This window comes from Rhipicephalus sanguineus, chromosome 6 (assembly GCF_013339695.2).
Source record: "Rhipicephalus sanguineus isolate Rsan-2018 chromosome 6, BIME_Rsan_1.4, whole genome shotgun sequence".
In the NCBI taxonomy this organism is placed as follows: Eukaryota; Metazoa; Arthropoda; class Arachnida; order Ixodida; family Ixodidae; genus Rhipicephalus; species Rhipicephalus sanguineus.
The window spans coordinates 91029447-91101535 of record NC_051181.1 but is presented as its reverse complement, the minus strand read 5'-3'; the positions used below and the strand labels follow the sequence as shown (position 1 = coordinate 91101535).

The 72089-nt window shown below is 45.3% G+C and overlaps 1 non-coding gene across 1 annotated transcript; it reads right to left on the bottom strand.

The window, feature by feature from the left end:
* Positions 1–42321: 42321 nt before the first annotated feature.
* On the bottom strand, positions 42322–42394 carry Trnas-gcu (transfer RNA serine (anticodon GCU)). Its single transcript has one exon. It is a non-coding gene; the product is annotated as a tRNA-Ser (tRNA).
* Between the last annotated feature and the right edge of the window lie 29695 nt (positions 42395–72089).

The following is a 72089-nucleotide window of genomic DNA, read 5'->3' as shown; positions in this document are numbered from 1 at the left end:
CTTTGCTCTGTGCTTCTTTTTTGTTTTCTTCAGAAGGCACACACACTTCAGAAACACTTCATTTCAGATTCATCGTGTCAACCTCAATGAGCGCGCTAGTCACGGTGCTTAGAATCCATCCAATTACTAGGCGATACAGAAAAATGCACTATAACTGTCCTCATTCCTCAAATGTACGTCGCCAAGCGCGATCCCTTTACATGCAATCAATCCCACAATGAAGATGAAGACGAAGGGAACGCCCGCCGGCCCAGTTCTTGTGTTGCACGGGCTCGACGCAGTGGCCACGCCAGCGGCGGAAGGAAAAGTTGAAATAGCACCGCTGTAAAAACGAAGAGCATTGTCTTTTAATGGAGCCAGAGATTTAACATAGCAAGTTTCAGGAAATTTGGTTAATATAGCCAAAATACGAACAGAACGCATTGAAACCCGTGATGAAACATCGCAGCTTTCGGCGGGAAATTTAAAAGCGAGACTTGTGACATTGATTATCTGATCTATCATGAACTTATGGTGGTGATATTGATATACACTAGAGTTATCAGCGCGCAGTGTATCAGTTCAAAACCAATTTATTGTTTCGCTTCAGTGTTGCTTAAGCAACCATATGTTAGCTTGTGGAGTGTGCAGTGCGACATAAGCAGAGGCCTGGCGGAAAACCTAAGCAGGGGAGTACGCGCCACTGCGCATTCGCATTGATCGCAAGCATGTGTATGCCTCACTACCCACAGTGAAAACGATTCGGGCAAATAATGCAGGTGTCGCTAAAATATAAAATGTAAATCAGTATACTCCACATGAGTGATTGTACATTGAATTTACGTCAAGCCGATATTATAGTTTCCTGTGGTGTCGAAACATGACGCCCATTACATAACTGCTATTGATTTATTTTGTTTATTTTGTACATTACCGAGTGGATGAGCATTATTACACCAAAATGGTAAACAACTTGATGCAGCAGTCGAAGAAAACTTGAACAATTGATATATACACTTGTGTTATTAAAAGAAGACTTCGTTATCATGTTTAGTGTCATATATTATTGTGGCAGTTTTGCTCTCTTCTATGTGCCATCGATCCTGCTTAACTTTTTTTTTCCTTGTTGACACGTTCCGCTGTAAACTATTCTGATCGCCTCTTTTTTCGATGCTCTTTTCTCTTCTGACATGATGCTGTTCATGCTTTAGCATGTACACCGAGGTCGGCATACATACCGAATGTATTTGAAAAAAATAAAGAACTTGAAATATGTAACAAGCCATAAGTGTAAAAATAGTGACAATAATTGTAACACTAGAAGTACATGATCAAGAAGTAAGCACATCAAACAGATTGGAAAAGAAATGAGGTGCATGTTTTCAGAATGCTGTTCGCTTCTGTAGACATTGAGTTGAGACACTTCCAATGCTGGCTGTTGAGTGGAACAAGGCGGCGATGTAAACAAACCATTCCTCTCAATACCGCTATTCCTCTCATGCACTTGGTTTTTTAGAACATGTTCTTGTTTTAACTCAGCGAAAGCTGCCTGTACTCCAAAATATGTCCTTGAATGTCTTGCTTGGATGTTGATCGGACTGAAAATCTGTAAACATGCAGGCATCGCAAAAGCGATACTGTGATCATTCCACCGACGAGCACCAACACAGACGATACGGGATGAGAAACCGCCAGCCCCCACGAAGCTCGTTTTTCCATGAACGTGAATGTCAGTGTAATGTACATCAAAGAGAAAAAAAGTGAAAGCTATAAACCTGACTGTCCTCTTACATATATTTTTCAGCCGTTGGTATTGAAAACCTAACCCTGGTTCATATCACTGGTTTTTTTTCTCTGCATCCCATGTACAAGTGCACGGACACGTTTGCTTTACACGGCACTAATGCAGTATGTCTGGGACCGAGAAAGGAAAACAGCCATCTCGCTCCCGTCTTACTCCCTGTGACCATAGCCAAACGCAAATGCTGGGTTGCGATAGCTAAGGGGTTTATCCCGCAAAACTTGTAAGGTCACCTGAACACGACCCAACGCTGCAGTAGTGAGTGACTTGCGCTACTTGCTTAGAAACTCAGTTTCACGGAGAAGCGTTCCAGACGTTATATTTAATCGTGCGAGTGTGAAATGCCACACTTTACGTCGGCTTCTTGATCACCATTGTGAGCATATCGTCTTCCTTCAGGCTTTGTTGTCGGTGAAATATGATAGCCTAGAACAATCGGTATCACGTAGGTTGGTGCCAAATTCGCTGGGCGTCACCTACGACATTTACAGAAAGGGGCCTATGGCAGATGCGTGATGTAACGCACCGGCTAGTGCACTCCCGTACACCTTTCAAAAGCTTGAGTCGGAGGGCACTGTTAGATTTCCTATAAGGCATTCAAAAGTAACGTGCATGCCATTATAAATCAGATAATATTCTTGATTTAGAGCGCTACCGCATGAGCTCGAGCTGCGAAAAAAGTTATGGTTCTGCAAACTGGCAAATTCTAGCAGTTTTGAATGCACGCAGGCATTAGAAATGCGAAAATCAAGATACTGTGTGTGTGTGTGTGTGTGTGTGTGTGTGTGTGTGTGTGTGTGTGTGTGTGTGTGTGTGTGTGTGTGTGTGTGTGTGTGTGTGTGTGTGTGTGTGTGTGTGTGTGTGTGTGTGTGTGTGTGTGTGTGTGTGTGTGTGTGTGTGTGTGTGTGTGTGTGTGTGTGTGTGTGTGTGTGTGTGTGTGCGCGCGCGCGCGCGCGCGCACACAGCGCCGCTGTATACTTCCGTTCCCCATAAACATGCGAACCGATCGAAGTAGGCACCTAATTAGTATTCGCTGTCAGAACGATTGACAAACCAAAGGAAGAGTCTACGTGGGCGATCTGCAAGGGTATAACTTCATGCCGTAAGTGGCAACAAAGAAACAATCCGTAGCACATGCGGCGTCAATCGAAGGACATCAGCTTTAGCAGTGGGCAGTGTGCATAGAAACCGCAATGGCGAAGTAGATAGGCCTGCTGCCTGGTATTTTATCCTCGCGTTTTCTATTAACATATTTATGTATGAAAACTTGGCAAAGTGGACGAGAGTGGCCAATGAGTCTACCCATCTGCCTCGTAAATCGAGTGTCCAAGTTTTATTGTTTTTTAACCGCTAACATATATTTTTCTATGTAACTTCCTGTTTTAGTCATAAGTATATGGTTTGTGAAGAATAAACGTTCATTTGAGAGTCTGCGCTTGTCCCCGTCTGCTTGTCGTCCTTGTTTTCTTCGGTGCAGTATAGCTAGAGCAACTTGGCGCCTCTGTTTTCACTCTCCAGAGCTGTATGGCACTTCAGTGCCCAGCGTGTCCCGGTAAACCGCTCTTCATAGCCACAGTGTCCAGCGCGTCACTCAGACCACGATCAGGCATGATATTGGACACTGCACCCAGTAGCGCTGGGCTTTGCAATAGGGCACATCTGATTGGTCAAAGCGAATTGTGAATGCAGGGCTTGCTTAATTTACTCGCAAACCGTGCTATTCCTTGGATTTAGGTGAGCGGACGCAACTAATGGAACGGGGAGAAGGCAGTGCGTGTTAACTATTTCGTCCAACGTGATTACATATGTGCACGACGATCAGTGCTGTAAATAGCACCTTTTTCTAGAGAAAAAAATATTCAATGCATGTGCGAGAATTCGATAGAAACGTACACCAAACTCCGATACTAAGAAAGAAAGAAACAGTGTAAAAACACCGGTGCCAAATTTACCTATGGCGAGACATATAAAGAAAACTATAAAGGATAGAGGGTAAGCAAGTGTGGCCACAGTATTTGTTTGCATGATTACCCGTAACTCTAGCGTCAACAGGCGTCGTAACCGCAGCCTCTCGGCTCGGCAGCTTCGGGACATCAGGCTCTTAGCCCAACAACTGTTTTTGGTCACTTTTAACGATCACGCTTAGCTATTGGTATGAAAGGAAAACCAAGAAATAGCTTTCTAATGATACCAGGACTGCGGCAAACACTACTGCTGCTCGCAGTGGCACGCGGCCCTTTCATCGCTACACTTGCTGATCCGTTTGTTCTTTTCTTGAAAGATCAGGCAAACATAGGGTAACGCGCAAGTTCCAAAAATACACGCACACGGACTCAACATAATCGAAAGAAGGTGGGGAAAAGCTAGAAGCTGAATCCGAAAGGCAAGTAAAAAAGACGATCAGTGTCCATGCTCGTATTGATATACGAGCCTGTGCTGGCGCCAGATGATATGTGGTCAGTCTTTGTTTTGCCTTGTGTCTTTGCATATAACAATGGTGTAGGGCAAAACAACAACGCTTTTCGTTATGTACGGGCAGAAAATACCCAAAGGGTGGGGGGAGCAGATAGAAGAAAACAGGCACTGAGATTTACGAGAGGGACTGACGCAGCGCCGACAAGATGAAGGAGGTGTCTGTGGAGGCGTCGGTGCCATTAAGCAATGACACAATATCTCTTGTCTATTCTATTTTTCTTTCTTTTCAGCGCCGCTTCTAGGTTTGCTTTGCGCGGTGCAAGTCGCCTCTTTCCTCTTCTTTCTTGTGTTTATTTTATTTTATAGCTTGTTGTGTTCTGCTTCACAGGCAATATGGCTTTGCGAGCACTGTTGCTCCCGAGTTACTACATGCGAAACGAAAGGCTTTTATAGCGCATCATTTTGTTTTTCAGCAATTACTTCTGATATAAAACATAGACAAGTGTCTGGTTATAGTAAGCTTGAACTGCGCACGTCGTTTGTTAATAGTACGACAGCCTTTTTTTAATCTTGAGCTACTTCTTTGTCAATTAGGTTTTTTTTTCTTATGCCTTATAGTCTTCGTTATACTGCATAGAGAATATCAGGTCAGACAAGTTGGTCAGTCATATTATGATTGCTGTGGACTGAAGAGAGACAGATAATATTATTTATTGAAAATCCCGGAGAGGTTAGCCTGGTTTGTCGCCTGGCTTGCTTCTCCAGGTGTCGGGTGATGACTATGGTATATACAATGAATCGCATCTTCACACAAATGGTACGTACATTCACATACGCACATATATACACAAAAGAGTCATTCACACACTTTGGTTAAGTCCAGTGTTCTTCATAAACACCAAAAGCGCTTTTGTGTTGCGCATCGCGCAACCGCTGTCTTGCCACGGGCCGAGAAGGTGCTGCAGTTCCAAGCTCGAGACGCGTTGCAAATGAAGTTCTGCCTTGAGAATCTGTCGTTACGGCGTCGGGACTGAAGTAATCCATCAGCATTAAAGCTCGTATTCACGAACCATCATCTACCTTGGTAACTTAACTGCTATGGTATGGCGCTGCTAAGCTCCAGGATGTGGCTTCGATTCCTGATAGCTGCAGCCATATTTCAAGGGAGGCAGAACCGAAAGACACCCGCACACTTAGATTTATATGCCCGTTCAACAGCCGTAGGTGGTCTCATGAATGCACAGTCCGCTAACGCGGCGAGCCTCATAGTTATACAACATTTATTGCGCGTAACATCCTAGGACTGAAGTTTATAACGAACTGTTTTAATATGCTTTCGTATGGCCAAAGTGTTATAAAAACCTCCTCCACAGATGGCTCTATTTACAAAATAAAAGCTAATATTACAGTGATCAACACGCTGGTGACACTTCGAGGGCACATATTCATGACTGACGAAGTATTCGTTCGAAGCTTTGAATTCCTCGCGGGAATAAATGTACCTTTTATTGTGCCACAAGGGTTCCAGATTCACATTAAGTGATTAGCAATGAAGAGTTCTACTTTTCAGCAGAAATCTCCTGATGACGCGGTATCGAACTTTCTTATTTCGGGTCCGCAGGGGAGCGCCTTAAACTTTGGACTGCAGCGGGGGCTGTAACCAGATGTAAATAAAGTGGTTATCCAAAACATAAACCTTGGAAAAGCGGCAAGAGTTCAACAGCAAGAATTAAAAAGCTTTATTATAATACAGAGACCAGTGGCTACATCTCAATAGGTGATGATGGAAAAAGCCATGTTTCTAAATTTTTATCAGTTACAGTACTACTTTCTCGAACACCGTACTGACATATGTCTTTCTTTCTTTTTCGAAAGAATACATATTTTCCCAAGTACGAGCTCAAACTTAACTGACCACTCGAATAATTATTGCTCATGTTTTGTGAGGTACCGCATGACTGCTTCAGCCCACGGGGAAAATTTCTTACAGTGAGAAAACGCCCTCATTCTGTTGTATTTTTCTCGTGAGGAATTCAAACTGTGCACATAGATAGCATCATTTTATGAATTGCTGCACACATCACTTGCCCGTGTTACTAAAGTCATGCAGCCGAAGGTGAACAGATATACGTAAGGACGTCGTGGGTAAAAATTTAAGCAGGTGATGGTAGGATACTCAAACTTGTTTGACGCGACGTGGAGCTGCCAAAACGAACTGAACTTTTGTGTTTTCTTTTGTCTTACTTTTTATCGGACACGTGGCTGTCGAACAAGCAGCGCATTCGTACAATGTAAATTTCTCGATCTCTTTTAAAGCTGTGAATGGCTAGGAACCCTCACCCAGCAAGGCGAGATTTGGACAGCAAATCTGGTTTTGCAAAAGCTCTCTCATTATGACGACTAAAACTGCGCTAAAAACGCAAAGACAAAGACGAGGAAACAGGACTCGCGCGGGCCCGCACCCAGCCAGTCAGTTGGGTGCGGGCCGCAGGGTTATTCTGTCAACGCTACATAAATTCATTCAGGCAACCGGAAGGATACGCTGCTAGTGGTACCGCCAGTTACATCCAATTTTTGACCTCCTTCTTTATTTTTGCTAATTTGTTTATATATTATGGTTTATCGAAAGCTTCTGCCCCTTTCACCTTTTTTTTTCATTTTTTTAAAGGAATGTTATTATAGTTCTTATCTAATTTCTCTCTTTTTTTTTAGCAAGCGTTGTGTAAACCATTTACATTATAAAGTACAGTGTGGCCAATCCCCCTTGTGGGTATGAGCCAAGATCTAGGCAACAAAACAAGACAAGACTCTCTCATTATCAAGTATATTGAAGACAAATTTTTAACTGCATCGTTTCTCTTTGGTTCAAAAAGTCCACGAAAACGACAACCAGGCAATCGAAAACGCCTACAAAGCGTTCTTGGCCCTGTTCCACCTCTTCTGACTGGTTACCTTTTGATAAATTTTGCAACATTCTAACTCGATGGTGTTTACACAGGCCCACCACTCGGTTCCACCTATCCAGTGCTCGAAAGCTCTAAACTGGACGCCCTCTTTCTTCTGTTTTGAACTGCAACGCTTTATAACTTGTAACCACATTTCGTGTGTCATCTACTGCTCGGTGGTGGAGGGTAAGGGGGTATGACTCATGAGTCGGGAAAGGTTCAGTGCATTCACGTTGAGTGAACTTGCCCTTGCCCTATCTCTCCATTCCTCTGTCCATCTAAGCAGTAAATATTGCCGGAAGACTTTACACTGAACGTAGAACCCTTTGCGATGAGCCCCGTCTAACCTGCCGGTTCAAGGAAAGGTGGAGCCATATCGTTAGTCGCTACTCTTCCAGCTTACCCGGGAGCGCCCTTCCACGCTCCAGTGAATCGTCTGACTTTACCTTGATCACTATTTAAGCATCCGGAGATGAAACGTCCGCGATTCTGCCACTCTGAGTTTCTACCTTCAGAGACAAATTGTCCTTAACTGAAGAGGAGTCGAATTTTTTTTTTTCCAAAATAGCGATCGTATCGCCTTCGACACGCTCGATAGCATCTTTGTGTAACGGGTGAGTCGTGTTCACTGCGAACTCGAAGGAAGCGAACGTCGTCCTTACTTCGCTCGGTTCTTTCGTTGACTGTGTCTATAAAAATAAGAATTACTCAGTACATATCAGATTGCGCCGGTTTTTATGTGTGCCGTGCTTTTTCTTTTTGTAAGCGTTTTGACCGCTTTATCACATAGGAAGTATCAGAAGTTGCTTTCTGTTATTTTATGTCGTGGGCACGGGCGCACAAAATGTTCGTGCATTTCTCCATAAAAGTGATACCGCGATTAATTTTTCGACAAACACGCAGGAAGGCATGACAGGATCATGTGCTGCACTCCAAGTTTTTTTTTTTTTTTTTTTAAATAGACCCTTGCCACACCCGACACGAAAGAAGAGCCCGAATGCAGCAAGCGTCTATTTCAATAAACTTGCAGTGCAGTACATGGTCCTGACATGCCTTTCTGCGTGTTTGGCGGAGCATTCAGCGTGGATAACTTTCACGAACAAAAGAATGCACCAAAAATTAGCCCCGCAACGTGTTTTATTGACGTGCTCGTCGAAGCGTGCCCTTCTGTACACTTTATGTTTTACGCAGACTACATCGTGTGGCTCGTCACTCTAGGCTTTTTTCTTTCCTTTTGGGGAAGGTAGATTACGTACGTTAGAACTAGATTTATTACTGGAGAGTAGCAAAAGAATCAGACCCTTATTTCAAAAACCACCATCATTCCAGTGTATCCAGCGCAGAATCAATAGGTTTTCTGGCACTTCCACTCCAGTCAGGTTAACGGAAATGACCTTGGTCGCATTGGTGGAGACGCCGCTTTCACTGGTGTTAAACTGAAGCCGGCATGTAGGTGCTGGAAACGCTGGAGTTCGCTGGTTCACGTTAAAACTCATACGTTTATTTGGCACATCAGACTGTGTAAACCGTTCATGTAGTATGTAGTGGTACGACGTCGCTTTTGGCGTGCTTCAAAATCAATCGCGTCGTGATGCAGCACTTAGATGGGCAGAGAAGTGAGTTTACTTTTTAGATACGTAACGCTATGACGTTCTTCCATTGAATATTTAACGCAACGCAGATCACAGGAGAGCGCTACAAGAAAATGAGGAATCTGCCATGACGCCACCCACGAACTTGTGAGCTTGCATATATATATATATATATATATATATATATATATATATATATATAGATATACACGTATAATTGCAGGAAACAACTTCTTGGACGCCGTCGAAGGACATGAAGAACAACAGTACACACGTCGATCGAAACCAGAGAGCTTTGCTAATTTCTCGACCGTCAGACCGGCAAATGGGAGAGTTGGGCTAGTTAGTTTGCGTTCATATTGAAACAGCGCAAAAGACGTAGGACACAGAAAGACTAGACAACACAAGCGCTTGTGTTGTCTAGTCTTTCTGTGTCCTACGTCTTTTGCGCTGTTTCAATATGAACGTCAGACCGGCCTTGGGAATAACCGTTATTCAGACGAAGGCGAATGCCGATCCTACGGGTGCGATGCTAAAAGAAAAAAAACAAAGCATTGTATTTCGACGTCGGTCATGTTTTTATTGCGATAGCAATTATATGGACACTCTCGGTTGGTTTTTGCCGCCGCCGTCATGCACAGTATATGCATAAATAAATAAATATATATATATATATATATATATATATATATATATATATATATATATATATATATATATATATATATATATACAAGTACCAAAGAAAAATATCCGAAGCGTGGAATCGAACCAGCGACCTCTCGGTCCGCAACGCGTAGCGCCAACCACTACGCCACAAAGCGCGGGTCCTTCAGGTAGCTAACGACGAGCGTTATATACACGCCCTTTACCGCTGGCAGGACTCAGAGACGGCAGGCGCTTATATACGTTTCTTCATTACCAGCGAAATGGCTCAAGGAGCGCACCGGGCGCATTTAAAAGTCGTCGGCCAGCTCGCTCGCTTCTTCTACTATTCGCGCAGAGAGAACCTTGCCCTTCCGCTGTCTGCTCACGCGGTAGTTGCTGCCGGGAGGTAGATGTTCCTGCAGCGTAGCAGCGCGCCCATCCCGGGCCGCTTTTCGTGCTATCCCATTCATTGCTTCGCCCTTGCGGCGAAACTGTGACTTTTTCTCTCCGCCCCATTTATATACAGATATGTGTATGAATAAACCTTAATTTTGTTGTTTTTGCCGAAGGTATTTGACTCATTCCTGTCTACTACACCTTCGGCCTTTTGGCCAACATGCCCGTTGTTATATATACAGAAAATCGAAAATACGACGCCCCTCGGAACTACGTTTGACGCACATGAGATGAGAGGGCCCTTTCTAAGAAACACGATGCTTTAGGGAACAACGGAAGCAAAAATGATGCCTTTTTTTCTCACTCTACAACAAGCTTGGCAGATCAGCAGCGCACCAGCTGCATCTCAAACTTCTTTTCTCCTTCGCTTCCTGAACTATAGTTCCTCTTACGTCTCTGCTGCACCTACTCAAGGGGTCTCTCTGTACGCCCCAAAGAAGCGCCTTTGTACAACCCAGAAGCGAAGGAACGGGAAGCGATACTTGAAGCGGCCGTGAGTTTCTCAGTCACGTTACATTTCCAGACGTGCTCCGCAGAAGCGATTCACAGAGGGCGAGAGTGCAAACGAAATGAGCAAGATAACAAGGCGGGGAACAACGACGTAGGCATCCTACAAGCAGCGTCTTATGTTTGTATGCAGACTTCTACGCTGGTACCCACCGGGCAGCAGCTGCGTTCTTTGGCAAGAGCCAACGGAGGCGCCGTGCAGACCTGCTCAGTTAGCAATGTTTGCGTGTGTTTGTTTCTTTTCAGGCTTCATAAATGTACACGGTCAAGCAACTCGCGGCTAGTTTTGCTGGCAAGGCCCTGCTTTTCATATATGACAATCTGCGGAAGCTTGCTGTCAGGGTTACGTGGAAAACACTTAAATCCATACTGCACGCACTTTAAACGGGTGCTTTTTATTCGGGTGTAATATATGGATACTTGAATTGTCATGCTTGTTTTGTTAAATCTCATCGTGGCGGACGTTCACATCCAAAGGTCGTTTTAAGTGAAATGTGCAGCGTGATTGCGCTGCACACTTCACTGTTGAACCATGGGTTGAACACTGTTGAACCATGTGTTGAGCGTGTGCGCTGTTGCTGGTCTGCATGTAGCACCAATATCGAATGGCGATTGTGCGAGCTAGATACACTCACACTCACACAACGCCACTTTCACCAACATAATAAAAAATATGACCGCTCAAGCACTCCGTTAAGCAGCGAATTTTAAACGTGTGGCCCTGGTGTTTATCACTGGGGTTAATTCCGAAGGTTCAATAAATTATTTCGGAATTATTGGTTACGTCATCGCAGAAAACTTAATTATTGTTTGGCGCCCGTGCGTTCCCTTCTTTATTTTGAGAAGGACCAGTGGTGAGTAATGAAATTGTCCCCATTTCTTTGGCAAGTGCGCCATAAGAGTTCTTGCGTACATAGGACGGGCGAATTTTGGTTTCGCCAAGACACAGAGAGCCTTGCTGTAAAACTTCGAAGGCATATGTCGAACGCGTTATGGAAGATGGCACAAAAACTCATAAACGTGCTGTCGTTCAAAACACGAAAACAACTACAGACCGCTCAAAGATACCTTACGGAGCACACATTCAAATCGGATGAAGTCGTCCGAAAAGAACTACAATACCGTATTTTCACAAAATCACAGGTCCACTTATGCAATCGCCTTAGGTGACTCCAAGGCGAAAGCCGTCTTCCCCTTTTTCTTCGCAGTTAATGGATTGATCCTTTCCCGGCGCCCTCCGAAAGATTTCTCCACCATACGTGGCTTTGCCCCGCCTCTGTGATCGGCCCACCTTTCATGAAGCGACGAAGTCATGGGATGACATCATCATGGCGTCACTGTGATGTCAGGAGTGTTGGCGATATGTGACGCCGAGATGACGTCATATGGGGACGTCGTCAAATAATGAAGATTTTTCGCATCACTCGTGCTGATGCCGCCGACGGGCAATTTTCGCGTTTAATGAGGATTTTAAGGCTTTCGCCCTAATATATCAAGATGGTAAACGTGCGAAGTTAGGGCAGCAGAAATGCCATATTGACAATTTCGTGGCGCTTCTTTTGCGTGAATATCATGGTGAAATGTGGTTCTAGTCTTGAATATAAATTGTCGCCAATCTAAACCCTATAGCGTCGGTGACAGTGCCGCCCAACTCCTCCACGTATTGGGCAAACTGTTTATTCATAGTGAAATTAGGTATTTTTGTTTTGGGGAAAAGTGCTCTCTTATTATTAAGCATGCTGTTTAGGGCAGCACTTAAGATTGTTTTTCCTTTCCGTCCGCAGTCGGAAGCTGTTTAACGTGCATGTAATTCCAAGTGCTTGAATCCCTTTTGCCGCTCAGCTCACTAAATTGCGGTCACCATTGCCGGCATCAAATCCAAGACGTCAAAGTAATAATTAAAGTGCTAAAGTCGGAGTTTTACCCCGTCGGATGACCAGATGAACCGAACAAAACTAAATTGTCTTATCACGAACGCTTTTCATATATTCTTAAAGCTACCAAAATTACGACTTGATCCTTGTGTATCTTCATAAGGTTTTGTTTTAAAGCTTGTGTTATTAGAAATTAGTGTTTCAGTTTTGTCTTATTTCAACGATTGAGTTTCTCCATAGCGGACATAATCAGGCTGAAATACAGCCCGGTGTTCTGTTCTCGGTAAAATGAAGTGCCAACACACAGGCACGGAAAGCTTCAATGAACAGCCAACAGCGATGGCTTCGTCCAACTTCTTTGACATCTTAATTAGCCTACATTATTGTTTTCTAGAATAAATCGCTTGTATTGAGGTAGTTGTGCCTAGAAGGGTTAGCTTGGTGTGTTGTACAGTAAAAGTTCGTTATTTCGATGCCCGTAATGCGTCATATTCGATAATTCGGATGTGTTCTCTGGTCCCCGCCAATATATGCATTGTTTAATGACATCAAACTTTCGTTTATTTGGTCAAACTCTCGTTATTTCGGCCGCAATGCGGTTAATTCGGACGATCCTCGGAGCGCGCCGAGCGCGAATCATGGCCGTGGTCTTTTAGAAAGGCGTGGTCGACATTCACAATCACGTTGTTGGTTCGTAATAAGGCATGGATTCATATCCCGATTCGAATTAAGAAACGGGGTTCTTGTGCCGCGTGCACATTGTGAACTAAATTGCAAATGACGAACACTGCGGCTTTTGCACTGCTCGTATGCAAAATAATTACCGAATTCACGTATTCCACAGGTAGGTGAAAGTGAACTGATGCGTTAGACATTTGTTTATTTTTTTCTTGATGCACTCGATAATTCGGCATTCGGTTAATTCGGACAGTTTTTCCGGTTCCGTGCAATCCGAACCAACGAGCTTTTACTGCAATATGTGTGCGTAGTACGCAGTTGTCTCACGTTTCTTTTAGTTTCGACGCTGAAATATTGATTACTGCTCAACGTTGAGTGAAATGAACACATGTCGAGTGAAAATAACAGTAAAATATGACTATATCTACCCCGAATTAGGCTACAGCTGTGTGTGTTTTAAGCATTTTCGCGAAAATTCTATATGCACAGCGACGAGTGAAATGCTGTTATCCGAGTTCATCTTTGGTGTCATAACGTTGCTAGCGCGGCAACACAAGAAGCGAATTAATTTACGTTGCTTAAGGAAACGGCGCTATCAATCTAGAAACTGAATACGCGCTCACGTTGCCTCGGTCAAGCACAAAAGTTTTGTGCAAAGTGTTGTCCAACACGAAAAGGTGTAGCATAATTTTATTTCGAGATGTAAGAAATTTACCAAAAATAAGGTGGTCGCTGCCCTATATCACACGCCTAAAGCTTTCCATTTCGATTAAGCATACTACTCACTCATTCGTCCTAAACTACAGTAGTCGCAAAGTAGTCCAACGCAAAGTAGTCGGATTCACATTTTCCAAATACCGCTCAACCGACTTCCAACCAGCGTTATGCTAGCTAATAACATTCGAATTGCAATTAGAAAGGAAAATTCGTAGGCTTAGATTCATTTTTTACTGAGGAACAATCATTTCTCTATTAGTCTACACCCTTTCTTAAAGCCACTAGTAGCATGCCGAACCAGGTATCGCAATGCAGAATTCATCAGGCCTCATCTCGCGAGAACTAACCTTTTCAAATACGTTTTCTTTCCTCGTATTATAACTGACTGGAACTACTCAGCCGTAGCGATAGTTTATGCAGCATTGACGCTATTGATGCAATAAGTTGATGAATGTGTCCTTGCTTCTCGTGCACCTGTTGTACATTATGTTAATCTGTTAATATATTATTTGCAGCTAAAATATTGGTGCGCATTTGCAACATTCATTGTTATTTTAAGCTTCCAATTGTTCATTTTTGCACTGCTTTACATCTTGTTAACGAATTGTATTATTGTATATTCTTTGTGTTCATTTCCTTCTCTTTTCCTATATCTGCTTATATTGTATTTTTATGCCCCTCCTGCTAGGGCCCGTGTCTGCAGTATGTTATGAATGAATGAATAAATAAATAAATAAATAAATAAATAAATAAATAAATAAATAAATAAATAAATAAATAAATGCTATCTTGGGCCTCATTCGGAAATATAAAATTTATGCCAGCAATAATATGCCTTTCTTGTGTGTTGAGTAAAGTTGCAACATGTGCAATCGTCCAGGCGAGCGCGTTGTGAATGTGAGAGGTATGTAGAGCGTCAAAAGACCCCATTATTACGTGAAGATAATAACTGGATCATGTGAATTGTCATTTGAACACACAAACTGTAAGCCAGAGAAAAACAATAGAGAGGGAGATAACTTTATTGAGTGAACTTCGGTTTTTCACGGAGAGATGAGAAAAGAAAGCAAAGGTTTGCTCTTAGAGCATACACGTGACCGAGTGGCCGTTTTCAGGGCCTCCTTCATAGTCATTTGTGCCCTCCACAAGCGGGTCAAAAGGAATTTCACAATCTCATGTCATTTCGCAACTTCTTCCTACAAAGGCTTCATTTTATGTCAGTGAGGGTGTCTTCCCTGCTTCTATCAGCTCTCTACGTTTTCTCCTTCTTCTGGCAACTAGGCAGCACATTTTATATAGCGCAGCCTTCGAAAATGTCTTATCTCTTTCGTTCGAGACGACTCAAATGGATACAGAGATGCCAGTCGTTAAGATTCTGCTACCGGACATCGATGTCAGCGAAAGTCTTTCGCAAGGGCTGAGTAACCGTGTAAACTAGGGAAATAAATCAACCAGGAGAGAGCGTTGCGTAACTCATTGATCCTTGGTAAGTGAAAGTCGCTGAATCCATCGCGTCGTCTTTTCCCCGCGCTTTTTCGATCGCAGTGCCCACGCAACAAGAAGCCCCTGAGAGACAGCGTATTAGCGAGAATATTTGTTCAGCTGTACTTGCCTGGCATTACCAGCACTGCTCGCGCGCTCTGACGTGTCGACCGCGCGTTCCAGCAAGGCAATACTCTCCTTTTTTTTCTTACCTTGTGTTGCATAATGTCTTATTCTAACGTTTCCTTCCTCCATGATCAGCACATGAGTGCTGATCATGGAGGAAGGATCATTGTTTCATTAAATGCCGGGTTGAGTAGAACACATCGCGTCGCTTGGCATCAGGAAATTCAGCGTTTTGCAAGGCACTCTCGTTCGTATCTGCCACTTACAGCCACTATCTGCTACGTGCTGTGCCTGGGTCGCACAAATATGCTGAGTGCATCGCACAGCGAAGAGCCACATCAGTCTTTCTCTGCTGCTGAGCGAGCCTTTTCTTTCTAGTCAATGCATTTTTCATTCCCTCGAGTATTTCCTAAATACAATATGTGATCGGTCGACGTTTTTATTGCCTTGGTATTTGCGGCTTCCAGTTGTATTTGTTTTCATTTCTATCGATTGCTTCAAATGCTCTGATTCAGAAGTTGATCATCTGTGCAACCTTATCTCTTTTTTTAATCATCGCGAATGTGCTGAAAATGTGCTCTCGCAGTTAAGGCATTGTTTATCTTAAAACCGATTGTCTAAATTCCTGAACACCAATCACTTATACACCCTGAAGACATGTTCATCTAAAAAAATCACAGCATATCCACGGATTGAGTGATGATGAGTGGGCGAAGCTGCGGAGGTTCATCGGTAAACCGTGAATCTTCCGTGAATTCTGCCCAGTACATCATCACCGACGTGAGATCGGGCGCGTTTATACTAAAGGTTCGATGAGTTATGACGACTTGCAGCTCACTTTAATTTTAAATGTACGCTGTGAATTTTCATTGTTTAGAAAACCATTGCTTTAGAAAACATCTGGCGTCTTTCGTTAAGCAGCTGGCGTCTTTTCGTTTTGCTTTAGAAACATCTGGCGTTCTTTCGTTTTGCTTTTACAAAACATCTGGCGTCTTTCGTTGGTTTATTTCATCAATCAACGGCGTTTTGAACAAAATTTTTATTGTTTAATCACGCACAGGAGAAATCTCACCAGGCACTACCTTGGAGGTAAACAATGGCTGTTAAGGGGAATGAGAGACAGAAGAAGTCGGCTTTTAGCTAACACTTACACTTCTACTTCTACTAACGTTTCCTACTGGAACATGCCAATGGCTGCTAATGGGGAATGAGAGACAGAAGAATTCGGCTTTTAGTTAACGCGCACGCTGCGAATTTTTTATTGTTCAACAACGCACAGGAAAAATCTCCCACCGGCACCACCTTGGAGGTCAAAGCGTAAGACTGGTTACGCACTACGACTACTACGACTACGACTACGAGGGACGAACGGGTGCCGCCTTAAGGAGCTTCGCCCCTAATAGGACGCACTAATTACACGTTCATACACCTAGTTTCTGCAGCGCATAAGCGACAACGCTAGAATGAAGCCAACCAGGGCAGAAAACGTAGAATATCGACGCAGCGTCAATGGTATTAGAAATATTGCGCTTCGCGTGTGACTTTCCAAACAACAAATTTTGCATATTTGGGGCAGTAGTGAAGACTGTCATTGTTATTCCGCATGGAAGACGCAACGAAACAAGTGGGACGGAAGAAATAAATAGCAGAATTTCCGTCACATGAGAGAAGAGCAGGTGGCACAAACAGATTCGGACAAGTTTTCGCGCAAATTAAAACCAAATAAGGAATAATCAACAAACACGAAACGTAGAAGTACATGCCAGCTTCATCGCTATATAGTATGCTCCATTGATGCGAACTGCGCAAAATAAACAGGAACACGGAAGACGCACCTGCGCTTGTGGGTGCGTCTTCCCTGTCCCTGTTTATTTTGCGCAGTTTTTTGTGGTAATAGAGTACCAACTCGCCCAGCGTTCAGTCCTTTTATGGCATGCTCCAAAAGCCAAAATAAGAAATGATGCAACAAAATGCGCGGCAAATGTGAGTCAATATATGACAAAGACTTGCTTCCTATTTTAAGCCATAAACTACCAGTGCGTCCATGTGGCCCCACTAGTATGGGCAAGGCACATCAAATCACAAATACAAGAGCAGTGCCAGGGCTGGTGTGTATGGTGGGCACAAGCTCGAACAAAAGCCACGGCAAGGGGTACACCATGTAGATTATCACGACGTGGTTGTTGCTAGATGTATTGATGGAGCGCAGCACAAAGGCTGCCACCAAGGCGCGAAGGAAAGACTCACAGTGTCTTCAGCGAGAAGTGTAGTAGCTCTCGTCCTCCGTGCTCAAAAGAACACTTTTGATCTAAATTGCTCCAAACGCAACCTACACATCTGTAGCATCCAAGAGGATATCACTTTTCTTGACGTCGTTCTTGCCGTGCACGTGGAACAAACAGAAAAAGATGTTTACGATCCTGTAGGTTACATCGGCCGGCGGTCATCCTTGAGGGCCTACAGCCAGCACAATGCCTACATCCTACAGTCAGCACGATGCCCCCCGACTTTGTCGCAAGCCTTCATTTCCCTAGGTAGCCGAGGACGATAAATCCGCCGAAGCTGGTTTTGACCTCAGAAACTTCAGAGCCAGAGGGATAATGGCTAATGTACGCGCCAACGTGACAGTTAGGTCAGCACTAAGTAGAGTCTATAGCGTTTCCGGCTGGTAGGGATAGCGGTGTAACCCTGCTCCCTCTCTGTCTATACCACTGTCAAAGATTTTTCCCCTCCTGCTCTAGTGTTTCATTGCCCCTGAAGAAAGGTTCGCTGGAGTGCTCGAAGCAATGCTCTTTGTTTAGACCGAAGGACCTTGGCAGGTGCTCTCGCTCAGGTCTTTAGAGAGCGCACCAGATGTTGATGACAGCCACGATATGCCATACCGCTAGCGCCACCAGCAGTACACACACCGAGCAGAACCATGGGAGGCAAAATCCCAGCAGGAACTCTACGAGGCCTTCTTGTCAGCGGGGGCTACCGATGAGCATGCGGCGCATGCTGTCCCGGGCAAGGTCCTGCTGCAAGTAGATCATGTAAAATGCTTTATATTGGCCTGGTGATGGAGCGAGTTGATTCTTGAGCTCCTGTTTGCTGCACAGGTGAGCCGCTGCATCATGAGCCGGCACAATCAGTTTGCTGGCTCATTTTGCGGCGCCAGCGGTGGCGTTCCTTCCATGGCAATCTCTGGAGCCGCCACAGCGTATTGGTGGCGGCACGTGTGGGTTACATGCAGGGCCCCACGACGGAAACCGATGAGCAGCACTCAGAAGATTAGTGCCCCTAGTGGAAAGCTCGCGCATCCGCCGCCGTATGTTCCACGAAACGCCGCGCAGCCACCACCACCGCTGCACAGTATTTCGTGTGCAGCAGGTGCGAGTGTCAAACGAAACCAACCACGTGAAAAAGAGAGGGAGAACGAAAGAGACGGACCTTAGAGAGAAAGAAAACGGGAAAGATGGAGAAATGAAGAGATAGAAAATAGAGTGAAAGAAAGAGAGAAAGAGACAGAGAAAGAAATCAACAGAAATAGAGTAGAAGAGAAAGACAGTGAGAAATGGAGGGAAATGAAGATGTAAAATGATGTAAAGACAGAGAAAGAGATAGAAACAGATATGACAAAGAGATCGAAAAATAGAGATCAAGAAAGCAAGAAAAAGAAAGAGAGAAATACATAGAAAGGTATACAAAGAAACGGACACAAAAGAGAGATGGAAAAAATAGAGCAAGACAGCAAGGGAAAGAATCAGAGAAATGAAGATAGAAAGAGCGAGAAAGAGGAAGAATAGAGACAGATATATATATATATATATATATATATATATATATATATATATATATATATATATAAAGACACAAATAAAAAATAGATATAACAAACAGAAGAAAAGAGAAGGAGAAGAAGGAAAGCAATAAAAAGACAGTAAAACAAGAAAGGCAACGCAGCTGCGCTCTTTTTTCAGCTTTGGCACCGTCAGTGGGAAGCTGCCATACTATTTTTCTCAGCAAAATAGTCGCGTCGAACTTTTGTCATCACAATGAAATATTCGCAATAAAAAAATGCACTAGATTCCACGGAATGAGGGATTCGATTTCATGCGGAGCAGTCGGCGAGTAGCTACCAACGCTTTCGTTTTTTTTTTTTTTTTTCTGCGTTGAGCCTTGCTTCATGATATGCATCGACGCGTTTGTGTAAAATGAGTATTTGTGGACAGACTGCGGGCTGACCAGACGCGTCGACTGCACTAGCGCTTAAAGGGTCGCTTACGGCTTGATGTGAGGTCAGCATTCGCAATATTGCACTGACATCGGTTTTGTCGAAACTAAATGCACTCTACGTTGCGATGATGTGCATATCATAAGTAGCGGTCGTTGGCACAATCCACTGGAGTAGAACAATGTTAGATTATAGCATGCTGAGTCATAGGAGTACATAGGTAGCGTTTATTGCATTGTTATAAAAGCGGATAGCCAACACAGCAATCACAATTGACGTTTCTCCGACGAGATACCTGCACAGCATTAGGGTAGCCAGGAGGAGCGGGTCGTGGGTGAAAACAGCCCCGAAATTTTCTAATTAAGCATGTGCTCATACAAACGTGCACGCATGAACACATGCACGAACACACATAAAGAGTGCTTGAACCCACCCCAACCCCCAAGAAATTGGTGTACCTTCAATACAAATTTGATACATACCACCTCAATGACGCAAATGAATACACTCTGAGAGAATATCTGAATAGTAGTTCAGAGAGCATCGGTCAGCTCGACAAACTTTAATGGCACCTTGAAAGCACGTAATAAGTCACTCTCAGCACACGTCCCTGCCCAAGAGACAAAAAAACTCAGGTTTTGTTTTACTTCATTTTTATTATATTTCAAATTTTTAGATTTTTTTCTATATGTCTCTCTTTTTGTGTTTTTTCGTCCCCAATCGCTTTCCCCACGCAGTGTAGCAAGTCAGCAAATTTACACACGCCGGCTAAATTGTCTGCATCTCAAGAAAAAGCTGTCTCTCTCTCTCTCTCTCTCTCTATGAAAAAAAAGTGTCCTGTGACCCTTTTTGGAGAGTCCTGGCTTGCCACGTAAATGACAATTTTTAAATAGCCACGCCAACTTTCTTTGAGGGTCATTATACTCTTTTTTTGGGAGTCGCGTGACCTACAAGATAGTTGACGTGCCTCCTTAAATGGGGTCATATACGTGGCAAGTGAGGACTACCCGAAAGGAGCCACACATACTATTATTTTTTTTCATAGATAGATAGATAGATAGATAGATAGATAGATAGATAGATAGATAGATAGATAGATAGATAGATAGATAGATAGATAGATAGATAGATAGATAGATAGATAGATAGATAGATAGATAGATAGATAGATAGATAGATAGATAGATAGATAGATAGATAGATAGATAGATAGATAGATAGATAGATAGATGATACGCTCAAAGTGCCATAAATTTGCTCAGAAACACTTTCATTTAAAAACAAAAGAGTGTGTGCTGACGGCCTTATGAAATCGTAACGAGGAGGTCAAGCAGCTCGCCGTCTATCACACGGATAATGGTTTCCGTGTATCTTCTGCCCCCTCCTTGGGGTTAATGTCATGTAGTGGAGATTAGCCGTCGTCTCAATTACCGCCGGTGAGACAACCGATTAACAGTAGAAAACAGCGCTAAAAGACGGGACGAAGAAAGGACACAAACCACGGCGCCGTGATTTGTGTATCTTCTTCGTCCCGTCTTTTAGCGCTGTTTTCAACTGTTAATGATGAACCTGCCTGCCCAAATGCGCACCCTACTGCAGACTACAGATTATCGCTGAAAGGGCAACCTTCTTCAAGTTAGTCGCAGCATTCTCGTGATTGCATGTGTACACTACTCTTATCAGGTGCCAAGGTGCTTCCGCGTCATAAGGACCAGCCGGCGCGACAACTGGCTGAAGCTTTCTTTATTTTGAAAGTAGATGATAGCTGCGTACAAAATCCTATATTGCATTACACAAGGCTGAAAATAGTTACCTATAGATGCGCACACCTTAAAATGTTTGTTTCTGTTACTTGTGAGCACGTGCTTTTGGACGCCTCTAAATATCGCTTTTATTCAACAAAACCTTCAGTTCTTAAATAAGAGCTTGTCATCCTCATTTCATCCTCATTTTCCTGGTTGATATCAACATATCACGAAAACATTGGAAAAAAGAGACCTCGTAGCGGGAGATGGCACATAGGATGTCACAAGGTGGAATATGAAAGATGAAAATGGTGGCGCTGATGAATGAGCAGACTGTGGGCAAAGTTCTAATCAAACTTTAAAAGAAAACGTGACAGAGTGGATACCCCGGTAACCGTATTTATCTATCGTGGTTAGGTTTGCGCGCCTTATGGTTCAGACAAGTATAATGTGTAGGATTAAAAAAAAGTTGTGGTTCACAGTAATGTCTTCCTAATATACATCCGGAAAGAGCCCCGCCAAAACTAAAAGCCGGCGACCGTAATTCAAAGCGACAGTTCTCATTTGGGCAAGATCCAATTTGGGCCTTCCAAACCTGATTGCACTCATGTCGATTCGCCGACTAAGCCCTTTTCTGTCTGCCAGGCCCCGTTAAAGTTTCCGCTAAGTATGTCTGACAGGCTTTGCTGGGAAGTGTCGGTGAAGCGCCCGCATTACTATTAGGCCCATTCCTTGAAATTCAGCTTTCATGGGAGGTCGGACTTAAACGGAGATTCGAATCGACCAATGATAATACATACCGCAGCAAAATGTACTGTACTTCCGTCTTTATTGTTGTACTATAGCCCATTGACTAGGACAGATAAAGGAAACGAACACAAACCACATAACTGGGGCATGTCAACTAGAAGCCTCAGTGAGATGAGATAATAAAAAAGCAAGGATGTCAGCGGTAATATTTTGTCTCTTTGAATCAACACGCTGCAGTTCTCTCAATTGTATGGGTTCTATCCTGACAGCAACGGCAGCTTCTCAATAAGGATGGATACGAAAACACTGCGTGGAATGGTGGGATTTGGATCGTGAAAATACAGTATTCATTTTCATTTAAAACTACTGACATAGTTGAGAAACATGGTTGGCGATGTGAAATAAACAACTCATGACAGCATGCCGTATCACATAACGAAGCAGTAGGAATGGTTCCACAACAACAACATCAGCAAGAACACCGACGACGACGACGACGACGGCAACGATGCTGTCCATATAACTTGCGAAGCTTCTGATTTGGCTGTACACACTGTCAGGTACTGGATAACGAACTACAGAGAGGCGGCGCGCTCCAGTGTACTTAATAAAATGCTATTTTAGGGAGCCCGACGAAAAAAGATTATCAGAAAATCGCTTATCATTTTACGTCGCCCATTAACGTCGTTCTCAAAAAAACGTATGGATCAACGGCGTTGCTGGCGCAAAATCCGCACCAAACAGTACGTTTTTGTGGATTTAGTGCCGCCTGGTAAACCTCGTGTGGGCTGGCGTCGTCCGATATACGGCATTAGTGCTTTTTAACATATCCATTCATCCAAATATGCGCCTCGTCGCTATATGTGATTTTTCAGCGCAACGTTCGCAAGCACGTTCTGCTCAATCTAAAGTTCCTAGATTTTTCCCTGTTCTTTCTTCAGACAACCATTGAAGCGCCACCGACGAATCTCATTGGCTAACGCTCGTTTTCGGTAGCCCTGTTCTTCCTAACGCATTTCAAGCACCTGGTGAAACGCGTCCCACACTCACTAATGACGGGAGGAGAAAGGCGCGTCGCGCTAGCATAATGTCCGCTGAAAGATGCGTGGCTAATGTACTTAGACGTACGTGGCTTTGTAAATCTTCCAAGTTAGGAAGACAATGGCGGCAAACGCCGGCTGTGCGTGAGAGAGGGCTGCGTAAGGAGGTAGTTGTCTGTACTTAGGCAAGAAGGGAAAAATCTAGAGACTTTAGCTCAATCGTATAACTTGACATGGTGATTTGCATCAGTGACTGAATAATATACAACAGATTAGACATACGCCACCGAAAGAATATGGCCGCCACAAATTGCCAACATCGTCCCGCACCTAATGGAAAACCCTATTTCTTTTATTGAGAGCACTAGGCATTTCACATTGCCACATTTATTTGTTGCCTGATTATGCACGCGTGACTTCAGGTTCAGGCGCTTAGTGATTATAGGCACGATGCCAACTGCGTAGGCACGCCCTGACGCCGCGCCCGCAACCAATCTGAGCCATTTTGCTTCCGCCGGCGATAGCAAAAAAAGACTGAAAGAGAGAAAAATGGTAGGTCAGGCACCGAGACGAAAAGCTTCGCTTGGCACTATTTTCTCTATAGAGGAAGGGCTCTAGAATTTTTATTTATTTTTCGGCTATACATGGAATCAAATGATTTTCTATGGCGCTGGAACTCGCGTCGCGTCCGCACGATACACTCGCGGCGCACCCAAGCCAGCGCGCGTACACATCTCGGAGCCGACCGCAGCGCCGCCGCATCGTCCTGAAGAAATGCCTTTCCGGCGCTCCGATGCTAGCCCCTCCCGCTCTAGCCACTATGGCGTTGTTGTCACGCAGCGCTTCATGTCTCCCGTTGTTGCCATGCAGCGTGTCATGTCTGTAGTTGGTGACACGAATATCCCACATTTCATACACATAAGCGGAGCAGGTTGCATGTTTGGAACGCCAGCGCTTGCTTGGCCGTGAACGTCAGGGTAGCCGAAGGGCTAATTCATCTGACCGATCCAGCGAAACGCCAGAGTCAGGATTTAGGCGTAGGCCTACGGAAGAAAGAATCAGAGGGGAAACGCCAGCGCTGTGAGTTAGACGTACTGCGCTCAGAGCAGCAAGCTGTAAAAAAAGAACACAAAACAGCAGAAAGAAGACCATAGAGCAAAAAATAGATAATCGCAAAACAAATCAAACACACCCAACAGAAGAACACAAAACACGGCAGCAGATAAGCGTAACATAAACATGGCGAAATACAGGTGAATCGATGCACTGCAATTCGTACAGCTTTCACTTTGGGTGGAACTGGCTCTTTAAGTGCGTATCAGTCGTCGTCTTGAACGCATATCACGAGACAATAAACCACCGCCGCCCCTAGCCCCTTAGAGCGTACCGACTGCGCAATCCGTTATTCCGTGTATGGGTGCGGCGTGCAGCATTTCCAGAAAAATACTAGGGCCGTGATTAGTGTAGCTAGATGTCCTAACGTGATAGCATTGGAGCACAGTCTTAAATAAAAACTCGTCCCCGTGAAAATGAGAGATAAACCACCGATCCTTTACTCACCTACTTCAGAACAAGTTTCGTTAAATCGGCTTTGATGCCAAGTTTGAATCGTCAATTCGGTTCTTGACAAGATTAAACCCTATGGGTATCTGCCGAGAAATGGAAGTTCCTTCATTAAATCGGGAACTTCGTAAAATAAGACCTCGTAAGCTCGAGTTTGAATTGCATTTTCGAACGGAATGTGTATAAAATGCACAGAGTCTGAAGTGGGAAAGGATGTCACCCGAGAGACGCCTTGGCAGATTCGCACGTATCCCGATACTTACGATGTCATTTAGCATATGCTGTGGTAACCTCCCTGGTATTTTTTTAAAGTGCGGCGCACTTTAGGTGCTCGGGCGGTCGTATGCTGTCTTATGCTTTTGTCCTTTTGTCGTCGTCTCATGACGCTTGGCGTAATGCAGACACAACCACGTATATTAGAGCCATCCATAGCATAGCCCTGTGTAGCAAGGGGCGGGATAGGGAATTGAAGGTGAGGAGGAGAGAAATGAGAAAGGAGTATGTTGTCTCATGTCGTCGCTTGGCGTCACACAGACAAACCCATGTCTAGCATAACCATGTATAGCAAGATGGGGGAGGGGAGAAGTGAGGGACTGAAGGAAAAGGAGGAAGCGAGAGGGTAGAGCATATCATCATCATCATGATAACAATAATAATAATAATAGTGATAATAATAATGTTATTATCTGGGATTCTTTAACGTGCACCTGAATCTAAGTACATGGGCCTCAAACATTTTCGCCTCCATCGAAAATGCAGCAGCCGCGGCCGAGATTCCATCCCCCGACCTTCGGGTCAGCAGTCGAGTGCCATAACCACTAAACCACCGCGGCGGGGCTGGGGTTAGAGCATATCATAGCCACTCATGGCGTCCCAAAGGCGAAAATATCTATAGCATATCTAAAAGCGGAAAGGAGGAAATGAGAAAGGGAGACGGTACAGCATAGCGTACCCATGTATGGCGTTGCGCAGGCAAAACCATGTACTCCAGATAAAACCGGCCCATTGCACTACGGAGTTTTCAGAAAAAACTAAATATCACCTAATGGCACAGCGACACAAGGTAATTTTGCATTGGTGATGTGGCCTCGCTATGTGGGCCATCAACGTATCCATTTCGAAATAGGAGGTTGCTGCACTGCGAGCAACTGATTATTGATTCCACGTGCCAGCAGCCGAGTATTAGGGATTTAAGCTCCCGGGTTTGGTTAGTTTGCGGCCCTAACTGCTTCTAATCCTCAGATTATTTCATTCTGGTTTTCGGAAAACGTAGTCGATGTGTTGCTAGTAAAGGGATGCCATTATTACTTCTCAGTACTTCTGCTTTCTATGACAGGTTACTGTGTTGCAATGCTATAGACGACAGAAATGCACTGTTGATAACAAAAAATTAAAATGCGGTAAGTGTGCTTTCAAAAATTTTAAGCGATAACTCCTTCTTTTCGATGAAGTATAGTTCCTAATGTACGTCTGCAGTTCGATAGTCTGGGATCCTCGAACACGATTAGCGCATTCCGACTACACGGACACCGACAAGCGCAAAAAAGCTGTCGTCTCAATCAGTCTGTTTTGTTTTTGTATTTTATCAGTCAGTCGGTCGGTCGGTCGGTCGGTTCAGTCAATCAAATAGAGGTGGCTAGGAATGTAGCTGTCACCGATCTCGCTGCCGCTACCATGTGTATATCTCCTAACCTGAGTAGTATGCCTTTGTTCCCAGGCAACCGGTACCTGGGTACCAGGAATCCACAGCGCAACGGAGATCCCGTGGACGAGGACGACGGCAGAGCCAAGTCGCACGACGAAGCCTACGAGCGGGCCAGGAGCCACGAGGACGTCTTTGCTGCTGATCAGGCATCTGCGGCTCTCTTTTTGAATGACTTTAGACGCACGGGTGACTGGCACTCCGCATTAGGTGCATTTGGTCTTGACACGAAGAATATTGTGGAACAATACGTCTTGGGCCGTAGTCTCTATGGAATGCCAGGAGATAGACGGAAACGTGTACGTAATGGGGAATCAGATACAGCAGACGCAAAGCGATACCAGCCTGGCTAAACTACCGGTGACGCCCAAGGTATGTCGCAGCAGATGCCCTCAGACGCCCCCACCCGTACAGGCAGAGCAGGAGTTGGAGGTGACGCTGAAAATTCAATAGAGCTCGTTCAGCAGTTTTGCGCGTACCTCGCGACCACGGAGTGGTCAGTCTTCCGTGGCAGCAAAATACTCACCACATGGGTCTAAGCAATGCTGAAGACCAATTTTGTTTATGACACCGAGAAAACGTTTCCAGGTATTCTGGCTGGTCTGTCACGCTTGCCAGTGGACCGGCCGTATCTTTACATTCCTCACGGCGCCTACCTTAACCTACCAGCTCACAGAAGAGCTGTGAGTTGCTCTGTCAAGGTAACCCCTTATGGTTTACGCACGCCATGGAAGACTGACTCTTGAGTTGTCCAACCCGTCAACTCTGACATGCTAGTTTATGGCCTTAGCTCCGTCGGAGTGAACCACTACTTGGATACCGGCATGTGTCGTGTGAAGAAAGGCGAGACAAACAACCCGTTAAGCCACAGTATTATTTACCATTTCAGGAGAAGGACCATTCGGATCTGGCTAAGAGCTACTGGGGTCTTAAAATCACACATACCCGGAAACGAGGATCGCGATGGCGAAGACGAAAAGAGCATACCTGCGTGCATGGGAGTACCACGTCACAACTCTACGACTTTATTCACATTGACAAGGTTAGTACCCGCTTGACCAAGTTCGTAAACCAGTTTCCCTTCAAAGGTCACGTGGGCACACCTATAGTCAACTATGAGTACCAGTTTGGAAGTGACGCATGGCTAAAGATGGGTCCCAATTATAACGCGGGCAACAAGTTGCTAACGCGTGCGGACGTCGTATCCTACAGCACTAGCAAAACGTCAAACTACGAATCGTACGGACAAAAGCCAGACACCAACATCACCATGCGACTTCGACCCGACTATATGCACACGTGCCACTTGAGGTATTTGGACCACATAGAAAATACTTACTTCACCCGAGGTTTAAAAACGATGGCACACGCACCCATTCAACCGAGTTTCAGTTTTGGGGTATTGGCAGTAAGCAAGTTTAACAAGGACGACCCAGGCAGTACTGAAACATATCAAGACATTGCCGCCTTTTTGCAAATTGACACAGAACTGGTGGTTCACTCTGACGTAGACGCCACAGTTGCCGACAGTGTTACTTCACCCTCGAACGTGGGGCCTTACTTGCGTCACTCCAACTTGAACATCAAGGTAAGTTACAACAGCCTCACACATCACGGATGTCTAGTCAACCTTGCTCGCACGGAGTCCGAAGTTACCGAACACAAGGCAGAGCTGCAAAAGATTGCGCAAGCGCAAACTAATGCTTCACAAGAAGCTGCTTCAAAAACCCAACGCTCGGTGCCATTTTTCCCACAATAGGTCATTGTGTTTAATAAAAGCAAAATAAAAAATACAACTTTTGTTTCCTTCATAATACTGCGCTGTTGGCGTTGTCGTCGAAGCCTAAGAAGGGATACATTTATATATATATATATATATATATATATATATATATATATATATATATATATATATATATATATATATATAGATACTTTTCCTGAGTGGAACTACAACGACGACGACATACAAGGAAAATGCGTGTTTTAAAAAGAGCCTTTGTTGTAGAATAGAAAAAAAAAACTCGTTTAAATTCTACTGAGCGGCATGCAGGAGAAGGAGAATAACTAACTAGTTGTCGCGCAATCGTAACCAGTTCTTTGCGGGTTTTTTACACTAATTATCAAGGGCTTCCAAGGCCGCCGCGAGGGGTATATAAAGAGGTCTGCAGCAGCTCAGAACTCACAGTCTTCAACAGCCTGTACGCTCAGGAGGACCTCAAGCGGGCACTCAAGATGCCTTCGGTAAGACTTCGCGTTTTTTTTTTTCGTTTAGCTATGCTATATTCTGAATTCTTGCATTTTTCTGCTTTTTAATAGAGACTATGGCAGAATCACGCAAACGTCAGCTTGGCGGTCAAGAAACAGAAGATGAGGTACCCCTATATTACCATTTGGAATTATTTTCTGGTGACGCCATCTATATTCCCAGGAACAAACTACAAAGTTTATTGGTTCGAGCGACGAGAACAGCACCTATGACATTAATGAAACCCTGGCGGCATTTGCGGAACCTGATCGAGGCGTGGGAGAAGTATCAGATCCAATCGTGTCCGAACCAGGAACAGGGGTTGGAGGAGATAGCAAAAGTTTACAACACCCTCCACGCTGGGCACTGCAGCTACAGTCCGTTCCAAAACGAATAAAGCTTGTGGACGATGTGTTTCCCGACGATGGAGAGGCTGAGACAATTTGTCACGACATTATCAGAAGATTCGAGCAAGAGCCCACCCAGTACGGAATCGCTGCCGTCGCACTCCACACACGAGGAACTACTCCAGACACTCTTCGGGTTCAGTGGTAATTAGCGTCCTCGTTTGTGCCATATATAAAACCAGTGCTGAGGTCGTTTGCTTATATCACTTCCATTAATATTGCAGGAAAATGACGCTCTGCCTGCATTGGATGATTCACACAGACAATAACTTTATTTTCACTGAACTGTAACGGCGCCGACAGACTGTAAACACTTAGTGAGTTTCTGGTAGACAAGTAAACACCATTGCCTTGAAAGATTTCTTTACTTTGAGATAGAGCAGAAGGTACCCGGTTGAAAACAAAACACTCACTTCAGCCGCCACGAAGCGCGCTGCCGAAGTGGACAGCCGTTAGCGGAAAAGTATAGACATTCTTTGGCCTTGATCTCCCTCAGAAGAAATCTCCGCAAACTCATTCGAGACAGCGATTAAAAACGATACAAAACGAAAGGATGTGTTTAGTTGCTACGAGGTTTCTAGCTCGGTGGCAATGAGAAGTAAATGTTCGATCGAAGAAAATTGAAAATCAAAGGAAATCATAAAACATACAGCAAGCTGATCAAATTTTGAAAGCTTTCAAGCTTAGCGGGCTTTTATGCCGTGCTCCGTGCGCCTGGTGATAATGAAGTTTAGCCGCTGCGTGTAGAGAATTTCCCCCAGATTCGCGAAGCGTTTCCTCTAAAAAGCCCCAGTGAACTAGAGATACACATGCGCACTAGATTGCTGTCCTTGTCAGGCCTGTCCGCAGTCCCTCTCTCTCTCTCACACACACGCACACATGCACGCACGCACACACACACATACAACAGGCGGCCAAAGATGCTTTCTATTTGTTTATTGTTTATAGGTGGGTCGTTGCAGCTTTAGCTAAACTGCTCCTCTCTATATTTTTGCTCGCGTGCACTTTTGGTCTTTTTCGGCTTCGTGGTGCCTCAGCTATCTTTATTTTTTCCCGAAATGACATGGCGGTATCAAGCAATCGATTTTTATCAGCTCTTTCGCTCCCTTTAAAAAAATAAGCGCAGACTCAAACGAAGGCGCCGCGAGTGACATCTATATGTGTGCTCAAGGGCACAAGAATCGTATGCATATGTTTTCGCGAATGCACTAGCGAATGCTCTAACCTCTGAGAACGCTTCCTTTTTGCCTGCTTAGTAATGTTAAGGACATCGTAAACGCAATTTAATTGAAAAAAAAATTGCTTTCACTGTCCCTTCATTTTCCGATTTTTGAAGCGTTTTGTCAGCCCTTTCGGCTTTCTTCATTCGTTATCTTTTTTGCAAGCACAATGCTCCATGATCGAAGGTTGATTGCAGGAGAATCTCTAGCAGCCTAGCTTAGTTGTAGAAACTTTAGAAATCTTAAGAGTCCACAAACGGGATGTGTACTTTTGTTTGTTTCACAGCGTTGTGCAGAGCCTAAATTTGTAGTCCGTGAACAACAATTCTCTGATTAAAAGAGTTTGTCATCACTTCGCTCGAAAAATCCAGAAATTCCACTCTGGTTATCTTTAGTACTGCTGTAGGCAAGTATGGCGTGGAAATCAAGGAAAGTCATTGAAGCCAATTAGTCATTACGCTCCGAAATGCCACTTGGAAACACCTCTTGAGGATGGAGATATTGCCGCTTTATAGGCTTACAAACCAGAAGCTTTGCAATCTTATACCGTTGAGCAACACATGTTGGGGCGTGTTTACAACATAAGTTAACGTAACTTAAACTAACGTAACTTTTTCCATACAGCGTTCAGGCCAATAAAAAGAGTCACAGTTTAACCGAAAGGGCGAAGCAATGAATGCGATAGCAACAAATTCTAATGTGATACCAAGCGAGGCTGGCAGCAAACTCTTTTAGACCCGATCTCGCCTTACTCTACCAAACGCTGGTGTAAGAGAATACGGCCGCTCCAGGGAGAGATGCTCTTTCCGCAGTGTCTTCGCGTTGAGAGCGCAACACTTAGAAAGGTATATTAGCCGCCCGCTCATGGCTGCCGAGATAGCGCGTGCGCCAGCGACCGCACCCCTGCAACCAAAGTTAATGTTGCTGCTGGAGTGACTCCCCTCCCTCCACTGGCGTCTTTTGATGCTCGTTCAAGTCTGTCAGGGCGGTTTCTCTCTGCTTTCAACGGTACGTCTCCCAAGCGTGGTGATGTTGCATGCGCACTCCGAGTGAAGCAGATGGGCCGCATCATTTGATTTCTGCTTCAGCCGAGTTCATCGCCCCCGCTCACGCGCTTTTACTCGTAGTAGAACATACGATGCGCGGGAGGATGCTATCAATTTGGATTTTACACGGGACATGACGGCGACATCAACGGCAAAAACTCATTGAGAATGTCCATATAACTGCTATAAATGTGGGTAAAGGTTCAGTGATTCCACACTTCTTCGCCCTCACAGCTCGGATCAATATATTTTCGAACGCACGAAATACGTTTTTTGACGTGAGAGTGGCAAAAGACTGATAATACCTATTCCTCTTGTATGTTTTTTCTTAGTTTGCATTTTGATTATTTTAATGACGTTATGCAGCAGTGAATGCCGCTTCAGTATTAAGGTTTTTAACACTAAAGTGTTTTACGCCGGGGTTCAAGAAGATTTCACTGGCGTATCTCCGCCATAAATATAACGTTGACAGAATGCAAACTAACGGATGAGAAGAACAAAAATATTGAAGAAAATTACACCATCTCCCGCTAAAGGGGACCATGAGGCCATGCGAAGCCGGAGCACTTGCACGATCGCGTTCCGTTGGTGTTCGTTGGGCATGCTACCGACCTCGCGTCGTGGAACGCGAAGAGGGACGCTACGCGCGTCATATCTTCCATCTAGCCTGGCCGTTAATTCTCACAGGGCGAGCGGGGAACGCGGTCGACAGGCGGGCGAGAGGGGGGCATCGTAGGAGAGGAGAGAGAAGGGGAGGGGACGCGCATGCGCTCGAGCTCATCGCGGCGTTGCGCAGGAGAGAATTCTGGCATGTCTAGCCCGCGTTTCAGAGGAAGAGTGGAAAGGGAGAGGGGAAGTGGAGAGAGTGAGTGGAGAGGAGGTGTGTGGAGGGGTATGCGCATGCGCAGTAAGGGTCGTCACGCCGCACACCACCACCACCGGATTGAGCTCCGCCTTAAGATACTTCGCATCTAAAAAAACGCCAGGCCTGCGCTGAAACCGCAGCACAGTCACAGAGAAAGCTGGCAGAGCGGCGTTTCTAGAGCCCGTTGGAAGCTCTCTTGGGGCTACAATACAAGCACACTAGAAAGGTACCCACTACGCCATAAATCACAATTTTTGTGTAGTTGGGAAGCACCTACAAAGCCATTATTCGTCATTCTGCAGAGAAGCGAGGCACCGGCTACACGTCTGTAAGGCATTATGTGCACTTTGTTGACGCGACGACTGATGACGATGAAGAATTATGGCTCAGCCCTTTGTAATGAGTTGGAATCATTAAACGGCCCACCAGTTATGTAATTTGCATTGGGTGACGCCCGGTCGCTATTTCCCTCTCCCGTCATGCTGTATAACATACGTCGACGTGGAAGAGAGACGGGGGGGGGGGGGCGAAGAACTTTACTGAGACCCCATCATGCGCTTATGGGCTTCCTTGGCAACCAATACAAATGCACTTGCGAGGAACCCACTACGCTATAAATCATTGTAATTTTACTGAGAAACCGAGGAAATGGATCATGTGCTTATCGGCTTCCTTGGCAACGAATACAAGTGCACTTGCGAAGAACCCACAACGCTATAATGCATTGTTATTTCTGAGAAAAAGGGCGGCAGGCACTGTGCCATTTTTCGTCATTCTATGGAGAGCCGTGGTACCTGCTAAACGCACGTAAGGCATTACGCGCACTTTTTTGATGCTGTACCTGATGATGATGGAGAATTATGGAAGATCCCTTTGTAATGGGTTGGAAGCATTCAACAACTTACTCGTTGCGCAATTCGCATTGTGTGACGCCTGGTTACAGAATTCGTGTTGTGCGACGCTTGGTGCTTATTTTACTCTTCTACCACGCTATATTCCATATGTTAATGTGGTTCCTTCCCGACATGAAGCCTCTATAGGACCTTTTTGCAAAGCAGTTTCAAGCACCGGCATAGCTCAGAAAGGGATATTAGCAAAAATTTCAGGGTTCGCGGACCATTCACCATGCCAGAAACCTATGCACTTTCCCCAGTTCACCGTACTTCCGGCTGCAGAACAGTATTGCTTAACCTTTTGTACCGCATGTGTAATGCTCTCATAGTCAGTGCAAAGAATGGCGATGTCATCTGCATAGGCGAGAAGCCGCACTTCGACCTCATGCAGTTTAAATCCACGTATACATTCACTGTTTATAACGCTGAGACAAAATGGTTCAATATATAAACAAAACAACAGCGGAGATAAGGGGCACCCTTGACGCACAGATCTCTGCACACTGATGGGCGCACCGGCAACCTTATTGACAATCAGTTGTGTTGAGCAATCGCGGTACGCCATAGCCACTCCGTCTCTAATTACTTGTCCTACATTGACAAAATCTAGAAGACAGAGAAGTATTTCATGAGGGACCTTGTCAAAGGCCTTTTCTAAATCGATTTGCAGCATTGCCACCGCGGTTTCCATTACGTCGCAGCACTCTAGTACACTGCGTGCTGTATGTATATTCGTGAAAATTGATCGACCTTTAATGCCACATGTTTGATGCGGCCCTACTAATTCTTTAATGACAGTTTGGAGACGTTTCGCTAGAATTCCGTAAAAATTTTATAATCACAGTTTGTTAAACATATGGGGCGGTATGCTGTCAATATCTCGGGGCGCCCTTAAATCACTACAAGGACAGTGACCCATACTGGCAGGAACAGGCTGCTGAGTTGCGTGATCGGACGAACAAATGGAATGGATGGAAATGGTCAATATTTTCTAGAGCAACTGTATGTAACTTATTTTTGGTCAGTAAGATTTGGTATGTGCTTCAGGTTCTTCACTGCTCGAGAATTAACATCCAAAAATTTCACCGTGTTCTTGCAGTGTTCGTGTGGGGGTCAACATGGGAAAGGACAAGTCGGACTAATTTGTTCTTGCGAGTCAGAAATGGGGGGCTGGGATTGACACACCTCTTTTTGCGCCAGGTTGTAAATCGCTTTCTGTTCTTACGCAATGTACAGGACCCTTTTGTGCGCACTGTGTGCCAGCTTCGCCTGTGCAAACGGTTGCCGAACATTGTTGTATCCACGAAATATTTGCCTGGAAGCTTACATGGATTTTTAAAAGAAGTAGTTTTAGCTAGTGATTTTTTGTCCGCTCACTTTTCTCTCGATTATCTTTCCACTATGACACGGAAGAAATTGTACAAAGACCTTTGTGACGTTGTACTACCTGTACCGCTGTATAGAACCATGTACCCTGCGGGTCGATGGAGAAATGTACTAAAAAGAGTCAAAAGAATGATGGTACCTGCAGGAATGAAAACATTCTTCTTTCAACTACATTCAGGTACACTTCCTGTCAAACCTTGGCTGGAGGAAAAAGGCATGTTATTGCCATGGGGAACCGACTGCTTAATATGCAAGAAAAGTAGAAACAATAGACCACATGTTCCTCGATTGCTGGGACGCTGTGTTTTTATGGGACGTACTGCAGCGTACCATCAAAAAAGATTTCCCCTTAGACCCCCCTGGAATTCGATATCTCTCTGTTGAAAGTGATGACGGGACACCTTTTCATCTGATAATGTTGATTACACTCCACAGCATATGGAAGTGCAGGATGGCCATACGGCACTCTGATGCGGACGCCCGTCCGGCGCGTCAATACTTCAAAGAAAGCGTAACCCGTTTTGTTGAAGAACAAAAACTTGTTGAAGATGTTCCTGATTGGTTAGATCGTGTAGAGCTTCTTTTGCAAATGAAGGGGGTTTAGAGCGTCCTCATTAGTCCCAGTATGGCCTTTCCTTTTTTTCCTGTCGATCCCTCTCCCTTTTTACGCAACCAGTGTTTGTATTGTAAATAGCGTTTCTTCTTGTTTTTGTTTGTTTCTTGTCAAAAGCAGGCAATAAAGAAAAAAAAACCGGCATAGCTCAGAGGTTGAATACTGGGCTCCCACACAGAGGGCTCAGTTTCGAACCTCGTTCCATCCTGGAATTTTTTTCTTATTTCGTTTTTTTTTCTTATTTCGAGCGATACTGGTTACGGACACCGGCGGCGGCGGCGGCGGTGGCGGACAACTACGGCGCCAAAAACGGCCGGTGAAATGATCTCATAACAGCTTTCGCTGTAAAAGCTCCGCCACCTTGAATCGAACCAACGGCCTCTCAGTCCTCGGCGATAGCCGCCTGGTGCTCTACCGACTAAGCTACCGGCGCACGTGGGTGACGCTCTGCAAACGCGCCTTACAATTCAACATGGTCAGTTGTTGGGCTAGTCGGTTCGACATTTTGCATATGGGAGCGCGGATTTGGTTAGAAAAAAACAATGTTGTTGTGTTGTCTTTTGTTTCTAACCAAATCCGCGCTCCCCTACGCAAAATGCCTTATAATCCTCACACATTCTCTCTCCCGGTGCTCTTTGTTGGCTGGGCCATGTGGGGCGGGTCGGTGCCGCTGTTTCCGAGCAGTGAAATACTGCGTGACGACACTTACGATCGCCGATAGAGAGGGGCTAGGCGACAACGCAGTTGTGGCATCTTGACATCAGCGAGGAACGCTGGCCGCGCTAGCACCGAGGAGTCGCTATATATGCAGTTACATGCTTCGCCTTTCGCTTCGTGTTAGCGTGTGACCGCTGGTTGTCGGACTAGTGCAGCTTCCACTTGCAGCAGCGGTGTTTCTCAGCCGACTGATACTTCATGTGCGATAGCACAGAATAATAAAACTGCTGCGAGAAGCGCCGCAGAAAGGCACCGCTGTCGACGGACGAATGTCGTGCCTTGGTGGAGCGAGACCGAGGCCAGCGGGACGTGGAACGCCTTCGCGCGTTCGCGGCTAGAGCTACGAGCTTCTGCCTGCCGTGTTGCTGAAATTTAGTGTGGTGGTGTATACATGAGCAGAGGCGTAGGTTACCCTATTAGTCGGGAGCGCACACCATGCCGTTTATCCCCTCAAATGACATCGCATTGAAGAAGCGCTTATCGAGTACCAATGTTTAATATGCCCTAGTTGATGCTATCTTTGCGCAGGATTTACGATATACCGTGTCCATGTATACGTTGACTTCAGCTACCACAACAGTCAAATCACCAGTCTCTGCGATGGCGATGTACCACTAGGCGTTAACGTGCGTGCATTCACGTCAAACGGTGCTATACCTGCGCAACACACATAGCCATTGTAGAAGTTCTGCTGTATTAATACGCAATAAACCAATGAACTACCTATGTCAAGTAACGTTTCACTTACGTGTTATACCGATTCCTATGAAGGAGGGATCAGCCATATTTTTTTTATTATTACGTAAGCATTTTAAAGGTACTTCCCGCACCTCTTAATGGCTCACACCATTTGTAACGCGTGCTAGCAATTGCGCTGATCCTGGATAAAAAGAAACGCACTACTGCAACAAGATAATAATATGCGCAGCAGAGGTCTCATGAAGGGTCTTATATATTAACAGTATAGATGCCACTAGAAGCAACTGTGCAAGCAACTGGAGAAGAAAGTGGTACAGCACGGTTCCTACAAGTAACTGTATAACATATGCTGGAGCACAGAGTAGTGTACGCCTTTGATCGTGAAAGAGTGGTGAAAAGTGGCGGGTGCTCTGAACTACCGTATTTACGCGCACAAGAGTAGTACATGGCCTACCGTGATTACACCAAACTACAACAGGTAGTTATCTTTGCTTGACTTCACATTTATCTCTGGTTGACTTCACAATTGTGGGCTATTAAAGACTTAACGCTGGCCAAGTTGCCACAAGTTTCTTAAGAGATGCTACGGCAAATAAATGCTTGCAGTCTGTCTGACAACTATATAGTAAATTTCTGCTAACTCTTTGAAGTTCTTTTCTCAATTGCTGCAATGAACAAGTTACGTTGTATTCTGATGCACAGATTTTCTAAATGACGCGAGTTCTTGGAAAGTTTCACTAATGCCGCCGTCTTGCCAAACCATTGTGATTGTGCCACAATGGATATTATCGATACGTTTTACAATATTGGCTTTACCAGAGAATGCCTTATAACACACACTTTATGATATTACCTCCTTCAGAAACTGCTTGCCTGAAACCGGTGCATTTGTATTCTCCCGAGTCGATTACGCCATTGCGAGTGGTATGACCACATGTTTAAAGTGGAAGGAAAGTTAAGGAATAAATCTCAGGCATTGGATTCGTGAAGGACGCGAGAAGAGTCGCTATTTTTCTGCAGCAGTTTTATGGTCGCTGCAAAGCTGCATATCTAATAAAGTTTTATGAACGCGCTCGCGCCACTAGACAAAGGAATTGCTCCTCCGCGTGATTAAAACCTGGCACACATTGTGAAATAACAATGTCGGATACGTCCCAGCCATATCATTATTACGACCCATTGCATTATTCCACAGATAAGCCGGTTTGGATTTTTCACCAGTATTTTGCTACCAGGTTGTGTAGCATACTGCGCTCAACGATCGGTTCGATGTATTTTGTTGCCGAGGTTTTCGCGAGCAGAATGCATGAGTGCCCCGTGTGTTTTGGATGAAGGGCGTACAGAGGTTTCATGGGACCTGCTTCCGCGGGCCAGTGAACCCACGAAAGGAACGAATGAGGCCTGTCTATGTGCCATTTAACTACTCATGCACTACTATTTCGGAAAGCTTGGCCCATCTTTTTTTTCTTTTTACAAAAGACAACGAGAAAAAAATTACACCATCTCTCGCTCTCCCGCTAAAGAGGACCATGAGGCGATGCGAAGCCGGAGCACTTGCATGATCGCGTTCCGTTGGCGTTCGTTGGGCATGCTACCGACCTGGCGTCGTGGAACACGGAGAGGAGCACTACGCGTTTCGTGTCATCCCTCTAGCCTGGCCATTAATTCTCACAGGGCGAGCGGGGAACGCGGTCGACAGGCGCGCGAGAGGGGAGGGTATCGGCATGCCGAGCCCGCATTTCAGAGGAGTCAATAGAAGCAAGCGTTGAACTTAACGCGAGCAGCGCTCTACCCGTTTATATTCACACTTGAAGGAGAACAGACTATAGGAGGAGAATAGCGCATGCGCCGCGAGAGCAGAAGCGAGAACGTAGGAGAAGCGCAAGCAGGTGCTGGGAGAGAAGTGGAGAGAGTAACGCGCAGCTGTTGGTGAGAGGAAAGGAGGAGAGTTGTGCATGCGTAGTGTGAGTGCAGACGCCAACGCCGCGGGACGTAACCCCGAGCAAGAGATGCTTCGCATCTAAAATCTTGGAGGCCGCATCAGCTTCGCCTTAAAGAGCGCAACGCGATAACATGCGGGCCCCGTTCGCATCGCCTCCTCATTCGAATGCCATCCTACGGTTCTTGCTGGAAAACAACCATGCTGCGAGGGGTGAACACTGTACGCGTAAACAATCCTAGGGCGCATACTGCAATTGCACTCGCGAAGTATCCACAATGAGTCTCTAGTCTCTAGGGCAGTATGATGATGATGATGATAACAATGATAAAGTCCTCTTCGTGGTGGTGCTCACCCACAAAGGGTATGGGCCAAGCAACGGGAGGCAGGCTGTTTGAGGTAGGCCTGTGAAGCTAAAGGAAACTGGAAATTTAGTTTAAAAATGAAAGCTTCGAATAAATGAAAATGCTTAACAAGCGAACAGTCAGAGTATCATCTGGGCTTTCTGGCGGATATCATGGCGGATTTCTGAACCAAGTACATAGAGACATAAAAATAGACTAACACGGTAATTTTTTTTGTATCATTCATGTAATCGAACACAGCAGAGCAGACACACCTGTGTCTTATACCCAATGCAGTGCCACCAAATGATACAATTACTGCAAGATTTATTGCTAATCCCATCTTCTGTAGTAGTGCCACAAGCTGTCTTGTTCTCTGATTGAATATTGGCAACAGGACAGGGCAATATGCATGTATATGCAGCCGCACACGTTGTTTTCTTCACTTTTCTCACTTCCATTCCGAACGTTCTTGCCAAATTTTGCACTGCTGTGATTTGTACGATGTACAGTAGCATTCATACACAAGTACCAATTGAGCAGAATGCATCCTAATTGTAAGCTAAAGCGCATGTGTCAATTTTTTTACAAGTTTTCCGCTTTCTTTCCGAGTCAGATTGAATGCAAATCCAATCCGTTTCGCAGCGATTTCTTTTTTACATTTTTAAAAAAATAAAAGCATTACAGGGAAGATTACAGCTCTCCCTCCTCATTAATGTTCGGGAGCTGGGCTAATTACGGCACCGTTGAAAGAACACTGGGCATACAGTGGCCTCGCCTTGGGAGTAGCGCCCGATATTAGGGACATGCACAGAGGGGTAGCGGACTGGAATAAATGTACTCGCCTAACCAGCTTAGTGGTCGCGTAATTTCTCTCTAGTCTTTTTCGTTTTGTTCTCTTCTTTTTTCATTGGTTTAGCACAATACAAAGCAAACGATGATCAGAAGTTTCGTTCCAGTAGTGTCTAGAAAGGGCATATCCATTACCTCCTCTTCAGCACAGTAGACAAAGTGAAGTAGAGTTTGGGCACATAAAGAGAAGAGGATGCGGAAAGGGAGATGAACAGACCTGAAGAAAAAATAACGGGAAGGAGAGACAACGTAGGAAAAATCTTTGAAGAAGCACGTACTGATTGAGTTTCGCACTGAGGATATAGCTTAATAACTTGAAACGTTAGAGAAGATTCACTTATTAGAATAACCAGGATGCGACATAAATATATACAGAGCAAAATAACAATCAAATAAAGACCTTTGTAATAGCACAAAAGACAAGGTTTAGCCAAATGTGGTCCACATGAATTTTATATTAACTAAAAGTAATACTATGTGTGCCCATGCCTAAATGGAGTTTTACTTGGGATAAGCATCGGGAGAGACATCATGTTTAAACTTGCAATAAACGGTAACAAGTTTTGCCAATATTTTTGGGTGAACCGCTACAGGAAAGGGCAAGAAATACCCTGAAACAGAGCATCCTGATCCCCGCTTTGGTATAAGTACTCTTGATATCGCAGGTTCTCTTTATTATGTATTTCTTGTATTTCCGTGCCGTAATGCATGACTTCTGCTCTACGTGCAGCAGCCAAGGCACACTTCACTTGGAAATGGAAAAGAGCTTCTGGCTGAGCATATCAGTTTGTGATTTCGGTAGTGTACTCTCTCAAGCTTTGCGAACAATTATGTTTTAATACCGAGACTGTGCGTAATAACCATCAACGCGTTCGTTTTTCAGCTCTTTGTTAACATTACCGGGAGGCGAACAATGCAAGAAACGAAAAGTAGCCGGCGCCACACTTACGCACTTAGCTCTCCTTTAAATATTTTAAGAAGAAACTTAATCCTAGAATGAAAACCGTCCTTTTCATAGCGCAGCTCTTAGGCGCGCATTCCTGCGTTGAGGGGCGTCGCTGTTGCCGTCGGTGGTGTAACCGATAGACAAGAAAAATAACCGATATATATGAAAAAATAAAATGAGGAAAGGGTACTCAAGACAAAATGGAATTTGAACCCGGGCGCTGTGCGTAACAGTCGAGCATTTTACGAGAAAACCACGCTGATGCTTGAAAGTCATTTGCAAAAAGACCCTATAAAGGCGTCATCTCGGGCAAGGAATCGCGAAAACCGATGTAATATAGCGTGGCAGAATAAAATAACAACCAGTCATCACCCAATGCTAAATGCGCACGAGCGTTTGGTTAAACGCTTCCCACCCACTGGGAATCCAAGTCGCGCTTCGCGTGACTTGCACTGCAGTCACTTGAAAGTGCCCAGCCATAATTCTTCATCTTCATCAGCCACATGCAGCATCAACAAAGTGCACATAATCCCTTACATATGTGTAGCGGTTGCCTTGTATACTGCCCCACGTATGTGGGCTACACGCATTTATTTTATGTCGTGCTAGGGCGCGTTCCGAGGGACCGAAATAAAGTTTATTCATCCATCCATCCATTCTACAATATTTAGTGCATGTGCCTTGCGGCAGGTTCCCGAAAGATTAAAAGGAAAATCAGCGTGCTTCAGCTCCTCTAGCCTTGGTCCTTGCTTCCCATGCTTCTGCGGGTGGCTGAGTGCATGCGACATCCGCGCGCCCATCTTGGTAATTCGAAGTCACAGCAGCATGATTGCTTTAAGCAAAAAGAAAAAGAAACGCAAAAAGCCATTTTCTTGGGTTTGTAATCGTATTTGAAGACCCAGAGCTGTTTACCTTGCATGACGGACAAACAGCTTGCCCAAACCCTGTCGTTACACGTTTGCCTTAGAAATAAGTAGTGTTGGGTAGAAAAGCTAGGCAAGCCTGACTAGTTGCCTGACTAGATGACTGCTTCCTTTGACTGTGTACTCTATTTCTGCGTGCCTGGCGTTGTAGGCCGCGCAATCATGACACCACATACAGCACGAAGCATTTCCTCCCGACTGCTGGCGTTAGTACCCACTGTCTATGTGTTGGTCTAGTGCGTGTACGTGGTTGGCTAGCTAGGCATGTTAGTGTTTCTCGCTGATCGCACAAAACCGAAACCATTTTTATTATTTGTAATTTAGTAAGTGAATCAGTATTGTAATTTATACGGAGAGCAAAAGTCTAAACCTCACTTGCAGAAGTCACCTAATACTATTGCTATGGATAGTAATGCTGCGAATTTAAGCGCGAAGGGGGATTTTGCAGATGCGATTTTCTTAAAACCTTCCTCGCTCACATTCTGCAACGATGTACGGCGATGCCTCATTTCTGGCCGAAATAAAAAAAGAGAAGTAAAAAAAATAAAATGAGGCACGACGTAAAAAGAGACAATGTTTCTGGGACCAAGTATTATAAATAGAATCAAATAAATTCAAGAAATTATGTAGTGAACAACAAAAACAAAAAGATAGGAATACACGACGCCGGAGTCAATAATAAAAGAAAGAGTAGAATATCGAGCATTGTCTTCATTGAATGGCAACCTCGATTATTGAGTTGTCAACAAATGTTTGTTGTATATGTTAGCGGCTGTGACTTGCATATTAGCCATAGGTAAGCAACAATGCTCAAGCTCTGACTAATAACTAATTTAATATCTGGGGTTTAACGTCCCAAAACCACGATTTGATTATGAGAGACGCCGTAGTGGAGGGCTCCGGAAATTTCGACCGCCTGGGGTTCTTTAACGTGCACCTAAATCTAAGTACACGGGCCTCAAACATTTTCACCTCCATCGAAAATGCATCCGCCGCGGCCGGGATTCGATCCCGTGACCTTTGGGTCAGCAGCCGAGCGCCATAACCACTAGACCACCGTGGCGGGGCTCAAGCTCTGACTTTTGCAGTGAAAATGACACCAGCCATGAAGCATCACAATTTGCTTTCTGCAAGGAGGGAATGCCTATGAGGAATAATAATAGGTCCACACGTGAAACAAGGCTATGCTAATCGCAACTGTGGTATGACTGAATTAATGCTGTTACACAAGACCACCTTGTAAAAAAGCGGCGCACTCAAATAGCTTTGCATAATTTTCAGTAAATCTAATGTTTAATTGTGATGCTGTATGTTATTCTATTACGCAGCAAAGCAAGAACGTATGCGTGTTTGTATTACGCTTCTGTTACTAGCGCACTTTTCTACGCAACGGGCTTGAATAAAGTCAGGCGCTGCTTTCTGAACGGAGCCAGGAACACGTTTTTGCAGCCGCTAGAAGTACACAGGAAGATACGATGACAACAGGAGGAGCTGTGGCAACCCGCTACACAAAGCTGGAACGAAAGCGTTACGGGCTGAACGCTCTTGTGCGCGCTTTGGAAAGGAAGCTGTTTCCATGGAGATACACACAAATAAATAAAACAGCATCCCATGAGAACCAGGCAATAACGGCATGGGCGCAGTATTTCCTATCCGCTTCCTCTTCGTGTTCTTGGTGCCGCAGCACGGAACATTATGCTTTATTAGAACAGATGACCTTTTCATCGCTTCTTGTAGTAGCCTTCGTTTTGTTTTAATATTAATATTTAGCTAAGACGTCATAGCGCAAGAACTTTTCGACGAGGGAGAATCGAAGGCGACCCTCACAAGCCCCTGGCTTCTAATTGATTCTATATTATCTGGACACATAACTATACAATGTTTGCTGACTAGACCAATAATGTAGCTTGCCCAGTTATATCCAGTATTTTAACAAAGAATTGCATAAAAACACAATGCCATCCAATGTGTACACACTCTAACCGCCAGTAGTTCGCAGGTAGCTAACAACAAAAACATGGCAGCAAGTGAGCATGAATTACTTCGTTCACATATGTCATATTTTAACAAGATGCAGTGCAAAACACGTCCCTCCTGTCACGTCCCACCTGTCAGTGGCTGACCCAGCTTTGCAGCAGTGCAGTGCAGCCCCCACCCATGCAAGACAAGTCATACAGTGCACCTTTGGTGTTCTGAGCACGACACAGCATATCCTTCCGGCATGGCATTGACAGCAATAGTGATGATGGTGAGTATTTGTGGAAACCATAAGAGCCCGTTAACGTGCATTTGTGGATTATGAGTGTGTTCGTTGCTCACAATCATTTCTCCTATTCAAATACTTTTTTAGTGTGCTTTCGTAGGAAAAACGGTTTTGAGCAACAAAAACACACATCATCCGCAAATGATTTGTGTTTTCTAGTCTTCAAAATTGCTCCTGCACAATGTATGATGAGGTGGCTATGCTCGGTAACTTTAAAGTGATGAACAATACCTGTTGTCTGGTAACATAGAAATACATGAGTACACTAAAAAATCGAGTATTTGGGAATATTTCAGCCACACAGCATTAATCGTAATCTTGCTTGCTCGCGTTTCCTTTTTTGAAAACCCGGCTCTTGGCACTTTCGTATCAAGAATGCTATGTCACTTTGATAACACGCGCGTCATTCGTGACCCGGAAGTGCCGGGACTGTGGTGTTAACGCGAGGAAAGCACGTGAGATGGATGGCGATTATAGTTGTGGGGTAACAATACTCCCCAAATACTTCTTTCTTAGATTGTAGCATAGTGAATTCATTTTTGGTCGACTTCTTGCACCTAGTGTAAAGTCGAAATAGAAGATACGTTATTGGCTTATGTCTCACTATTAGGCAGAAGTTTGTTGCCTTCAAAATGAGCATCGTAGTTATACATTTATATCACAAAATATTTTTTCAAAGTCTTCATTGTTGGTGGCTCTATGTACAGACCTTTTTTTGTTTTTTATTATTTCTTCATACTTGTCATCGGCTTCTGAAAATATGACAGCTACTTTTTAGCACATATCAGCTGTCCATTTTTAAACATAGCACGGTTGTAACAATCATCTGTATTTTTCTATGTTCCAGCAGTATCACGGGTTCAGGTCTCCGCTGTCATGTAATTGTACAGTGTATCTCGGACAAAACACACAAGGCCAAGAGTAGAGAGCGACTACCATTGACTGTGTCCTGCTGTTCAAAGTGCACGTCGGCAGAAAGAATGCATTGTGATATCTGGAACAGAAGAAGAAGATGCTTTTAATGAGAAGAAGGAGGAGAGGTCGGCCTGGAAAGCGGGTTCTAGCCTGCTACTCCTCACGGGGGTAAGGGGAAAGAAAGAGAAAGAGGGAGGTGTGATGATAGGCGACGATTGTATGGCAAATGAGTCACTGTACACACTGTTTTGCACGGGGACAGGGCACGCGCAAAAGTCTTTATGCCGCACATGCTCTAAAGACGAGCATCTAAACCTGTACCACTTAGAAATCTCAATAGGCACTTTAAACTTCGTTGGGCCTGGTCTGCATGCTCCCAAGCACCCAAAAGCTTCTCCTCCGAAAAAGGTCGGGAGTCCAGACGGTCTACGACGCACTGAAGTGATTGTCTTTCGGTCGCGTACTGAGGGCACACGCACAGGATGTGGTGAATAGTCTCAGACGTGTGACACACACTGCAGTTAGGGTTTCGCTCCTGCCCAATCTTGAAAAGGTATCTTCGTGTATACGCAACACCCAGCCGCAATCTATGTAGTAATGTTTCCTGGTCTCTTCTTAACCGGAATGGAATCAGAAAAGCACGACCAGAGTCGAGTCTGTAAAGACGTTCTTGGCGATAATTAGGGTCATTCCATAAGCGTGTCATAGATGTTTTCATAGATTCAGATAGCAGGCCATTGATGTCATATCGGGAAAATTGAATTGATATGACTTCGCCGTTAGTGTGCGCCATTTTTGCTTCTGCGTCAGCTTGCTCGTTCCCAGCTATGCCACAGTGACTGGGAATCCATTGCAATGCAACGGTATGCCCGGATTGAGACGCCTCAGATAACATATTCATTATGTCACACACCAGAGGACTTTATGCGGTTCCTTGCTTCATGTAATTGCTGATAAGTTGAAGTGCCGGCTTGGAGTCACAAAATAATGTCCATTTCGCGGGACTCTGTTGTACAATGTAGCGGGCAGCTTGTCGGATGCCGGTCAGCTCAGCAGCAGTAGATGATGTCCGATGCGCTATCTTGAAGCGTTTCGTGATGCCCATGTGAGGAACCGTGAAAGCTGCTGCTGAGGACGTCTGCGTGACAGACCCATCAGCAAAAATATGCACCGTATATCCGTACATATGGGCAATGTACGATAAAGCAAAATGCTTAAGTCCAGCGGTTGGTATTTTTGACTTCTTTGTTATCCCCGGAATCGAGAGTCGCACGATCGGTTTAGGCATCGTCCAGAGAGGTACTCTGGGAGTCGCTTGTGGTGCATAATTCGAGGGCAGCAGATCTTGCTGCGACATCACAGCTTCCGAGTATGCAGCATTGGGTCGTGTGTTAATAATGTCTCTCAGTGGATGGTCTCGGTGCCTTGTCAATAACCTCAGATGTACTCGCAGTGGCTCGTGTTTAAGATAAACGCGAGCTGGACAAGCGCGTGCTTCTGTAATAGTACCCCATGTAGAAGTACATCGAGGTACTCCTAGGCAAATTCTGAGTGCGCGGGCCTGAGCACTCTCGAGTGTACGGACAGCAGATGTGCAAACACGAGAAAGAACAGGAGCACTGTAGCGGAGGTATCCAACAAAAAGTGCCTGGTATAGCTGTAGTAGAGATGACTCCGATGGCCCCCACGATTTTCCAGACATATGGCGAATGACATGGACAAAGCTGTCTAGTTTTTTTCTTAGTGCAGAGATGTGCTTCGACCAAGATAAATCCCGGTCGATGATAACTCCGAGAAACTTGTGGTGAGTTACAGAAGGTATGACGTTCCCATCTATCACTACAGGGTAGCAAGCCATTGACTTTCTCGAGAATGCCAGGATTGCACTTTTTGTCGGGGAGAGTTGCAGTCCGCGGCTATTAAGATATGTGGACGTTATCGATACCGCACGTTGTAGCTTCGTCTGTACTTGCAAATGCGTTAGACTCGTGGTCCAAATGCAGATGTCATCTGCGTACACAGATACTGAGATTTTGCCTCCTAACTTTTTAGCGAGGCCAACAAGTACAATATTAAATAATGTTGGGCTCAGGACTCCTCCCTGAGGCACGCCGCGATAGACGGGATGGTTCTTTGTATCACCGTCTACAGTTGTCATAAATACTGCTCTTTCTTGAAGATAGCTGGCTATCCACTGATGCATACGGTCGCCAATACCATAGTCTTCAAGAGCATTCAGGATCGCGTCATGCATAACATTGTCGAATGCACCTTTGATGTCAAGGAAGACTGCAGCCGTCAATCGGTGGCGCCGTTTCTGGTGTTCAACGGTCGTTACTAAATCGATCACACTGTCGATTGATGATCTTCCCTTCCGGAAGCCAGTCATCGCGTCTGGATATATATTTTGCTTCTCCAGAAACCATTCTAAGCGCAACAGAACCATTCGTTCCATGAGTTTTCCTACAAAACTTGCAAGTGCCACAGGTCTGTAGGAAACCATATCACGGGGAGACTTGCCTGGTTTCAGCAATGCCACGATCTTACTTGTTTTCCAATGTGCCGGCACAGTTCCAGATGTCCACGAAAGGTTGTACAAGGATAGAAGTTCTTCGGTCGCTCGAGGGCCAAGGTGGCGCAGAGTAGAATAGGTGATGCCATCAGGCCTAGGCGCACCGGAGCGTTGTGAAATAGAAATTGCCGCACGCAGCTCCTGCAGCGTGAAAGGAAGATCGAGACGGGCGTCTGCTGTAGGGGGTGCGCATCGAAGCAGTGGAACGACCGTTGTTGCAGAGCCAGAGATGTGTAGGCAGAATTCTTCCGCGATCTGCTTCTCGCTGCATGACCTGATGATGGCCAATGCGCGGAAGGGACGTAGTTGCTGAGGAGAACATGGTAGAGCCCGTACAACGTGCCATATCTTAGACAATGGTTGTCGTGGGTCCAGGGTGGTGCAAAATGTCTTCCAGTTTTGCCGGCCAAGCTTCTGAATTTCTTTGAATTGCCTCTGAATTTTCTTTTGCACATTGCGGGAGGTCTTCAGGTCTAAGATCGATCTTGTTCGCCTGTGTTTGCGTTCAGCTCGACGACGGACTGCCCGCAGCTCTTCATATACGGCATCGACAGGCTTCCTGGAATTAGATACTGTGACGACACGTGTTGTTGTCTGCATTGCGTTGGCAATTCGTTCTTCAATTTCTGTCGGAGAAATTATGGAACCACACGACTTTTCTAGCTCATCTTGAAAAGCCTCCCAATCTGTGTATCGCCTACGAATGCTTGCAACGCCGGTATACCATCGTAGTTGTACGTAAGTAGGTAGGTGATCACTGCCATATGTTTCAATGTCTGCGCACCAGGCAGCAGATGATGAAAGGCATCGAGAAGCTATAGCTAAGTCGAGACAGCTGCTGTACGTTGTGCCACGGAAATATGTCGGTGAGCCGTCGTTGAGAATATGAAGGCCATTATCACTTGTGAAATCTAGAAGCTGTCTTCCCCGAGTACTTATGACACGGCTGCCCCAAAGATGGTGATGCGCATTAAAGTCGCCTACGATGACGTGAGGTCCTTGGCTCGAGTCGATGACAAGTTTCAGGTATCCAGCGTCAAATCTTCCTCTCGGAGGAATGTAACCACCAATGACCGATATCGTGCGTGGTTTTAGCTTCAAAGTGATGGAAACGTACTCATTACTGCTATGCACAGGAATTTGGTTTTGGGAATACGTGAGGTCACAGCGTACAAATAGTAAAAGTTTGCTAGGGTTTCCACTCGTCTGAGACGTGAATTGTTCATATCCAGATAACCTGAATGCTGAAGTCATATTCGGCTCGCATATCACAGCAATATATTTCGATATTTCAACATTCTCTGTTTAAAATCTGCGAGGTGACCTCGTAGACCTCGCGCGTTCTATTGAAATATAACAGAACGGTTAATCCTTTCAGTCAGTGATGGTGGTGAGGCTGCTGACGCCATGATTTTGTGCTGGTTTTTATATAGCACCAAGCACTGGTTCTAGTCCGTCTAGAATTTGCACTGCAGCCTTAGCAACGGGCGTCTTGACACCAACAAGTAACATTCGCAAGGCACGGATCAACTGCGTAAGCATTGCCTTGATTTGCCCATCCGATGACGAAGTCTCACGTTCATGCTGGCTTTCTGGCGCCTGCGCTTCCGCACTCCGAGATGGCAGGGAAGGCCATGCGGTAACGTCATTGTTGCTCTTCAGGCAGGATGTGGCTGGAGGTAGAGACCCCGCTTCCGATATAACAGGAGCACGCGCTGACTCTTCAGGGAGTACAGGCTGTCGTACCATAGCCGATGTTGATCTTCTGCGATTACGAGAGCGCCTCTGGCGACGGTGCACCTTGGTAGCCGCTTCTCTGTGCGTGGAGTGATCTCGTACCATCTTCCTAAGTACGGTCAACTCAGTCTTTATTTTTGGACATTCCTTCGACCTTGACTCATGCGGGCCATCGCAGTTGGAGCATTTTAGATTAGATCCCTCGCATATCGACTCATCGTGATCTCCACTGCAACGGGGGCATGTGAACCTGTTCACGCACACAGCGCTCACGTGCCCAAGTTTCTGACAATTGCGACACTGTAATGGCCTAGGAACATATGGGCGGACAGGATGCCTCACATAGCCCACTTTCACATGCGATGGCAAGTTGTTGCCCTCAAAAACTATCTTCACACATCGCGACCGTCCAAAACGGTGTATGTCTGTGATATGGGCAGTGGAGGTAATCAGCGTTGATAGATCGCTGTCATCAATATCCGTATCCACATCGGAAATCACACCAGCAATGGTGCAGCCTCCATGTACAACGAAGGAGCGCACAGGTATGCTGCCGAGCTGAGTAACAGCTTTCAATGCGTTGAGGGTCGTTCGTGTATCCACATCAACAGCGAGTATGTTCCGTCTGGGATTAATACGGACCTCTCTTATTTGTCCTGGTGCTAACCTGCCAAGATAGGCAGTCAGCGCTTGCCTATTCAGTGAATTCAGGTTGCCTGTAGCAGCAACGGGGATGTAGGCGATTGTGTACGTCTGCCGAGTCTGTTGTGAGGACGGTGTAATGTAGTTGAGATCACTCACGCTTGAAGTCCGGCGTAGTTTCCTTTTCAGCCGGCGGTTTGTGGCCTCGACATATCCACCTTCGGATTCCATGTCATCCACGTCAGAGCAGCTTGATGACCTTGGCAGAGCCATGTTCAGATGCCCAGGAGCACCAATCCGATTTGAAGCTTGCAGGTCGCCCCCTGGTCTTGACGGAAGAGGGTGTGGAGCGTCCGTCATTGCTTTCGACGTCGTACCCGCCACGGAGGCGTCGGTACGAGTAAATTTCAATAAAAAATCACAGTCGTACAGAAACAGCAACAGATCAGAAACTCGTCTTCTTCTTCCCATCTGGAACAGTTTTAATTGTATGGTGCGAACCTGCACAGCTGCAATTTATTTCTTGAGCAGTGCATCATTCAGCAATTCCTTGCACCTGAGGATTCAAAATTAATTCTGCATTTTATATACCAAACCTTGACGATAATGTGAAGCACACTGTAGTGATAATGCGCAAATGAATTTCGGCGACCTTGAAATTTTAACATGCACGTAAATCAAACTGCATGTTTGTCTTTGCATTTCACTGCCATTACAAACAGCAGCCATGGTCGGCAATCAAAAGCGTGTTTTCATGTATGGTAGTGCAAGAATGAAACCACTGAGGCGAATAGAGTTTTGCACTTGGTCGATAAGTCGTTCAGAATACACATATTATTATAGCACAAATTATTTTATGTATATGTAAGCTCTGGAAAGTCCTTCACGGATTATTTAGATGCAAGAGGAGCGTCACTATTCCTAGTATGTCCAACAGGCTTTAGCACCTGTGTAATGTTATCCCATCGCCTGTCTGTCCTCTTCAACAGTCAACCTCTCTGCATGTACTGCGTAAGTTTTAATTTTTTTCATAGAGTGCTGCCATAGGTTTCTCCATTATGTAATTGTATACACTGCAAATAGTTTATCTTTTATGCAGCTTTGCTCATATTACTGTTGAAAGTATTCATTGTTTTTAGCAGGGTGACTATAGCATGCATTTACATAGGCCTTTTGATGCGTCTGTACAATGGTTTAGCCTGAAGAGGGCTGCTGGTGCGCTGTAATCTTAAAACTGGCGACTTCGAACAAATTTGAAGGCTTATAACAATTACAACTATATTCAGATAAGCTGTGATAGCTCCATGAAAATGTTTTTAAGATTATGTAAACTGTGCCAGGTAAATGTTCTTAAATTCTTTTATTGTTGTCCATGTTTTATGCACCTGAAACATAATTACTTTGTCGTGGCACATTATAAAATGTTATTCTGCACATTTGTGCTGATAAACAGTACAGGTGAGGCCAGCAGCAAGATATAAATGCAAGGCACTGAAGCTTCACATCACATGCCTTGCCCAGCAGTGCAATGAATTTTTTTTCATTCCAGCAGTCTCATTTGAAGGAAGTCGGCACATGTCTACACCTTGAAACCTTGTTGAGGAGTGTTTTCAGGAGAAGCAGTAGGGTCTTGACATGTCAACAACAGCATTATTTGTACCGAGGAACTTAGTAACAGCGAATTGTTTTATTTATGTATTGTCCAGAATTTGTCCGAGCGGTGCCAATTTTTCAGCGCACGTCACCTAACATGGCTTGTTATAGTGTTGTCAATGTGCCGGACTATGCAGTTAAACTGTGTGTCATCTTGCAGACACGTACCAAAATGTGATGCATTACGCTTTTCCTTGGCATCACATTGTCAGCGGCTCTTTTCTTATATATCGTTGTGGGTTGCCGCCCACGAAGATGTATAATAATTGCTTGTGAGTGGGCAGCAGCAGAAACTGTGCATCGAATTGTTCCAAGAGGGTTCGAGAAATGCCGAGTTGGCACAAAAGAGTGGTGAGAGATTTCTCTCGTAACTTACTGCTTTGAAACCTCATGTGCTCAGGACTGACTGTATCAGCATTGTTGTTTTATTGCAGTTCATTCTATTAACTACTCCTCAATGTATGTATGTATGTATGTATGTATGTATGTATGTATATTTTAAACAAAAACTTGTGTTTTTTGGTTTAGTGTAACTTTTTATAAGAATTTTGCTATTTGATTTTCATTTCTCAAGTATGTTTCCTACTCCGCAAATGTGAATGTAACCTGACATAAAATGTGTGCATTCAAACAAGATGTTTCATTTTGCAACATACACTTATGAGCAAGAAGTTGGAAACTATGCAACCAACCTGCAAAAAATAAGTATAGGACAGCTCCTCTGTGTAACATTGTTTCTACAGACCTTTTGTCGAATATGTACAATAGACTAGTCGACTTCAACCAGCATAACCAAGCTTTCGCCCGTGGCTGTACATACTTTTACATTGTGCGCGGTATTTCTACGTATTGTCATACGTGTTGCCAATTACTATTAAGTGCACGAAACTAGTCAAGCTGGATACGCGGATTTTTGTCTGTCCACCTGTCATCCATACCGTAACTGCTGTTGATAAAGAATAAACTTTGGTTTAAAAGTTTCATGTAATTACCAAGAGAAGGGTAGCCCTTTATGACGCAAATGAATTTGCCGTAATCTTTTCCCAGGCCTACAGTTTTGCCCTTTCCTCAGAACTCGATAGCCTGCTGGAGTTCTTTATAAGCATTGACAGAGGCATTACACGGAGCTGCGCAACGTGACAGCACGGGAACGTGTCACCCAACTAGCACGGAAACGTGTCCCGACAAAAGCAGTCACCTTGGCCGCAAGCAGCTTGGCCGCCGTGTGCCTCTTGATGTTCTTTAAAATACCGTGATGTCTGACCGGCGCTCGAATAGCCAGAGTAATGTCCAATAGCAAAAGTAATGCCCAGATATAATAATATGGTTTCTAGACTGGGCGCTCTTGCGATAGTTGTGGTTAGAGCAAAATAAAATATACTCTTAGTTCTGTGACCCGCGAGGGAGCACGGCGCAGCGTTTTTGAGTCTAAAGGGGAGTGAAAGAAGAGAGCGGAAAGGCGACCTTCTCAAGAAAAGAGTGCCCCCAACACATAACCTCAGGCCGTGCTCTCCGTTTTTCCATAAAAGAAATGCGTGGGCGCTTGGCGAAACTGCGAATCGAACCCAGTACCTCCCGCATTGTAGTTGGACCACCGCTGCAGTGTTTCAGAAGAGAGCTGGCCATTGTAACACTTACTCCATTGTATATATACTATCTTTTCCTCGAAAGACACCTAATGCAAAACGTCCGGTGAAAGTCGATCAAAAAAAAAAAGAAAAGAAAACACGGGATCCTAATGCATTCGCCTATGGTGACTCGAAGGTTAAAGGCATCAAGTGTGACTATATTACCGTGCCCTTTGTATTGAGTGCGACGTCACTGATCCACTATCGCTAATTGACTGTCACTCATGTCACTTTCACGAATTCAATATTCAATTTGTTTCGATTACCGTCATTTCAATAAACTTTCACTAAAGAAATCAGTACTCCATTTGCTTCGATGCTCATATATAAGCACAATCACACTATCGCTCGCTTTTGTATGGCTTTCGCTCCCATAGACATTAATAGGTAACGCGAACGCAGTCTCTTGTTTTAAAGACGATAGTCTTTCTTGGGATACTTAAAAGGATAAATTTTGGTCTGTCTTTCTGTTTGTCGGCAAGTCCTTCGATTCAGCCACCCGGCCAAAGTTGAACCACTTGCCCAAGGGCCAGCCATCTTGAACGGCTGACTAGGTTCATACTTGTGTACATTGTTGATCAAAAAGCAAACATTACGCATATCTGAGGCGCAACATCACTAGGCAAGTATTAGGAGGTGTGTTCCTTTAATAGAAAATGCATATATACGTAATTCTAAAGACCGTAGTTTCTTAAGCTGCACTGAAAATGCGACTGCGCGTTCAACTTGACTTCCTCCGTGCCCTCTGCACGAGCTCATTGTTGTGTTTCGGTTTCGGTTCTGTATTGCACTGTACGAATGCCATGGGGCGCCGCTCTGGCATTCCTTTTTTTTCTTTTTCTTAATCGTGCGAACGCGCAGCACGCGCGCCCTGTGAATCCAGGCGCTCGTGTATTCATGTCACTTCAGGCCGAGACAACTTAACGCCGCTTCTTTTATGATTGCTCACGCAAACTCCGCAACGACGAAGTGACTGCGCCCTGTTTTCTGAAAAGCATTAGCCCGCAGAAACCACCCGACAAATCTTCTTCGTTTTACGCGTGCACATATCTAAGCGTACGCGATTGCTCTCGCATTCCGGCCCTGTCAAAATGCTGCGGTGAATTGTACCTGCGGCATTACGCTCATGACACCTTTCTTACTGCTGCTTTATATTTCTGCACAGTTCTCCGTAGGGTCAAAAGCCGCTCCTATGTCTTGTACTGAAATCTTTGTAAGAAATGCAACATTTTACGTCTAGCTACAAAACACCTTAAGGCAACCATCATACCGTGCTCGAACATGCCTAATTAGTTGAGTGGCAGCACAGCTTCATGAAAGTGTAACTAAACTGGTTGTGGTAAATAGGGGGAGATGTTTCAGTCACATCTTCAAACCTTTAATGTTTCAATTTATGCGCGGTTTATAGATGCGGTGCATATGGAGCGTTGTTCGCCTGCACGTGACGAGATAGCGCACAGATTATTAACGCCATCGATCAACTAGATTTTTTTTTAGCTATGGTCATCGATGAAACACGAGCACTGGGCTTCGCGCAAGACCCCAGGATGTCTGCTGCAACGCGGCAACGCATAAGCGCTATAGCAGACGACGTAACTGGAAGCTGAGATGCAGCGAAAATACATTCGCTATCATCGTACACCCTCGATGCTTCGCATGCTGCCTTGCTATCGCCTGCGCGCACTTTCTTTCCTTGTCGTTTCATCGGCTTTCGCATTGCCTCCTTGACCTCAGAAGTGGCGAGTATGTTAAATTCGTACCATTGCTATCGTAATCCCTCGAGATACGAGAATTCACGGCTTAGAAATTGCGTAGGCAAGAGAAAGCTTTGTGAATTCGGCCCCCGGTGTCCTCCCTGGAATTATGTAGGATATAAGCGTAAGGATTGTTAACAGCGCCGTTTCGCGGTAACAGAAAAGTAAGCTGCGTCTGACGCGTGCCACGAAATAACTCGGCCAGACAGCCCTCTCTTCGTCCTCTTCTTCCTCTTAGCATGGACTATAAACACAGTTTTCTCTTGGCCACGTAAAGGGGGGATGGAAAGAAACGCGAACAGCACTGCACACTGTTTTAGTCAGGCTCCGACCTTGGTGGCAATCAAAAGATGATAGTGTGGTGCTTGATTGCATCATGGATGACTCTTGTGGCCCTTTATTACAATCCAGGCTACAACCACTTGAAAAAAAAAAGCGAAACAGAGGATAATGTAGATGCCGCTACGTTCGCGTTTCCTTCCATCCGCATTGGACACTGGAGAAATTAGGATGGGTATGATACATTTTTTGTATCGCCTAATGATTTCGCCAATGATAAGGCCTGTGGCCAGCACGCTCATTGTGGTTGGTACGATGGATGCGTAGCGTAGGCGTTTCTTCTATTCGTGTGCCTTCTGAGGAAAGCAAAAAAAGAAGCACTGAACAGATAAGCGGAAGAAACGGGAGAGAACAGAAGGAGACAGGAACAGAGGTAGAGACAGATGACCTCGCTAATTAAGACCCTGCTAATTACGACCATGATAATGAAGACCTTGTTAACTAGAACATCGCAAATTTTAGGTACTTTCTAGTTAAGACACGCTAACTAGTACCATGAAAATTACGAACGTGATAATCGGGACCTACTAGTCAAGGCCCTGCTAATTTTAGCCTTGCTAATGATCTAGGTCAGCCCCAAGATCCGCTATTATTCCAGCCTTGCACCACTATTGGAAGCTGCCGACATGCTTTAAAATCTACGTTTCTAACTACAGTGGCACTATATTCTGGCGCACGCTGTCGAAATGCTGTTGGTCTTGATTATGTATATGGTATTTAAAAGCACATTCATAATTGTATTTATAACGGGCGATTGAAAGCACGTATTTCGCCACATAAAATTACGTAGAATAAGAAACAAATTAACACTCTTTGATGAAGATTTCGTACTTCTCCTTTTCATAACTAAACTTGCTCCGGATTATGTAAGCAGGGCTGGCAGCGCTGGTCGAAGTCATTTCCTTTTTTTATGGACAGTTGCGTGTTAGCGAGAGGAAGCGAAGTGCATCAAAACCGTAATGCGCTGAGCCACGCAACTCATCTCCTGAACGCGTAATTCAAGGAGCGAATACGGAGGATTGTTTCGACATAGGGCACTGCTTGAATAATACAGCATTCCGAGAAGTAACAAAAAAGCGAAAGAAACACAGGCCGCACATTGTATTGGTGTACTAATAGCAGGCAATTACCGGTCGGAATTCCTCTTGAAGGCGAGCGGAGATGTTTGGGTAGCTTCTGCTATGTTGTTTTCCTGGGCATCCTCCCAGGGCTAGATTACTTGCGCGCAGATGGAACGAAGGTGTTTGATTTGCTTGGGCTCAAGCAGGCGCTTTGAGTACCAAGCTCTTATCGGACTGTTCATAGCAAAAAGAAGTGATAAATATTTTACCGGCTAGACAGCTGAAATTAAAACTTTCTTTTACGTTTCTTGCGTGCCTTCTGTCGCCAGGCACATTCATTGCGAGAAATTGTGCCAGTTGTTTTCTTATCGAAAATATCATGCGAATTAAGTTGCTCTGTTCGCAGCCCTTGCAAGTGAATTTTCCAGCGGAAGTAAATAGTCGTACCGTTTCTTGTCATCTTCTCTGTTTGACGCAATCTCCACAACGCCAGACACTTCAGCTCGGATCAGGGATGCATTTATCGCAGTGATTATGGTGAGATGACTGCTTCAATTTCGAGAGGGTGCTCCTATAAGACGCTTCGACGCGTCCATGCTTTCGGAGGTCGATGCTTTGTGACGTATACTGGTTTTTCTAGGCTGTTAAAACTGGCACTCCTTAGCTTCCAGGAAGTGATGCGCGGATCTTTAGCAGTTTCAGGTCAATGAACCCAGCCAACAATGAATTGATGCGTGTACTAAGGTCTTAAGCCTTTCATCCTATCTCAGCCACAAAAAATGTGCACTTCGCCTGAGGTTCCATGTAATAAGCAAAACGTGGGTTTGTTGAAGTCATAATTGCATTTCATGAAAAAGATACCGCATTAAGTAAAAAAAAATCACAGCATATCCACGTGGTGAATGATGATGAGTGGGGCGAAGCGAACTAGCGCTTCAGCACGGCGATGGCATTGGCGCGAGCGTGGTCCTTCTTGATGGAAGATATTGTGACTAGATTGAGAACCGCAATCTGTCGCACACCGCAACTATGGCCGAAAGTGCTACCAAGGAAGTCCCGCTGGAAGCGCGCGTCGGCGCCTTCGGGCAGAGCCCGCCTGATGCGTCTTGCAGCCACATCATGTGCTCGCAGAGCCTCGGGCTCTGCCTGCCGGTACGCGCGCTTTCTCGCCGTTTCACGGTCCTTCACATTTTGAAGGTCCGATTCGCACCGCAGCCATGCAGCTTCGGCCTCGAGGGCTCGAACGGCAGGGTCTTCTCGCCGCAGCTGTGCAGCTTGTCGAGCAGCTTGGGCCTCGCGGGCTCGAACAGCAGAATCTGCTTCGCGGCGTCGACGTGCAGCTTCGTCCTCACGGGCTCTCACCTCAGGATTCTGTCTGCGAGCGCGCGCTGCCGCCGCCTTCCGTGCCCTCCGTTCCGCAGCCGTGTCTTCCATCTGGCAACTCCGAGCTAAAGAGAAAGCGTGCCAAGAGGGAGCCTCATGGCGCGTTACTTCTGAAATGTTGTCTTCGGGTGTCATTGAAAACACGAGACGTAGTAAAGAAGAAAGAACGCCACACAGGCGAACACGCAACGGGAGTGTCACTCGTCAACGTCGTCGTCTTCTTCTACTGCATGCCAGAACGCGCGCAGTAAAGAAGAAAGAATGCCACACAGGCGAACACGCACGAGAGTGTCACTCGTCAACGTCGTGTTCTTCTTCTGCTGCATACCAGAACGCGCGCTTCTCACGAAATAGAGGTGGCTACCACAAACGAACCTACAAACGGAGGATGGACAGACCCACGGCATAAGGAGCTTCGCTTCTAAAACATGCCGCCCGTGTATTCTGTTCCACAGTAAACTTGAAATGATTGTTAAAGGTGCCGTGCAATCATGTTCTTTCGGGCCTTTGCGAATACGATATTAGAAGCCGTAAGGTCGCCGTCCGCGCTGGACTCGCAGAATCAAAATAACGATAGATCAGCGCACTAGTGTTAGAAGATTGGATAGGTATTAATCCGCCTTTCCACGGTGTGACGGTGTCACGACGCGTACGCCGTTCTGTATAGCGGAAAAGCCGCGAAACTCTTTCATATGGTTAGCGCAGGCCACTCGACCACGCAGTCTTTCGTTCTATACTTCCGCATTCACGTGCGCGTGCTACTGCAAGCGCTGGCACTGCACACCGCGTTAATCGTATGGAGTACACCGATGTGGTAGCAAATGCGTGCGCCTGTGTAAGCGCGCTACCGCACACACATTACAAAAAAATATGTGTCTCTAATTCATCTGGATTCACGCGATCAATGCCATTTTGCGGCTACTTTTTATCTTGCTGACGAAGTGCTAAACATTGTTACTTTTTCTCGTGCTTTACAGCGCATACCTGGCTTAACGTTACCTGTTTAGTGTACGCTACATGAATGGGGCTGAACTTTAGGCCGACAACGGCTGCAACAAGATGCCTACGGCAATAAACGACCGAGTATAGTCAGAACTGCATCGCTGGAGGCCATTTCATCAGCCTACGCCGAGAATGGGGCAACCGAGAACCGCGAATCGTCGAGGTGTAGTTGTTCACTGTTCAGCTGACTGCCGTTTGCACCGTTCCGGTACGATCGACTTCTCAGCGAACCTTCTTGGCTACTGGAATGTAAAACTGGCTCAACTTCTCAATATTTTTTTCTTTATTTATATATAAAAAAAGTAAAATCACATCATCTCCGCTAAAGGGCACCATGAGGCGATGCGAAGCAGCGTTTCGGCATGTCGAGCCCGCGTTTCAGAGGGGAAGTGGAGAGGGGGAGGAGAGAGGGATGGGGAGAGAGGGGGAGGGGAAGTGGAGCAGGAGAAAGTGGGAGAGGAGGAAGGGCAGAGGGGGAGGGAGAAATTGGGAGAGGGGATGGGGAGATGGGAAGTGGTAGAGGGTGAAAGCTGGAGAGGAGGTGTGTGGAGGGGGTTCTCGCATGCGCAGTAGGGGTGGTCACGCCGCACACCGCCACCGGATTGAACTCCGCCATAAGATGCTTTGCATCTAAAATATGGGAAGGTAGGCTACGTTAGAGCCGGCTATCCCAGCATCATGATAGTAGTACTGAAGGAATACACAAAGAAAAATTAGGAAGAATAAAGAATTAAGAGCAGAAAAAAATATTCAGGTCTATGTACATATAAAATATGTGGCGTATAAAGCATGACCATTGCGTAGGGGTATAGTGCAGTACATACAGCGGAGAGAGTCCTTACCGATAGTTTTTGTATTTCACCAAAGCTGCTGAGGCATCGGCCAGGAAATGGCCAAAGTTCTCCGGTACAAAAAGATTACCGCTCCACTCGTGCTGGACTAGATCGATCGTAAAAACTTTTGCGGCACACTGATCTCCTGGCGGATGCTGCAGCATTTGCAGCAACACTGCACGTTAATGCAACATAGCACACATACGTATATATATGAACATTATGCTTAAACGAGACATTTGTGCTAAAGAAACGCCTTTTAAACGAGGCTAAGAAAGAACTTCAGTAACAACCCTGGCTCGGTCCGATGAAACGTGATACAACTCACTGGAACCCGAGGCAACAAAAGAACAAAAAGAAGGAAATTTCCTGATGCCGACACACACAGTGTTGCAGAAACCCCGAATGAAAACTTCGATACAGCTCATATTGCACACGGCGGATCCGTAAACGACAGCACTACTTGGAGAAGCAATGAACAGAGAAACACACACATACATGAAGCTGCAGTTATGAAGCTTCAGAAAAGTGTTTCATCCTGGCAGCAGTAAGCTCCAGTGCTGCATATATTTAACTGACCACGCCCGCTAGATAAGTTTAAAGCACGTAATAAAAAGAAAAATGAGCGCTTATGTTTTCTCTAAGTAGGTCCTCGCTGTCGATATTTGGCCAAAATAAGCAGAATAGTCTGTTTCCGCTTACATATACCCGTATTCGTCGAGGCACCTCTCTGAAGAGAAATAGAAAACGCAGCTGTTTCAAGGGAACTAACTTCGCGCATTCTCAATCTAGGTAGGGGAAAATAAAAAAAAATAGTTCCAGTGCCACACAGTTGCGCCACAGTTCACATTCCTCAAAAATACCCAGCTGGTTCGAGGGGGCACCAAAGCGGAAGTTGGAGCATAAACTTTGGAAGCGTGGGGCGTGGTGCACGTTCTACGTCTCCGGCATCGTTTGTTCTTCTCTCGCAGTCTACATCTCCACTCAGAGCTGCAAAGCACGTCTTGGAAGTCAACGTGACTGTGACTGATATCGAGACGACCGCCTCAAGTTCACCTTCTTCTCTCTTCTCTGTGCTAAGGCATTTGTATACAGCTCTTTGCGTGATCCCTTGAGGAGATTCAGCAAATAAAGACGAAGGACAGATAGCAGCAATCACACACACACACACACACACACACGCGCGCACACACACACACACACACACACACACACACACACACACACACACACACACAAAAGTATACGAAGTTGGTGGACTCCTGGTCTATCACGTCAAGATTCCTTTCCTACAAATTTCAATTCATGTTATCATTTCTACATTTCTGTCGCGCACAGCAATCGACGTGCGCTACAATTTTACTAAAGTCGTTCTCTCCATCTTCAATTGTTAGCGACAGGCCCAAATTCCATCGCTTTCAATTCCTTTGCTCTTCTCGCTTCGACACCACGGCGATAATAATACAGTTATTATTATTATTATTATTATTATTATTATTATTATTATTATTATTATTATTATTATTATTATTATTATTATTAGCAGTAGTAGTAGTAGTAGTAGTAGTAGTAGTAGCAGGTGATAGAGGTCAGCAAGCATATTCCCTAACAAAAGCGGTCACACATACTCTAAGTATATTCATTCAACATGCTTCAGAGAAAACATTACATAATTCTTGCTCCGTGACATTAGTGAATAATGCGAATTGTGATACGCGATGAAGTACACAGAAGCCAGTACCGGTACCTCTGAATGGATGAAATTGCAAATGTCAGCGGCAGCAGTAAATAGAGATGGCACTGACTATGACAGCGATTTAGTGCTAGTGATTACGCAAGGACGTGTATAGAAAGGTGATTGAGTATTGCTGTGTTCTACAGCACATGAGTACAAGTGCGAAGCATGCAAAAACATCGGAGAGTCACTACGAGTCAGTATTCGCTTGGTCTATCGAGTTACCAATCTAGGCAGTAATTTTTTTAATCTTTGCAGCTAGTGTATATGGACTGGAGATATAGACTGGAGTGTGTGGACGGGAGCTTATATGGACTGGAGACACTTGGCTTACTTCAAGCACCGCCAGTCCTGCAGTTTTGAGGACAAAGTTTTCACTGGCGCTTTCCTCTTCCATTGATGCACGCTTTTCTATATCGTTCGCTAGGCAATTCATGAAATTTGCAATTTGCACGTTCGATTATGATTATCGCTCTTATTTTTTGAATAATAGATCACTGATTTTATTTGCTCGAAATCATTCAGCTTCCTTTATAAGCTAAGCGTTATATTAAGAGGGCCAAGAAGCGGCTTACTTTTCTCACCACCAGCATTACGACTCATCAGAATTATTTGTCATCGTTTGCCGTTATGCAAAACAAGAATCATAAAAACAAGGTAGCACTCTTGAACTTCTTTTTTTTTCAGAAGCACAGGTCAACGATAACGAGACTTTGTAGTTTGGTTGGAGTGCCTGACCGCAACAAATTAGAGAAGTCTCAAAAACCAAAATTGTAAAATTTTCCCGCTTTAGATACCGTATTTCTCAACGAAATTTGTGGCAACATAGAAAATAAATGTCGCAAAATTAAGAAAAGCAGGAAAGTCATTCCGAACACGAAATCCTATTTGAAACCCTAAATAACGGGGCCGTAGAGGAGTTATCACTGTAAATACAGAAAGAATAAGCAAATGTGTAGCACGCCTCACATACTGTAGTTCTGATGTAACGGTTACACAGCTTATTTTTACATCAAGGCGAAAAATATCTATATTGCATTCCGATTATCGATGTTTCAGTTAGGTGTGGCTTCGCCCTATAATGCTTGAAATTGTCGTGTATGTGTACCTTGTAGGGTTCGGGCCGCTTGCCGCATAGAATGATGCAGCCACGACTTCCAACTCAAAAAGGAAGGTTTATTAGGAGCACAAACGTAGATAAAGTTAAACCTCGCCGAACACTCCTCGGGCACGAGCACTGCCCCTTAGCCTTCACCGCTCCAAGCATGCACCACACGCTCGGGACACCGCCACTTCGGCCAATGCGCTGGCAACTCTGCGGCCAGTGCGTCGGCTGCCTCGTTTGTAGGCGAGGTGTGGGCTGCGCTTAGAGTTACTACGCAGCACGTGGCGAGGTTTGCGTTATCGCCTCACAGAGTGCGCGGTTCCAGCAATGTGTACAAATACAGCTGACTTGGTTTCATTTGGTGGTTGATATGAGCTTAATAGACTAGACGTCTGTATCAGCGCCGAAGGGCATAACTGCAGTGCCGTTTATCGCTAATGTTTTACATGAATGGCATTTTGATTTAATACAGCTATGAGGAGCACATTCTCAACAGATAGCGATGGTCGGGGCAATTAGTAGGCATGCGCATCTTTAGCATCCTCCCACCCTTGATGTAATAAAGAAACTGTCGAATTAAGCAATAAATGAGAACCCCAAGAAGATGCGAGTAAATTGATGAAAATATTCGAATACGAAGACATAGTGCACATGCATAACATGCTAGCTTTCAGCACAATAGGCACCCGGTTCAACTTTGCAGAAGTAGGCCGCTGTCAGGAATGGTTACAATTAATTTAACTGCATCTGCTACTTTGATGCAAACACGTGGAGACGGGACAGAAGGAAAGATACAGATCACACAAGCGCTGCGAAACGACTTAGTGCATTTTTATGACAATAGGGAAATATAAACGTAAGTAGGCAAAAATAGGCGAACAGAATGCCAGATATACGTTTCACGTAAAGGATGAGGAAGCAATTAACCATATTGTCTGCTGCGGGTCAAGATAACGCCATTTCGCCTGGCAGGTTTGCAATTTCTTTTTCAAGGACATAAATTGAAGGCTCAGTGAAGCCTTCTTTTTTTAATTCACATCATGTAAAAGAGGCCTTGGCGCACAAATAAGGCGCCGGCGACTTCTTAGCGCTTTAACGGATCGAGTATAAAACACAACAAATAAACAGGCAAACAGTAGGACATGGCAAAAACACATGAACACACATATGTAAAAAACACACATATCCAACACCACCATCATAACATAAAGAATGTCAGACATACAATGAAAATGTCTCTAATAATATATCTGGTAACCACGGTAATGAATCAGCCCATGTGGGCAATATAACAGCCAACACATCATAGACATGCAGTCAACACATCAAATATTTCCTTTCATGTTGAAAGTGAACGCTTCGTAGATTTTGCTCTCCGTCAAATTGGGATATCATGTGAGGACCACATATTCATCAAAGAGTGGAGCGTAGCCACACGAAGAGTATTGTGCAAAAGCGGTGCTGCTTGTGGACGACCTGATAGCATGCTCCTAAAACGGTCTCATGGTAAAGCAGGTCTCATGAATTGTTATGAGCTGGCAGGAAGTAATATCAGCTGGCAGCGCTAGCTAGGCCGCAATCTCAGAGTTCACTATCAGTATCAGCAATCAGCGCAGTAAAAACGAGAAGGAAGCATAGGAACGGACAACGCATCAAAAGACACCACAACGCTTGATGTGGTGTGTTGTTCGTTCCCACGCTTCGTCCTTTTTTTTACCGTGCTGTTTCCTGATACAAGATGTTCAACCAACAAGCCAACAAGGTCACCTTATTTCACTATCAGTCTTGACCGTAAACGATCCGTTCCTCGTTAGAACACCGAATGAAGTCGACGCGTTCCTCGGAAGCCTTGCCAAAATAAGAGTTCGAGCTGTCTCGGCTGATGTCATGGATCTCTATTATTCTTTGCCTCAGCGCCAAATCTGCCAAGCTGTTCGCGTGGTGCCAGTGTTTCTGTTTTCATTACTGGTTGCTATTTCAGCTACGTTACACGTTCATCGACCACAGTGGGGACATTTATAATCAGGAAGAGGGCATATCCACTAGCTCGTGCCTTGAGCCCCCTCCTGAGCGATTTGCTGCTGGCCCGCCTTGACAGACACTTACACGATGCGCCTTGCGGGCAAAGTTTTTTTATCCATGGTTCCTGCTTCTGGTCGCCAGTGAGCTGTTATGTGTTCCGCCGTAGCGCCAGCGTTGCGCTCCATGCCTAGAACGCTGCAAATGACGGCGAGCACGACCGAGTTACTTCGGTCAGCAAATAAAAACGCGCCGAGACAGCAGCGCACCAATGAGTCAACACTGAACCACAAAATTGCTTACTGGTGATCGGAAGCAGTCATAATGCGTCAAGAACGCCCTCGCCCTAAAGCGCAACCACATTGCAACAGCATGCGTTCACCGGCATGCTCGGGTGGCAATCTTTCTACTATCGGCCAATCATAGGCACTGTTGCATTTTAAACCATCACTACAGTACATTCGATGTAGTGTCGGCCGTATCGAAAGCCTTGCACGGTCATTGTCCAAATGGCGCAAGAACGCCAAGTCATCTATACGAATCAGCATTTGAAAACGGCATATCTTTCGATGAGTTTCCTTTACATGATGGCCTACGATATTCAATTACCTACTCAGGATGCAATAATGGTATATTAGCTAAATCTAAGGCATATTGATGTCACAATATTTTTTCTGTGGATGGCCTTATTCTGATAAATCGTTTAATTAATAGGTTTGGTATCTTGTACACCGCAATGAAGCACTTAGGGAAATATGAAGCACTTTTGATTTTTAAGAGCGAAGCTGCTTGGCAAATTGTTCCTTCTCCGGCAAACCAAAAAACTGTCACCATCATAAACGGGTATGTGCCGCAGAAATTGGGTAAAGCCCGCTACTCGCCACTCGACAACTAAACAGGAATAATGCAAGAGAATCATTACCGACCTATACAGGAGCTCCCAGTTCAGACTTGAGTGCCCCAATTGCAGAGACGGAAGTGTGGGCTGCACTAAGCAAACTTCGCACCACATCCGCTCCCGGACTAGATGGAGTTACAAATAAAACACTCCAAAATTTAGACTCCCAATCATTGGCTGCTCTTACCAATTACATGAATCAACAATGGGAGAACAGCACGCTACCTCAGGAATGGAAATCAGTTAAGGTGACTTTCATCCCTAAAAATAAGCCGTTAGACCTTAAGAATATGAGACCGACCTCTCTTACCTCATGTACAAGAAAACTGATAGAGCGTGTAATCCTTAATTGCCTTAACCGCCACACAGAGAAAGGAAAATTATTTCCCTTCACCATGTATGGCTTTCGAACGGGACTCTCAACTCAGGATGCCATGTTAAGGAGGAGTTGCTCAATCCAACTCTCCCACACATCACCAGAGCCATCCTCGCATCGGAGCTGCCTTCAATAACTTTCTTAGCCAACTAAACGTGGACTCCCGCACGCACAGCTATGTCACTGTCAGCAACAGGTCCGTCCGCCTACAATTAGGCAAATTCAAAACCGATCTTTTCACGCTAGGAAGTAAGGGAACGCCCAAGGGAGCGGTTTTGTCCCCGTTTCTTTCTAACGTTACTCATCCCGATAGCGCGGAAACTTGCCCAACTTCCTTCCATCAATCACGCCTTGTACACGAAGGGTATCACCATCTGGGTCAATGCCGGCAACAATGACGAATTGAATCGTAACAACAGTTGGCTGCTGACACTGTTCTTAAGCACGCCAGTAGTATTGGCCTCACCTGCTCGGCGCCTAAATTGGAACTACTAGTTATTGGCCTGTAACATTCAAGTCAAACAAGATACGCCTCCCCCCCCCCATTCGCAGTGTAAACAAAATCAAATTTTAGGTCCTAATATTTTCGACAATGGCTCCAACGCTGAGACCATAAAGTTAATCCGCACTTAGGTTCATAATGCAGGTTGCCTAGTTAGCGCATTTGCAATCGTCATCGCGGCATGAGTGAAACAGACACACGCCGCTTCACTAAGGCCTTTTATCTATGCAGAATCACCTATTCCATCCCCTACCTTTATCTCACACACACGGAGATCGAGCAAGTCAACAGACTCATTGGCACTGCCTATAAAACTGCCCTCCACGTCCCTAAATAAACAGCCACGGATAAAAACTTCAACTAGGGGAGCCCAACACTCTGGGAGAGCTCGTAGAAGCGCATCTCTTCAGCCAATGTCAAAGGCTATCGCTTACAGAAACTGGTAATGTATTCCTGCGCAGACTTGGAATCAATGTTCCTGGTAATACCACGGCCGCGCACAAACTTCCCATCACTGTTAGCAGCAATATATACATGCCGCCACTTCCCAAAAACACTCACGTAGAATGTAATCGAGTGAGACGGGAAGCTAGAGCCAAGGCTCTTTAAAAGCGCTTCCCTCCTAATTCTCCAGCAGTATACGTAGCCGTGGCCGAATATGCAGATCACCCAGCTTTCGCAATAGCCGTTGCAGACGGATTTCAAAACCTGGTCGCTAGTTCGTCGATTCCAAATTCAACAGAATCCCTGGAAGCAGAGGATGCAGCAATTGCCTTAGCAATTGTTCACTCCTACGCTTAGTATATTTTCTCTGATTCTAAGACTGGAATTCGCAATTTTGCCACTCTCAAGATGCACTCTCCGGCTGCTAGAATCCTTGAGTTATCTGCTCCGCCTGATCGCCTCATCACCCTCCTCTGGGTCCCTGCGCACGGTGGACACCCACGCAATACAGCCACTCACACCCAAGCCCGGGCAACGTCAACCGGGCTGAAAGCTACGTGCATTCGCTTCGCGGTACCAGGGATTAAACCTTCAGCTACCACAACATAATACTCTTTTAACGATATTCTCGCCTAACGTGTCCCCCACCACACAAATCTCTCTCCAGAAGGGACCAGGTATTGTGGCGCAGACTTCAAACGGCTGCAGTCACGACTCCTTTTCTTCTCTCCCTTATTACGCACGGCGAAACTTCTCCTCATTGCAACTTGTGTCCGAGCACCAGAGCCGACTTCAATCACGTCTCTGTGATTTGCCCAAATAAACCCAAAACCCCCGTGGCAAGGGTCAGAACACCAGGAGCGATGGGAGGCTACTCCGCGCAGCTCGCAACTGGAGTTACAGCTCCGGACAGTGGGCTGGGCAGAGGGGTCACCGAAGCACAGAAGTGTCCAGCCACCTAGAGCGGCCCGAGGGCCCATCGTCGTCCTGCATTCACTTCCCCCTCACATGATTCTTTCATGAATCAATAAAGTTGTTTACCTACCTACCCGCCGTATAACGTATAACGAGAGAATACTAGGGAAGGGAAAGGCAATGGCGGCTGCGAGAAGACCCTTAAGCGCTGGAAGGCCTATACCAACGACGACGTGCCAGTGGATCTATGAGAGGTGCGAGCACTTGCCTTCAGCGCGATGTTCTGTCTGGGCAGTTTGGGCACTCGTGTCGTCTCTGTGACTGTCTGTGGTTTAACTCGAACCTCTCTGCGCCGAGAATTAACGTAGAAACAACCTTGCAACACCTACCTAAAGCCTAGCAATGACCTAGAAGCAACCTAGAAAAAACCTGCATCACCTAGCGGCTGTCAGGAGACCCTGAAGCGATGAAAGGTGACAGGCGTACGCCAACGACGATATGCCTATAGGTGTATGAAAGTTGCGAATGCTCGGTTAAAGACCGAGGTTATCTCTGTGCAGTTTGGACATCCGTGCCGTGTCTGTGACTTTATGTGGTTTAACTAGAACCTATCTGCGCTGAGAATCAACGTAGAAACAACGTAGCATCACCTTGTTAAATCTTAGCAACGACCTTTATATAACCTAGAAATAACCTACATCACCTAGCTAAGGCTTAGAAGCAACATAGAAGTAACTAGAGTAGTCTTGAGATTCGTCCAGTGTCTCTGTTTCAAGCCTTGCGCGGCTTAGTGCAAGCAAAACTTCTTTTGGGCCTAGGTATCCTAGAAGTACATTATCGTAGAAGTACATTTAGAGCGCAAACGCAAAGACGCAACACAAAGAAAGAAACGACACGCACAGCGCTTTTGTGTGTCGTTTCTTTCTTTGTGTTGCGTCATTGAGTTTGCGCTGTAAATGTACTTGTAGTGCAAGCTTCGCCAATTGTTTAACAAACGCACGATGTCAGGTGAGTTAAGATTTCTGTTTGTGGTTTTTCTATTGCTATACAAGCGGCGCTTGGGAAATCGAGCCTGTCATAGCGTGCTTATATATAGAATACAATAGATAAAGCATATAGTGTCGACTATATTTAGTGGGCTCGTATCGCCTACTAAATATTTTTCGCGATTTCTTGGCTGTCACGCTGTTCCTTCCTTTTGTATCGTTCTGAGTACGGTCGTCTGAAACGTACAGCCACCGGAACTTTCCAAACAATCACTTCTGCGCAGGACCAGTTGATCCATCTCTCAGCTCGTTACACAACGATGCAAAAACGCAGCAACAAGTCCAAACAATATGCCTCGTTGAGAAAGGTTAAACCTTGCCGAACTAATGCGCAGAAGAAAGTAATGAGGAGACTCAGAGGGAGTTCTGTACAAGACAGAGGGAGATGCGAGTGAGTACCACACACTCACCTGACGAGAGCAGATGCTTGCTTACCTTGTATAGTACAAGCGGGGTTCTTTACTTTCTGTGCCGGAGAAAAATTAATTTGCGTCTGCCCAGCCGCACGTTGCGCATCCAGGCTCCACTTCATACGCAGGTGCGCGATGATGCCCGAGAATGGGCTTGATGAATGTTTCTAGTGGCCGAGTGAAGCATTTTATTAGCGTGGCTCGTGCGCGGGCTCTGGCGAGAGAGATAGATTGGACAGGGTGTCTGGAAGATAACTTGTATCTCGTGCTCTCAGTACGTGCCAGAAGCCTGAAAAGATCGCGAAAAATTATGTCTCTCGGAATGTCCTGCAACGGAACTCTCTCAGACAGAGGAGGTAACTACAGGAGAAAAGTTGAAGGAGCAGAATGACAAGAATGTTTCCATTTTTATTGCTATATCAAATATATGCATACTCAGGGTGCATTTATGCCGCCGGCGTCACTCTAGCTTACATGTCGCGTATGAAGTCCAAATCGATGAGGTAGCCCCGCGCCTACTATGCACGAGTGAAAGTATGCAAAGGCTGCCGGCTCAACGAAGAAACGCGCCCGTGGACTCCCCCGGGTGAATGAGCATGATGGTGTGCCGTTAGGGGGGGGGGGGGCTGAAAGAGGGGCTGCGTTGCTCGGACAGCAACTGCCAACTTTGATGAAACGGGCCTGGATCAAACGGGCGGAGACGTCTGCTAAACTTTGCCGAGTTTAGCAGAAGGCTCATGCCCGCTGTGCCCTGATTGCTTACTTTGCACTTAAAGGGACACTAAAGAGGAAAACGATTTTTCTCGCATTAGTAAAGTACTCTTCCACGATACCAAAAACACCACGGTTGCTACGAGAAGACGCTTAATAAGCGAGAAAACGCGCATAAAGAAAATACAGGTGGCGACGCCACCTTGGAATTCCCGCACCATCTGCCGTGACGTCACATAGTTTAGACGGCGCCTGCTTGGGCCTACGTAGTTCCTAATCGGTTAAATCGAAGTACATTGTCCTCTGAGGGGGCCAGAGACTTGACATAACGAGTTTGTAGAAATTTGGTCCTCGAGCCAGTGGCGCCAAAATACGTTAAATGCTCAGTGAAATGCTTTACGTCACAAATTACAAAGTTCGGCGCGAAATTTAAAAATGAAACTTTGAACTTGGTATTCTCCTTTAATATTAAACCTATGGTGGTGAAATAAGCTACACGAGAGTTCTCCGAGCACACCTTATCGATCTAAACCAATTCATTGTTTCTCTTTAGTGTCCCTTTAAGCCCGCAAAGATACAGTGCGAAAAGCACTTCGCTCGCTGGAATGGGCCGTATTTCCTTATGCCTACGTTTTGTAGACTTACGCCAGGATCCTAAAGAAGTTAGCTACTAGCCTTACTTAGTATAGCACTACAATTTGATGCGATCGCATTCATTGCTTCGCACTTGACACGAAATTGACTTTTTTTCCATGCATAGCTGGTGTATGTTATCAAAGCAAGTAAAAGAAAAAAAAATACACAATGACAGCGTATTCTTCATTGATACGCCTGCCGATTGTATTCGAGTTGATGTATAAAAATGAGGACACCTGGAAAGGCTTTGTTCTTTTTTTTAATTTTGGACGAAAACATTTAAATGCACGTTCACTTTGTATTCGGGTCCAGGGGCTTCTTGAGGGCAGCGTGGAAAGAGCTTAGCGAAAATGGAGCTGCGGAGGACTGCAAACATTTGTCCTTCTCCTCCCCCGCCTTATAGTTTGACGGCGCCACATATTATGTACCTTTGTTTCTTTGTTATGTAAGCCTTGTATTTTCAGATAAAGACGCGCAATATGCAAGAAGCGAAGCGAAGAATTGAAAGGCTAACAACAGAGATTGTGGCATATATATATATATATATATATTGTTGGAAGGTTGGAAGTTGATGCCAGTGTTTTGTGCTTGCGTCCCTGTTCGACGATAATGCACAAGGAAGCCCAGATTTCAACTGTGACACGTTATTCCGCACTTCTTGGCAGTAGTTCAAATGCGGTTGAAAAGTGAATTGTACATCCAAAGTTCAATATACCATCGTTTGGCGAATCTTATTACATGCCATGTTCATCCTGCCAGAGGGTTTCCACAGGGATACTTTCAGTGCACGAGCTCAATCCTCTACCACAGCTGCGCTGGCATCAAGTGCGAGCGTAGCGCAACGCAATAGCCCACGTCGCCGGCCCTTGATAGCGTTACATAAGTGGCACAGGATGACAGCCACGTAAAATCCAGCGTGAAAAGAACTGTGGCGTGACAGGACTCACTGTATTGCTTCGGGACTCACTGTATGGCACTGGTCTGACGTACAGTGCCGTCCACTCTTAGGGTGAACACGGCTCAGCGTGGCCGCGCTCTGCGGAGCGCCAGTGTATCCAGCGCGGCCGCACATCAAAGCATAGTGGCGCAGGCGCACAAGAACGCACAGGAGCGACTACATCGCATCGTCTGCTGCAGTGCTGGCTGGTGCTGGCACGCACGCGATTGCTTCGCTGTAGTACAGCAAGAGCAGCGCGTTCCCGTGCGCCTGCGCCGTTTCGTTTCGATGCGCGGCTGTGCTATATGCCCTGGCGCTCCGCAGCGCGCGGCCACGCTGTGCCGTGTTCACCCTAAGAGTGGACGGCACTGTACATGCATGCGAAGAGCACGATCCTCTTGTCCAAGCCGTAGCTTTGACTGCACGGGTAGTATCGCTTAGCGGCCCCCGCAGGCAACAGGCACAAAATGTTTTCTGCCCACGCAGTGATGTCACTACCGTCTGAGCAAGAGCATCGCGCACACATAAGTGTTGTGTAACGCGGCGATGAACCTGATTGGCTTCTGTATCCACTGAATTACGTGACATCGCAGAGGATGAAAACAGTAATCGCGAAAGCCGAAGGCCTCTTAGATTGCTCTACATCAGAGGACAAGGAAATGCGCTCGTTTCAGACAACAGTATGTTTGTCGGCACCGCATCGATTGAGCGAAAACCCAGAGGTGTGGGAGTCAGCTCAAGGTGTAACCGAGCAGCTTCTGCCTCACCTCCCTAGAGTGTCCTGTGGCGGTATTCGAACATTCTAGCTTGTATATCATACGCAAAAGGCGCTTTAGATGCCTGCGTTTGCGCACGGCTATGTTGATGCCTTGATTCGGTGGCACAATTTTTCCCGTGGACGGCTTGCTCACTATTCCTGGAGCAGTGGTCAGTATTGTAGACTCCCCGATTTCCGTGGCACATAATTTTTTGCGCGCTAACAAACGGAATGTCAAAACAATGTACAGCCTTGCTGTACGGTCGACCTAATGTTTCAAACCGTTGAAAGCAGAGGAAAAATAGCACTCAGGGAAGATATAACGAAGTGCACTTGTCTCAGATGTCGTAAGAAATTCAGTGCATTATGAGAGCTGAAGAGTATTTCTAGCATCATCCTTGATCACAGACTGTCTAGAAGTAACAAAAAGTGCCCGCCATTGAACTGCAAGTTTTTGTATTCGCTCGAAGAGTTGCATATGACTA